Source organism: Lissotriton vulgaris, chromosome 5, assembly GCF_964263255.1.
Source record: "Lissotriton vulgaris chromosome 5, aLisVul1.2, whole genome shotgun sequence".
Lineage (NCBI taxonomy): Eukaryota > Metazoa > Chordata > Amphibia > Caudata > Salamandridae > Lissotriton > Lissotriton vulgaris.
Window position 1 is genome coordinate 1,225,184,828 of NC_141693.1, and position 72,089 is coordinate 1,225,256,916.

The window sequence follows — 72,089 nt, forward strand, 5'->3', positions numbered from 1 at the left end:
CATCAGCGAGAAGAACTATCTCCCCTTCCTTGGAATTAGACCTCCAAAATTCACCTTTCTCACCTCGCTTGTCATTGGCGACTGGCCCAAGCGATCCCAAATCTGGCTCCTAGTGCACTAACACCAGCAGTCTAATGCCTATTCCATCAGCGATTACGCAGTCTGATCTCACTGACACAGACCATTTAAACATGGCTTACTTGCCATCTAACCTTCCCACGAAACCACCACTGTCTAGGAGGGAGAGAAAGAAACTTAAAAAACAATCCAAAAAACAACGTCTTGCGAAAAGGATATCGGGGCTCGACGGGTCTGGGGCATATAGTATGCCAGCTTCTGAAGCGAGGGGGCTCTCCTACTTCCCCATTTTTAACCTGGCCTCAAAACCTAAAATGAAAACCCCTGAGACTAGACTGATTCTCATGGACAATAATAACGCCACTGATAACCTCCGGCCATTAACACAGGAAGTGCCTAAGGGAACGCCCCCGACCTCCGGAATTACTGAACTATACAATTGCGATGCATGGATCTTTGCCAAAAGGGACAGCCTCTCAAGACCAACGCCTGGGCAGTCAAGACAACATAACACAGCCCCTAAGGGAACAGCTCAAACAAATGCTCGGCAAATGCAAAACAAATCAACGTAGACTTCCAAATTACAACAGAAGGTGTACTGACAGGCCCTTCTCTGTATCACCCGTCAGGTGACCCAACCAAAACTCTTTGGGATCACCCTATACAAATGCAGAGGCCTTCTCAGTCCCAATTGATACATGTCTCGGGAGGGCAAAACCAACCGGTGGGGAACAATCATCCATCTGAAGTTCGACCCTAACATCTCAAGGCCCCTGCACCTCTACTTGAAATAGCTGGGAGACAGAAATACCAAAGTCCGGAAAAAGATGCAGAACTTGTTTTTTTTCCTCACTATGTACACAAGGGCCCGCACGTCACCCTCAATAGAAACAACCTCATCCGCTTATTCAACCATGTTCCGGTGCTTTCTGGGGTCACTTCTTCAGATCTTACATCGGTCAAGTTTGCCTCAATACCAGGCAAAGGGGATTCGGAAGCAACTGTTACAACGTGGTCTCAAGCATCCCTAAGGGATGCAATCTTTGGGGAAGCCAGCCTCTTTGAAGACTGGGGCATAGAACTGTGGGTTCCTTTTAAGGGCGGGCGGAAAATCCGTTCGGCTCGCGGATTTTGCGGATTTTCGGTAAATTCGCAATCCGCGAACGCTCGCGAATTTACCGAAAATCCGCAAATTCGCACGCAGCGGATTTTTTTTTCTTGGTGATACAATTTTGCGGCGCGCGGCGTTCACTTACCGTCATTCAGCGTTTGCCGAGTTGTTTTTCTCGATATTTTGCGAGTGCTGCGCCATTTTGGATCTTGCTGCGAGATCCCGCGGGAGTTTGGCGACCGCGATTACGTCACCGCGCTCGCCACCTTGCACAGCGAGAGTTTGTCAACGCGAGTACGCCGTGATCACGTATCGCGAGAGTTCGCAATCGCGAACCCGTACATGCGGCGGGCAGCAACAATCTCGCACTCGCAAAAATACAAAATTTGCAATTCTGCACAAGAAATCCACCAGCAAGCGGCATAAACCTTCTGAAAATGATGATTTTTATCTGAATAACTCCTCAGGTTGACATTTGCCTGCACTTTTTTTGCAAGGAGTCCATTTTGGGGTGGGGGGTGGGAGAAAGGAATTGCCCCACAGTCTCCAACTTCCTGTTCCTGTCCAGCAGGCTCCTCCCAGTGCTTTGTCCATCTCCTGGTCACTTTTCATTTGGATCTGGAGCTGGAAGGATTACTTTTTGTGGATGCTGCTGGATATTTGGATTTGAGGCCTTTTTGACTTTCTTTGGATCACTTTTGGATTCGAAATTTCACAAGTAAGTTTGTTTGGGGCATTACAGTTGCTGAAACTACAATTTTGTAATTTTCGATTTTTGGGCTGTTGTTGGGGCCTTTTGCCCAGGGGTACTCAGTGGTGGGTGTACTGAGTCTTTCTGTGGGGTCTCTTTATAATAAAAACATCATGGAGGGCCTGGATGGCTTGGGATTGTGCTGATTTTTCTGTGATTTTCGTTTTTTGGGCTGTTGTTGTGGCCTTTTCACCAGGGCTAGTGAGTGGTGCATGTGCCTAGTCTTTCTGTGGGGTGTCTTGAATTTAAACATCATGGAGGGCATGGATGGCATGGGATTGTGCTGATTTTTCTGTGTTTTTCGATTTTTTGGGGTGTTCATGGGGACAGGCCATGTGACTGGGGGCCATTTTGAGTGCTGCTACAGGCCCTGGCCATGTGCTGGGAGGGAGGGGGCCATTTTGAATGCAGGCAGTGTTGTTAGGTCTGCAACCATTTTGCCTAGCTTTCAACCTTTATGCCCAGGGGTACTGAGTGGTGCATAGGCCTAGTCTTTCTGTGGGGTGTCTTGAATTTAAACATCATGGAGGGCTTGGGATTGTGCTGATTTTTCTGTGATTTTCGTTTTTTTGGGCTGTTGTTGTGGCCTTTTCACCAGGGCTAGTGAGTGGTGCATGTGCCTAGTCTTTCTGTGGGGTGTCTTGAATTTAAACATCATGGAGGGCCTGGATGGCATGGGATTGTGCTGATTTTTCTGTGTTTTTCGATTTTTTGGAGTGTTCATGGGGACAGGCCATGTGGCTGGGGGCCATTTTGAGTGCTGCTACAGGCCCTGGCCATGTGCTGGGAGGGAGGGGGCCATTTTGAATGCAGGCAGTGTTAGTTAGGTCTGCAACCATTTTGCCTAGCTTTCAACCTTTCATGCCCAGGGGTACTGAGTGGTGCATAGGCCTAGTCTTTCTGTGGGGTGTCTTGAATTTAAACATCATGGAGGGCCTGGATGGCATGGGATTGTGCTGATTTTTCTGTGTTTTTCGATTTTTTGGGGTGTTCATGGGGACAGGCCATGTGGCTGGGGGCCATTTTGAGTGCTGCTACAGGCCCTGGCCATGTGCTGGGAGGGAGGGGGCCATTTTGAATGCAGGCAGTGTTGTTAGGTCTGCAACCATTTTGCCTAGCTTTCAACATTTATGCCCAGGGGTACTGAGTGGTGCATAGGCCTAGTCTTTCTGTGGGGTGTCTTGAATTTAAACATCATGGAGGGCTTGGGATTGTGCTGATTTTTCTGTGATTTTCATTTTTTTGGGCTGTTGTTGTGGCTTTTTCACCAGGGCTAGTGAGTGGTGCATGTGCCTAGTCTTTCTGTGGGGTGTATTGAATTTAAACATCATGGAGGGCCTGGATGGCATGGGATTGTGCTGACTTTTCTGTGTTTTTCGATTTTTTGGGGTGTTCATGGGGACAGGCCATGTGGCTGGGGGCCATTGTGAGTGCTGCTACAGGCCCTGGCCATGTGCTGGGAGGGAGGGGGCCATTTTGAATGCAGGCAGTGTTGTTAGGTCTGCAACCATTTTGCCTAGCTTTCAACCTTTATGCCCAGGGGTACTGAGTGGTGCATAGGCCTAGTCTTTCTGTGGGGTGTCTTGAATTTAAACATCATGGAGGGCTTGGGATTGTGCTGATTTTTCTGTGATTTTCGTTTTTTTGGGCTGTTGTTGTGGCCTTTTCACCAGGGCTAGTGAGTGGTGCATGTGCCTAGTCTTTCTGTGGGGTGTCTTGAATTTAAACATCATGGAGGGCTTGGGATTGTGCTGATTTTTTTGTGATTTTCATTTTTTTGGGTTGTTGTTGTAGCCTTTTCACCAGGGGTAGTGAGTGGTGCATGTGCCTAGTCTTTCTGTGGGGTGTCTTGAATTTAAACATCATGGAGGGCATGGGATTGTGCTGATTTTTCTGTGTTTTTTCGATTTTTTTGGGGTGTATAACTGAACTGATGTTCCTCTGTCTTCCATTGCTTTTAGGTGCACAAGACTCAAGAGAACCACCAGTGCCAGGAAGAAGTCCTGCAGCGGTGTGTGTGTGCAGCATAACGTCACGCGACGTCACGTCTGGCCACAGACAACTCTGCAACTCGTGCAACTGCGGCCTGCTGTTCTGACCTGCTCTGAAGAAGATGGCTCCAAAAAAAGTTCCCCGTAGCTCCTCTAGCAAGAAAGTTGCCAGTAAGGAGCAGAAGAAGCAAGTAACCAAGGAGACTGGTGTGCCGCCCGCCACGTTTTATGGGAGTAAAAAAAAAATACGCCTGCAGCAGCAGCGGGATCTGCTGGGGACCAAGCTGGGAGCAGCACCCCGCTCCATTGGGCTCAGTGCCACCACCACCACCACGCCAACTTAAGTCCAAGCCCTTGAGTGCTGCAGAGGCACTTAGTCTAGTTGTTCAATCACCATCGACCAGTGATGTTGGCTCATCGCAAGAAAGTAGCAGCAATGTCCCTGAATCAACACAGGTTGTTGTAACTCATCTGACGAGTGTTGAACAACCACAGCCGCAACAACAACCACATGTGCAAGTACAAGCCCAAGTACATGTGGAAGGAGAGGCAGCGCAAGGAGACGCGCAAGCAGAGGTGCATGGAGGGTCACAAGTGCCCACAATAGTTGTTCCTCCCGAAGTAGGGGCACATCAGGAAATCGACAATCAAGCCGAGGTATCATTTGAGGAAGCCACTCCTCCTGATGATCATTCATTGTCTTCCACATCCCTAGCAAGGAAAAGATCAAGGTTGGTGTCTACATCTTCTTCAAGCCCACCTCCTTCTGATGATACGGATCACAATTGGGAACCAGCACCACTGCCGTCTGAGAGTGAGGCACACCATGATCTGACAAAGGTACTTAAGCGTAAAAGGAAGGTCGTCAAAAAACTCATAGTTATGGAGTGTGATGAGGCTCAACAAGAAGTGGCGGATACTGCTGCTGATGAAGGCTCTCACGACGACGAGCCAGTCATCATAAAGGTCACTGCAGCCCCAGCGGGCATGCAGCAAACAGACATTTTGACCCTAGCCCGAGAAGCTGCTGAGCGTGATGATGATGTCGACGAGGAGGCAATCGAAACACAACAATCATTGGAGTGAACTAGTACACCAACACGTACCGCTTCCATATTTCTTCCTCGCCAGAAGGGACCTCCATCCACCTCAACCTCAATTAGTGGTGGTGAAAGTGCACAACGTACTAAAGTTCGGCAATCCACATCCTCCACTTCATCTGGCATGACCCCCACCACCAGTATCGCCGCCTCCTCCGGCCCCCACAGACAATTCAAGTCCCCAGCTTGGGACTTCTTTAGTGTTTGCCCAAAAAGGGAAAACATTACCATTTGTAGCATTTGTAAGGTTGCAGTTAGTCGTGGTAAGGTTGGTACCAACTATGGTACCGGAGGCCAGAGAGGTCATCTTAAGAGACAGCACACTGTTCAATGGTTTGCGCACCTACAGGCGATCAAGGAAGCCCGAATTGCACGTAATGAAAACGTTGATGTTTCATCTGATGATGACGAGGAGGAAGAAGACGTGTCAAACACTTCACTTACACCCAGTACCCCTTTCAGCAGCACACCCCATGTGAGCCACACTAAGAGTGTGGGAGAGAGTGAGACACCAATGCGCAAAAGTTCATCAGCGAGCGTAACTGGGTCGAAGATATCATCATCATCATCCCGTGAATGCTTGGTCCAGGGCAACATTAAAAAGATGTTGTTTACAGAAGCGCAATATGAACGCAACCACCCACTGGCACGTCTGTATAACACTAAGCTGGCTAAAATGCTAGCTCTGGACCTTCTCCCTTTTTCTTTTGTAGAAGGGGTTGGTTTTCTAGAATTAGTGGCAGCGCTCTGCCCTAAATGGAAGGTTCCTAGCCGGTTCTATTTTGCCAGAGTTGCGGTTCCAGCACTACATGAAGATGTGCTGGAGGTGATTGGGGCAGCTTTGCAGAAGAGTGCTGTTCACACTATACATCTGACAACAGACATGTGGACCAGTGGCGCAGGCGCTGATTACATGTGCATCACTGCACACTGGGTCTCTTTTTCAGGGGTTAAAGCAAAGCTAAACGCAGGTGTTGACCTGGACCAAGTTTTTAAAGCTGCTCGGAAACATGCAACACTAGCCATGTTTGGTTTGGAGAAACGTCACACAGCACAAAACATTTTGGATGAGTTTAACCCAAAATTCCTTGACTGGCTGTCCCCAAAAAAACGCCAGATTGGTTATGTTTCCACGGATAATGGCGCCAATGTAATTAAGGCCATGGAGCTGGGTCGCTATTTCAGAGTGCCGTGTTTGGCGCACTGTATAAACCTGGTTGTTAAAAAATTCTTGAGCGATAAAGACAGTCCAGCGTACGAGGTATTGGACACCTGCCGAAAAATGTGCAACCATTTCAGCCATTCTTTTAAGGCCCGGAAGCATCTGAGGAGCCTGCTACATGAACGTCGAATGCCAGTGAAAGCACTCATCCAGGAGGTGGCAACACGTTGGAACTCAACCTTCTACATGCTTGAGCGTCTGTATGAGCAGTATACGGTACTCGATCACTATTTCTTAAAACAGGGTACAGCTCACAAGGACCTGAGGATGGATGCGGCGCAATGGGAAATAGTTAAAAGCCTGACAGACATGCTTCGTCCTTTTGAGTTCTTCACGCGTGCAGTCAGCAAGGAGGACTGTAATTTGGGAAAAGCTATCCCATTGTTGTACATGCTGGAGCACCAACTGAAGGCGGTGTCTTCTGTGTTTCAAAAAAATGAAAAAAAACAAGACCCTTTTGTTTTGGCGGAGAAATTATTAGAGCGCCTACAAAGGTGATGAACGTCTTAAAATGATCCACTCAGAACAGCATTACATTTGTGCTACTATTCTGGATCCACGCTACAAAAAGGCACTGGCAGGCCGAGCATTCTTTCCTTTTGATGATGAAGATGTTACAAAGTACAAACGTTGGCTAGTCTTGTCAGCCAAGAGGTTTGAAAGAGAACGGCAGCTCATTGAAGGAAAAGGCAGTACATCAGAATCAGCAGGCCATCCCCCAGTCAAAACAATCCACTTCTGCACCTGTGGCTGTGGCACAAGTGACCTCTCAGCCGTTAAAGACACCGGCAACCCGATCATCTGCACCAGACACAACAGTAACATTGGAGGCTGAAGAGGATTGGCTAGCTCTGCTTGGGTTTGGTTCTCAAAAGGTCACAGCAACAGCTAAGCAAAGTGGAGGAACCTTGGAGGAGGACCTTGAGTCGATGGTGCAGGACTATCTGAATGACTCAACAGAGGTCTATGTTAATGCTGACCCATTGGCGTATTGGCATGGGGAAAAAAGAATTGTGGCCACAGCTCTCCAACCTGGCTTTAAACTACTTGTCTTGTCCACTCGCAAGCGTGTCTTCTGAACGTGTTTTCAGGGCTGCTGGTGGCATTGTAACTCCCAAACGGAGCCGCCTCTCGCCCAAAAATGTGGAGAGGTTAACAATGATCAAGATGAATCAGCACCTCATACCACCAGATTACAAAGTACGAGAAAGCACGCCGGATGAAGACGAGGTGGACAGCAACGTAGATGAGGGAATTTCTTCTCTGTCAGGTGACACTGAGCTCACCCTGCCTAAATTCGCGGAGTATGATGACGAAGCCTTATTCTTATTCCTGGACCCTGACACCGAGGCCTGAAAATGAAACAATGAATCAATAACTTTCTTTTTCGTCCTTATTCACTTTTATTCCTGTGTGTCTGTCTTTCTTTGTTCTGCACAGTTAATATAATTCAAACTTTAATCACCTAATCACAAAAACAAGCCCATCAGCAGAACTGTCTTCACTTGTTTGCTTATTGATTTGAAGGTGCCGCAGTCTGCATTCCTCAGGTTCACAAGTTCAGAAGAACATGCTCCTCTATCCTCCTCCTCCAGACTCCTATTTCCATCAAAGCAGAGGACTGGATTACGCCCAATGAAGAAAGACTCAGCACTTGTGGGGGTGTTCTACTTCTTTGCGGGTGAGTTGACTGCTCTGGGGCCATTGCTGGGAAGCTCTAATACTGGATAAAAGTGGTTTGGACCAAATCGGAGGCGGAATTTTTTGTGTGTTTTTGCTGACTTGCTTGCCTTTGAGGTGCTCTTTGGGGGGGTTCCGGGTGTTTGTGGGTGAGTTTTGGGGTCTGGGAGCACTGCTGGGACAGCCTAATCTTGATTGCATTTGCTTTTCAGGAAGTCTGTGGTGGAAAACGGGAGTTACGGCCTAGCTGCACAGCGCGTTTGGACCGAAAGCCGAGAAATATTGTAAGTATGAGATTTTCCTTTTTGGCTGTTTGGGGGTGTTGTGCTTTATGGCGGGTGGGTTGGCGGGTCTTGGGGCATTCCTGGGAAGGTCTAATACCGGATAGAAGTGGTTGGCACAAAATCCACGCAGATTTTTTTTGTTGCTATTTCTGACATTTTGCTCAATGTAGCGTTTTCGGGGGCCTGTTTGGGGGGCTTCCTGGTGTTTGTGGGAGGGTTTCGGGGTCTGGGAGCACTGCTGGCTACGGATACGTTAGTTTTCAAGAGGTTTGAAGCAAATCCATGGTGGCAGAGGGGAGTTAGGGCCTAGCTGCAGAGCGCGCGCGGAGTGATTTGGAAAATTGGCCTAAAAATGACTAAGTCCCCATTTTTGTACTTTTGCTTTTTGGCTGTTTGGGGGTCTTCTACTAGTTTTCTCCTGGGTTGACGGCTCTGGGGCCATTGCTGGGAAGCTCCAATACCGGATAAAAGTGGTTTGGACCAAATCGGAGGCGGAATTTTTTTTGTGTTTTTGCTGACTTGCTTGCCTTTGAGGTGCTCTTTGGGGGGGTTCCGGGTGTTTGTGGGTTAGTTTTGGGGTCTGGGAGCACTGCTGGGACAGTCTAATCTTGATTGCATTTGCTTTTCAGGAAATCCGTGGTGGAAAACGGGAGTTATGGCCTAGCTGCACAGCGCATTTGGACCGAAGGCCGAGAAATATTGTAAGTATGAGATTTTCCTTTTGGGCTGTTTGGGGGTGTTGTGCTTTTTGGCGGGTGGGTTGGCGGGTCTTGGGGAATTCATGGGAAGGTCTAATACCGGATAGAAGTGGTTGGGAAAAAATCCATGCTGAATTTTTTTTTGCTATTTCTGACATTTTGCTCAATGTAGCTTTTTCGGGGGCCTGTTTGGGGGAGCTTCCTGGTGTTTGTGGGTGGGTTTCGGGGTCTGGGAGCACTGCTGGCTATGGATACTTTAGTTTGCAAGAGGTTTGAAGCAAATCCATGGTGGCAGAGGGGAGTTAGGGCCTAGCTGCAGAGCTCGCGGAGTGATTTGGGAAATTGGCAAAAAAATGACTACGTCCCCATTTTTGTACTTTTGCTTTTTGGCTGTTTGGGGGTCTTCTACTAGTTTTCTCCTGGGTTGACGGCTCTGGGGCCATTGCTGGGAAGCTATAATACCGGATAAAAGTGGTTTGGACCAAATCGGAGGCGGAAATATTTTTGTGTTTTTGCTGACTTGCTTGCCTTTGAGGTGCACTTTGGGGGGTTCCGGGTGTTTGTGGGTGAGTTTTGGGGTCTGGGAGCACTGCTGGGACAGTCTAATCTTGATTGCATTTGCTTTTCAGGAAATCCGTGGTGGAAAACGGGAGTTATGGCCTAGCTGCACAGCGCGTTTGGACCGAAGGTCGAGAAATATTGTAAGTATGAGATTTTCCTTTTGGGCTGTTTGGGGGTGTTGTGCTTTTTGGCGGGTGGGTTGGCGGGTCTTGGGGCATTCCTGGGAAGGTCTAATACCGGATAGAAGTGGTTGGGACAAAATCCACGGTGATTTTTTTTTGCTATTTCTGACATTTTGCTCAATGTAGCGTTTTCGTGGGCCTGTTTGGGGGGGCTTCCTGGTGTTTGTGAGTGGGTTTCGGGGTATGGGAGCACTGCTGGCTATGGATACTTTAGTTTTCAAGAGGTTTGAAGCAAATCCATGGTGGCAGAGGGGAGTTAGGGCCTAGCTGCAGAGCGCGCGCGGAGTGATTTGGGAAATTGGCAAAAAAATGACTAAGTCCCCATTTTTGTACTTTTGCTTTTTGGCTGTTTGGGGGTCTTCTACTAGTTTTCTCCTGGGTTGACGCCTCTGGGGCCATTGCTGGGAAGCTCTAATACCGGATAAAAGTGGTTTGGACCAAATCGGAGGCGGACATTTTTTTGTGTTTTTGCTGACTTGCTTGCCGTTGAGGTGCTCTTTGGGGGGGTTCCGGGTGTTTGTGGGTGAGTTTTGGGGTCTGGGAGCACTGCTGGGACAGTCTAATCTTGATTGCATTTGCTTTTCAGGAAATCCGTGGTGGAAAACGGGAGTTATGGCCTAGCTGCACAGCGCGTTTGGACCGAAGGCCGAGAAATATTGTAAGTATGAGATTTTCCTTTTGGGCTGTTTGGGGGTGTTGTGCTTTTTGGCGGGTGGGCTGGCAGGTCTTGGGGCATTCCTGGGAAGCTCTAATACCGGATAAAAGTGGTTTGGACCAAATCGGAGGCGGACATTTTTTTGTGTTTTTGCTGACTTGCTTGCCGTTGAGGTGCTCTTTGGGGGGGTTCCGGGTGTTTGTGGGTGAGTTTTGGGGTCTGGGAGCACTGCTGGGACAGTCTAATCTTGATTGCATTTGCTTTTCAGGAAATCCGTGGTGGAAAACGGGAGTTATGGCCTAGCTGCACAGCGCGTTTGGACCGAAGGCCGAGAAATATTGTAAGTATGAGATTTTCCTTTTGGGCTGTTTGGGGGTGTTGTGCTTTTTGGCGGGTGGGCTGGCAGGTCTTGGGGCATTCCTGGGAAGGTCTAATACCGGATAGAAGTAGTTGGGACAAAATCCATAAGGAAAAGCCTTTTGGCAATTTTTGTAACTTAGGGTTCGTTAGGGTTAGCCCTAGCAGCAGGATTGCATGTGTTTCGGGGTGTTCTAGATTTTTGCAACTGAGTTCCTGGGTCTTAGAGCACTTGTGAGAATGTCTAATTTTGGTTGCAAGTCATTTGAAGAAAATCCATGGTGGGAAAGGGGGGATTTGGCATAGTTAAAGAAAGCCTTTGCCACTATTCTTAACTTAGGGCTCGTTAGGGTTAGCAGTATTTTTATTGCATGTGTTTGGGTAGGGGGGTTTTTGAGTCTTGGAGCGATGCTGGCTATGGATACTTTTGCTTGCTTGCAAGTTGTTTGAATACAATCCACGGTGGGTAAGGGGGTATTTGGGTCTACTTTTACTTTCAAAGTACGTTTTGTCACCAGTTTTCTGCTAGGCCTCGTTTTTTGAGATCTGATTGGGGGTCTTCTACATTTTTGCGACTGGCTTTAGTAAGGGTCTGGGTGGGAGCACTGCTGGGAAGGTCTAATTTTGTTCTAAAACACAGTTTACAGTACACCTAGCTTGAGGGGAAAGATCCGCTAAATTAATTTGCCCATACTTATGTATCCTTCAAAAGGTGACTCAGACAGAGTACGCACTTTCAAAAATATTGTACTGTCTATTAGGAAAATCAAAGTGTGACTTTTTGCAATACACAGCGTACATACCTTATATTTATTTATCAGTGGTGTTGTAATATTATATCACTTCCTGTTTTTCGTTCAATAATTACAGGCCGGGTTTCAGTCTGTGCAATGAGGAAAAAAGGATGGAGTCAGGCTTCACATTAGCGAGCCGCAATTCAGCATCCGCCAGGCAGGCAGTGGACAGGGTGTCTTCTGGTCACCAACATTGATGGACGAAGCGTCAGCTGGAATGGAGGAGTGCCGCTAATAAGAGGAATTGTTTGCTGCATGCAACTTACTTACCAAATTCAACAGGACAACTACAACAATACAGATACAGTATCCATTGTTTTCTTCTATGAGTGTGTGTGACTGCATTTCTTGGATCTCTCTCTGCTTCTAAATTGATCCCTACAGCCATTCTATAGGTTTTACTTCGGCTATTTTTTAAACCTAATTTAATGTAGCCCTGTACTGTCGCATTCTGTCATTCACGGTTGTCGAAAGTACTACTTACTTTTCAGTAACAATGCATTCAGTAGTGCATGCACTTCCTTTATGTCACGTAAAAGATTTATGGTTAGCTTTGTACCCAAAAATTTCTTTATGTTCAATTATTGATAAAGTTTCAAAAAGTATATTTTTATAGCCCTAACAAAATAATCTCCCGCAAGACCCTCCCTAACCCCAACGATTGTCCTTCAAAAGTCCCAAAAAAACCCAACTCCCAATTCCCACCCCCCAAAAGTCTCTAAAAAAGCGGGAAGGGACACTACGGCAGGGTGCTGTTGACTTTAGCGGCCAGGGCATCATGCTCCTTGCGGAGGGTGGCATGGTCGAAGCGGAGGCCCTCCACCAAGTTCTTATAGCTTAGGACCTCCTGCTCCAGGTAGGACACTCTGAGGCATAAGAGGCGCCAGCGTGCCTTGCAAATCCTGTGGGGGGCAGCTGCTGTCTTTGCTGCTCGGCGGGGGCGTTTGGCTTTGGTTGCCCGGCTCCGTACCACTGGAGCACTGCGCTGGCTGGCAGCCCGTTGGGGCACGGAGGAGGATGCAACTGTCTCAGTGGATGTTGTTGTAGTACCGGTAGACTGCGTCTCCTCCTCCTCCAGGGCCACCAGCCGCCGATATTCAGCGACAGTGGCATCCAGCCTCCGTTGCCGGGCTATTCGAGCCAGCTCCCTCCTCCTTGATGGTCTGTTGGATTTGGAAGGAGCAACTATATGAAGAAAGAAAGACATAGTCTGTAACCAATGCTCCTTAAGATTAACACAAAATGATTGAGCAGAAAGTTGTGTCACAGTACAAGTAGCAAATTGAAAGCACAGTACATAACTATTGAGGACAGTATCTATGTAACCTCCGACTTCTTCATCCTTGCACTAACATTAGTGGGAGTTTAAGGAGCAAATTCTACGAGCACTATGGACTTCCATTACAGTCGACTATGACAGTACACCAGTCTTATTCTTCTTCTTCTCTCTTGTTTAGGAAAATTAGTACGTTATCTTATGCAAGCCGGCATAATGCCAGCGCATGAACTTGCACCCGAGAAAAACAGACGCACACCATGATGAGTGAGACAGACTTGCGTTACTGTACCGGTCCAGTACATGCAGCTGGTGAAGCTCTTACTTTTCTATTACGGGTGGCACTGAGAATACTCTGTTAAAAGGGCTACTGCTTAATTAATTTAGCTTTCACCCTATAGTGCAAATGAGTATTAGAAAAGGAAAATGAAGAAGCTAAATAATCTGATTATCTATCACTTCACATGGGATGTATTTGATGACATATGGGATGACTTTAGGTGCTTTGCTTATTATTGATTGAACAGTGATACACCCACACATGAATGACGTACTACCACTAAACTAAAGTTATTAAGAAAGGTAGGGAGTGTCCACCGTAATAACCGGATATATGCTGTGCTTGCAGTTGCAATACAAACTACTGCTACTATTCATGGTAGTATTTGGACAAAATTACAACTTCTTTTCCTTGCCTTTCCTACACTGGAACGGACGTGCGGGTGCGGTGTTACATGCTCTTCAAAGTAACACTTAGTTCATCCAGTGACCGTCTACTCTCTCTAGATACACATATGCTATCTAAGAGTCAGATAGTACCATGAATGATCCAAGCTTCCATCCATTCAAAGTATATACACACATACAGTTTCTGTTTCACCCACCCAGGCTGTTCTCCTTCCACCCATCCATGCTTCATCATTCACCCAGCCATGCACCATACCATATTATTTCCTTCCCAGCCACCTCGGAGACCAAGCAAACACATATCATTCTTCTTTACCAGTCATCATTACATTTCTCGTCCTTCCACACTTACTTACACCCTTCTTTCGCTTTTCGTTCATCCCATCCATCAAGTTCATCTCCGATCTGATTGGGATTCTTCTCGCCAAAAACTTCACAGCTAAGTCGAAGTACATTTAGAGGAGGCTAATCAGGCTACTACCTGGTTGATTTATAATACACCCGTGCAGAAAGCACACTCTGCAGTCTTCAATCTCAATACGTAAGGAATATATAACTTACCTCTGCCCGCCACCACCGTGTTATCCCTCACAGGATTGTCCGGCACTTCCACCGCCTCCTCCCCAGAGTTGTTCCCCTCGTCCAATGCCACCACCTCCGCGCTGGCCCCGCCTCCAGATGTTCCACCTACAAAGTACATTTAATAGTGTTAGAATACACCACTCACTACTATATAATATTTGGTCTAGGAGGAAGAAAGAATTGTGAAATAAACAGAATACAATTTAATAATTTGTGACTGTCTACTCTAAAGTAAAAATGTCCCTTTTTCCAGGGAAGGCTGTTGTCTTGCTGCACTTTTTGGCACAACTGATGAATGCTTGCTTTTTATTTTTAACACGCACCACTTTTTCTCCTAACAGACAGAAGTTTGACTTCTAAGAACACGAGCAGGATCAACTTCAAACCAGGTGAGAGCTCGGCTCGACCACAAGAAATGTGTCCAATTAATCGTCAGCACTAAGCACTTTTCCATTTTCAGTTAAACGTTTACTTTTATGACAAACTTGATTTTAATAAATGTGTTTACTTTTAATAAAGCTTTTAAACTTAAATAGACTCTGTGGTTTTTGGTCCTCCAGACTAGAGTGGATGAGCTAAAGGTTTTGGAATTTTTGCAAGCATGAGTCTGTGCCTCTGACATCATTGGGGATCAATCATCGGTGACTTTGGGAGCTAAATGACTCTGCCACACTATCTAGTCAGTAAGGAGATTGGGGTTCAACTACAAAGTCTGTTATCACTGAGGTATGTGGAAAGTAAGCATGGGCGGAAAATCCGTTACGCTCGCGGATTTTGCGGATTTTCGGTAAATTCGCAATCCGCGAACGCTCGCGAATTTACCGAAAATTCGCACGCAGCGGATTTTTTTTCTTGGTGATACAATTTTGCGGCGTGCGGTGTAAGTTCGCAATTGCGAACATGTAGGTGCGGCGGGCAGCAACAATCTCGCACTCGCGAAATTACAAAAATTGGAATTCTGCACAAGAAATCTACTAGCAAGCAGCATAGACCTTCTGAAAATGATGATTTTTATCAGAATAACTCCTCAGGTTGACATTTGCCTGCACTTTTTTGGATTTGAGGCCTTTTGATTTTCTTTGGATAACTTTTGGATTAGAAATCAACTTTCTCATATAAGCTTGATTGGGGTATTACAGTTGCTGTAATGCTGTTCTGCAGAAAAATGAGTTTTGCAAAAGTGAAAGCAGGTCCAAAAGTTCAAACTCATCATTAGTAACCGTTCCCTGTAGTGCTTCCTGACAAGGGCCCCTCCAGAGTTCAGTTGCTAGTTGCAACCATTGTATGACCCTGCTCTGACCCTCACAGCAGGCTCATAGAATAGCTACAAGTAGGCCACAAAGGTTCTGGAAAAAAAAATTGCACTGCAACAGAAAGCAAATTACAGATAAGGAAGCAGGTGCCAGACTGGAATTGTAAAACAGTGACACATTAATAAATTAACCCCAAATTAATTCATGTCAGTTGAAGCAGGCAGGTGTGCTTGCTTTTCCCCCCCATAATCTACAGTGATGATGAACCAGAGGGTGGCATTGATGTACCAGAGGGTGGTATGGGTGAAACAGAGGGTGGCAGGGGTGAAACAGAGGGTGCTGGGAACCTGTGATGATGAACCAGACGTAGAAACAACATAATCCTGACCGTTGCGAGCCGACATGTAAGTCCGCAATTGCGAACTGGTACAAAACCCTCGCGAACTGTCAGAAATCCTTGCGAACTGTCAGAAATCCTTGCGAACACAAAAAAATCCTCAAATTCGCGAGAATTCGCGGATTTTGCGGATTGCGAGTTCGCAAATTCGCCCATGCTTAGTGGAAAGTCTAACAGCACCTATTATAATTGATAAGCTAAGCAATGCATTATTTAGTGTCCATAGTTCTGTTTGTGCAGATTTGTCCCTGCAACAGTAGTAGAATGGATTGTCCTACTATGCAAACCAAAAGTAAAGTAGTATCTTATTCTTTCTTGGTGGTCATTCACCTTTTTATTGTTGGCAATTGTCAAAGCATAAACATTTAGAAGACTTGAAAAGACATTATGGACAATCCCAGAGGACTGCACTCAGTGCATAGAGCTATTGCTGACTAGAATGGGAGTCCAATGGAATTGCCAAATGTGCAATCTTAGTTAGCTACACAGACAGACTAATAAGAATAATCTAGTAATACCACAGGGAGTCATAGTCGAGGCAGGATAAGAATTTAGATCCAGTCTACAAGAAGATCAAAGACGATTTAGAAAAAATCGAATGAGGAACACTAGGAAAAACTAAGTACTCTATATTAAAATTAAAACTTACTGGGGCCAGCAAAGGAGCCCTCGCCTGCCCGATCCTGGCCTGCATCCTGAACAGCACCCTACTCCTCCTCCTGTGTCCTCCTCTTGCCCCTGGGGGGAGCTGATGTACAACATGAAAGAAAGAAAGACCAGAAAACATGGATGATATTTGTCAACCAAATTAAACATTTCAAAAGAACAATAACAAAATATTTTGGCGAAATAGCAAATAGACAACTATTCCACAGGATATATTATTGACCGATCTCAAAATTAGTATTGCTTGATTTGCGGACCGTCGAATTGGAAACTTCTTATGTAACTCACTAAACAAAGTACTAAAAAGGTTTGCCTAGGATTGGCAGGCAGCAGTCCGCAGCACGCGAAGTGACAGACAAAGTCCATCGTGATTGCAGATCAGCGACAACACTAAAGTCTCCTACTACATTAACCAGTCATTAAAATACTCAAACTATCAATCCACCACCACTATTTCTTCTTATCGCCATGTGTACAAAGGAAGGACTGGACTTGAGTCTGTAGGGGCTGATTTAGAAGCCCCTTGCGGCTCTGTTGCTCCATTGTTGCGTGACTTTTGTGACGCAGCGGCAGAACAAAAGAAACGCAATGTTGCGGCGTATATTAACAATGTGACGCATATGGGAGATGCATCACGTTGCAAAGCCCTGCGCCATCAGGGGGCATTCCGGCGCAAGGGAGGGCGTTCCTGCGCAGGAACACATCCTAAAAGTGGCTGAGGGAAATCTACAAGATTTCAATCACTCACTTTAACGACAATGATGCATGACTCAAACCCTGCGCCTGCTTAAAGCAGACGTACGGCTTGACGCAGCATTGGGGAGTTCGGGCACCCCAGATCATTGATGGAGCTGCGCCATCGTTGCGACGCAACTCCAGCAATGCGCCGCCTTTACGGCACAGATGCGTAACGCTTTGGTGACGTTTTGGGCCCATGGTGCGCCGCATTGTAAATACGGCGCGCCATGGGTGATGGTGGCGTGGCGCACAATTACTGGCGCATCCCTGCTACTTTGCAGGGATGAGCCGGTAATTAAAAATCTGAACCTTAGTGTCTAGCATTACGCAGTTCTTTAAACTACACTCATACATAATTTCACAGGCCAATGAAATGAACACAAAATCGAAAACAAATAAGCATAGTAGCAACACTACTGAGAAGGAGAGCAGTGCACCTGAAATGCACAGAAGATTTTGAAATATAATTTACCTACAATGTAATGAGCAGCATTATTGCTCTTGGTAAAAAACAAAAATTTGCAATATAATAACACACAGCAGGAGAAAACAGAGTTGTAAAGAAATAGCTACTACTACTCACCAAGCCCGGGGATCTCAAGGCCAAGCAGGTCGAGCAGATCTCGTTCACGGTCCAGGACATCCGTCCAGCGGTGGGTGGCCTGGTTGTAGGTGCGCCGGACCCGAGAGTGGTGGTACATGGCCCGGCACACCTTCTCCCACCGCTTCCGGCGCTCCCGGATCCCGTACCCGCAACCGATCCTGCCGCCTGCCATGATGGTCCTGGGGAGGCGGCGCTGAACATAAAAAATTAGTGCGCCCACCTCCTCCGGGCTAAAGATCTCCCGGGGTACGACCTGCTCCCCCCTCAAACGCCCGCACGGGAGCCGGGCACGGGGTGCGGGACCCTTCCCCTTCTCGGGATGCTTCCCGGCTCCCTTCACCATGGTCTGGGCAGAAAGGAAGCTAAATAATAAAGAAAATAGAATAGGGAAGAGAAGAAAAGTAAAGAGTAGAAAAAAGTTGTTTTAAATTAACCAAAAGTAGCAGAAAACACATAAATATAGAGCAAAAAAAATAGAGAGATAGATAATAAGTAAAATAGATAAAAAAAAACTTCAAACAAGCAAAGGATGGCAGAGATACAGAGAGGATACCAAAAGCATGCCCAGAACCATAGCAATGAATGAGAAACAAGATGGCCGCGCCCGTTCACGACCTCGCGGGTAAGTTCGCGCGAGATTTTCCTCGCGAACACTCGCGAAATTGTACTGGCGAGCCGCACACTTTGCGAGATTACACTTCGCGCCCGGAAACGGAAATACGTCATGCAAACAAGATGGCCGTGCCCTTGAACGACCGCGAGGGTAACTTCGCGCCTTGCGCTACAAGCGGCTCGCGAAAACGCACAAAACCTTGCGAACTAACACGCCGCAAAAAAATAAATCGCATATTCGCACGAATTTGCGGCTTCCGAATCCGATCTCGCGCGTGTTCGCGCCCCGCGAATCCCGCAAAATTGCAGAAAAACGAGTTTTGCAAAACTGAAAGCACTCAGCAGGTGCAAGAGTTCAAACTCATCATTAGTAACCATTCCCTGTGGTGCTTCCTGACTGGGACCCCTCCAGAGTTCAGTTGCTAGTTGCAACAATTGTATGACCCTGCTCTGACCCTCACAGCAGGCTCATAGAATAGCTACAAGTAGGCCACAAAGGTCCTGGAAAAAAAAATTGCACTGCAACAGAAAGCAAATTACTGATAAGGAAGCAGGTGCCAGACCTGGAATTTTAAAACAGTGACACATTAATAAACTAACCGCAAATTAATTCATGTCAGTTGAAGCAGGGTAGGTGTGCTTGCTTTCCCCCCCCATAATCTACAGTGATGATGAACCAGAGGGTGGCATTGATGTAACAGAGGGTGGCATGGGTGAAACAGAGGGTGGCAGTGGTCAAACAGAGGGTGCTGGGAACCTGTGATGATGAACCAGATGTAGAAACAACATAGTCGCGACCGTTGCGAGCCGACAAGTAAGTTCGCAATTGCGAACTGGTACCAAACCCTCGCGAACTGGCAGAAACCCTTGCGAACACAAAAGAAAAATCTGCAAATTCGCGAGAATTCGCGGATTTTGCGGATTGCGAGTTCGCAAATTCGCAAAATTCACGAACGCCAGATTCGCAAAATTCGCCCATGCTTAGTTCCTTTACAACAAAAATATCCCCACGTTCTTCTTCAGGGTGACCAAGTGAGGCCGTACATCAGCGTACTGAAGGGGTCTCGGGGTACAACCCATGTCCGGCTTCCAGATGCTTAGAAAGCGGATAACCTCATAAACATCTCATGTAATAACAATCAACGTCTGGTGAGCTGTAAATCCAGTCGCCCTGTCTCCCACACTACTCACAGCCGCTATGGGTACTCCCATCGAGAGCCTTCAACGAATGCTTCCAGCAGCACTCCTCCTAACGGGGAAGCCAAATTGTCAGACTCCAAACTTACCATTTCTTATTGGAATGCGGTTGGCTTAAAGTCAACCTTCTCATCCAAATCAGCAGTGGAATTTCTGAATAAAAGTGACATAATTTGTTTTCAAGAGACTTGGGGCCCGATGTAGGTAATTCCTATTTACCTACTCTTAAATACCGAATTATACCGATTCGGTATTTAAGAGTAGGTAAATAGGAAGGGGGCAGATGTAGGTAATTCTTATTTTATAATTACCGAATCTGTAAGATTCGGTATTTACCGATTCGGTAAATACCAAATCGCTATTTCCTATTGATTCCTATGGGCCTTGAAGCCCATAGGAATCAATGGGAAATACCGATTCGGTATTTACCGAATCGGTAAATACCGAATCCTGCAAGGGTGAACGGGGTGTCACTTTTACACCCTGTAGCACCCCAATTCCAGACTTGTGTGCCATGTGGACACATACATGCATCAAGGGCATGTCTGTCTGTCACATGGCACAGGTGTACATGCACAGATGTGCATGTACACCTGAATTCGGTATTTTACCACCTAATTGTGGGCCCGATGTAGGTCACCAAATACCGGTCGGTAACGGACGAATTCGTCCGTTACCGACCGGTATTTGGTGATTGAGATGTAGGGGCCATTTTTTTACAGAATCGGTAAATTTACAGAATCTGTAAATTTACCGATTCTGTAAAATACCGAATTGGTAATTTTACCGATTCGGTAAATCCCAGATGTAGGTAGCATTGTTTACAGTGCTACAGGCCTTCAGAATTCGGTATTTTATCACCCAATACAATTGGGTTGTAAAATACCGAATTCAGGTGTACATGCACATCTGTGCATGTACACCTGTGCCATGTAACACACAAACATGCCCTTAGGGCATGTATGTGTGCCACATGGCACACAAGCCTGGAATTGGGGTGCTACAGGGTGTCAAAGTGACACCCTTGCAGGATTAGGTATTTACCGATTCGGTAAATACCGAATCGGTATTTCCCATTGATTCCTATGGGCTTCTAGGCCCATAGGAATGAATAGGAAATACCGATTTGGTATTTACCGAACCGGTAAATACCGAATCTTACAGATTCGGTAATGCTAAAATAAGAATTACCTACATCTGCCCCCTTCCTATTTACCTACTCTTAAATACCGAATCGGTATGATTCGGTATTTAAGAGTAGAAAAATAGGAATTACCTACATCGGGCCCTGTATTGGGTGATAAAATACTGAATTCTGAAGGCCTGTAGCACTGTAAACAGTGCTACCTACATCTGGGATTTACCGAATCGGTAAAATTACTGATTCGGTATTTTACAGAATCGGTAAATTTACCGATTCGGTAAATTTACCGATTCTGTAAAATAATGGCCCCTACATCTCAATCACCAAATACGGTCGGTAACGGCCGAATTCGGCCGTTACCGACCGGTATTTGGTGACCTACATCGGGCCCTTGGTCTCTAACGCCATCGCCTCTCCAGGGCTATTACGAACTCTTTCAACCAGCCTCCCAGCCCAATTCCTATGGAAGACCTTCTGGGGGCCTCTCCATTTTCATCAAACACAGTTGCAAGATCGCAGCTACTCCCATCTATCGGAACTTAACGGCAGGGCAAACTGTATTAATTACCGGTCTCTCAACCGTAAGCAGGACCTTTCCCTTGCTCTTAATTAACTGTTACCACAACATAGCTAAAACATCAACATCAATGGCAACAGTCTTATTAGTCAAACATCTTGAAGAATTTTTATTGGAATTCTCCTCTGCAGAAGTACTGTTACTAGGGGATTCAGAGACCTGGCTACCAATGCCCATTCAGTCACCAAAACTAAAGAGCAAGAAGTCATGACTACTTTTTTTAACCAATTACAACTTACGTTCTGCAAAGCAAATCACAATGGAACAGAATCCTGGTACCCATCTGTCGCCAACATTTAGGAATCTTTCGACCATTGACTATATTTTTTTGTCACCATCTGTGGCGAATAAATTTATCATGATGGAAATCCCCACTCGTACCGAGAACGACCATAATCCTTTGACTGTAACAATGGACCTGCAAGTGCCTGCCTCTGTCGAAATAACTGGAGTGGGACATTCAACGCAGGTCGAACTCCAAACTCTAGTCAGAAGAATTAAATGGGACGCTATGGGTTCTGATAAGGTGGGCACCTGGCTCATAGGAATAACTCCAAATTCCACGCACAATGCCCCCACAGACTTCCATCACTGGTGGGACAACGCCATTGTCAAATTACGAGACCTCTTAACAGGCCCTGAAGCGCACCACAGACCCCACGGGTCCCGCCCGACGCTGACTTTTGACCCGGTGTTAGACATCCAAAGAATAGCCCTAAGGAGGGCTGTGTGCCTGCATAAATCGAAAGGCACTGCTCACTCTGCTAACAATATGGCCTCACAGCGCAAAGCCTTTAAAAAATCATCATGGGAAGCTAAGAGACAAAAAGAACAAAATGAGTGGCTAAAAATAGTTGCCCTATTAAAGGAAAAAAACCTGACCAAGTTTTGGAACCACATAAACAAACTTTGTTCCTCCAATAAGAACATAGGGAACGCGGTCTGTGAAGAAGATTGGGCCCAGCATGTGATTCAACAATACTGCTGTGACACCCTGGACCCTGTAGTGGGTGAATTTAGAGATTGTGTCGATACTATGCAGATAGAAACTCATGAGCTGACTACTTCAGCTGAGGTCTTCAAGTATTTGAAAGCCATGAAAAACGATGGCGCTCCCGGGTCCAACGGCCTTCCATCTGTGGTAATCCAATGTGCGCTGGAAGAGTGGGCTAAGCTTTTGGTCCCCTTATACAACAATGCGTTTACTACCTATCGGTTACCAGACTCATGGACAGGCTCGATCTTATGCCCAATATTTATGAAAGGAGATCCCTCTATTCCAGCTAATTATCGACTCATGGCCCTATTAGATCTTGAGGCCAAGGTATATGCCCGGTGTCTTCTCAGGTCGCTAGAAAAATGGGTAGCAGAAAATAACATTCTACCATACTTTCAAACTGGGTTTCGATCCTCGGCCTCCACAATAGACAACATCACCACTCTAGCTAGCCTGAGTCAACAAGCAGCACTGCCTTTGATAAAGTGTCTCGCAACACCTTATGGAGGAAATTAGACAAGTGGGGGATCCCTCAGACTCTCCTAGGAGCCCTTATCTCCTTGCATAAGAACACATGGGTACGAGTTAGAACTGGCCCAAAGACAGTCTCTGCAAAAATTCCAACCTCAGATGGCCTAAAGCAAGGTGCGTCCTCGCCCCCCTCTTGTTCAACCTTTACACCCTTGGCCTGGGAAGATTCCTGGAGAAAAGCAATCTCCTTCCGCCAAAACTGGGCCTTGCAAAAACGAACCTGCACATTTTGCAATATGCCGACAATATTGTTATAATGGACCAGGCAAAATCTGGCCTTCAACGAGCTTTAAGCACGCTCCACAAATATAATACTGCTAATGATCTAAAAATCAACCAGGAAAAGACAAAGTTTTTGATATTCGGCTGTTGCAAGAACAATAAAAATGTAAGGTGGAACATTGGGCCCGCAAAGATCAAAACAACATCAAAATATAATTACCTGGGGGTCTGGTTTAGTGAGTCCTCTAGACCATCAGCTCACCTAGCCGCCTTGAAAAAGAGACCTGGAGCAATAAATACTCCCTGATCCGACTTAACCAGTCCCTGAGTAGTCCTTCTGCAGAACCCATTCTGAAGGTGATTAAAGCCACTCTTCTCCCAGCCTTAAACTATGGGCATCATCCACAGGGCAAGACTACGACTGGAGCTGGGCCTTCAAAGACAATCTATTTTCTGTGAGGCTGATACCCAGAAATACTTTATTAGGACACTAAAAGCAGCAGACAACAGCCTAAAAGCCCGGTTAAAAGAAACTCTTTGCAGCCCTGGGAATCTGTGGAATCGTCAAATCATAAACCTCCATCTGAGTGCTTTCCTTGACAGCACCAACTCCCTCGACCCTTCACAGCACGGTTTCTGTAGGACTCACAGCACTGAGTCGGCGCTTACAATGGTTTTCGATAGCATCCGTTCCAAGGTCGACACCGGTCAGACCACCTTACTGGTGCTACTTGACCTTACGGCGGCTTTCGACACCCTGTCCCCTACCATTCTGGTTAGCCGACTCAGTGAGCTGGGAGTCAAGGGTTCTGCACTCAGCCTCCTTACATCCTTCCTCGACCAACGGAAGCAAAGGGTTAAGCTAGGCGAGTATATGTCACCCACTAAGGCTGTGAAGTGTGGGGTCCCTCAGGGCTCCTCACTGAGCCCGACGCATTTTAACATCTATGTCGCTCCACTCGCCAGGCTTATAAGATTCTTTGGGCTAGAAGTTCTTTCCTACGCCGACGACACGCAGATTATGGCCTCCATTTCTCAATCTGTGAGCATAACTGCTCTTAATTTTAAAAATTGCATGGAGGCAGTCGCCGGATGGATGGTTAAGAACTTCCTCAAGCTGAATGGGGAGAAAACGGAGGTCCTCATTTTTGGGGTCAAAAGCGAGATCTGGTCTGTGGACTGGTGGCCTTCTGTCCTTGGCGCCTGCCCCTTGCCGTCCCTATTTGCCCGCAACCTTGGGGTCATTCTGGACACCACTCTCTCGATAGACAAGCAGGTCAGCAGGACTGTGTCCACCTGTTGCAATGCTCTGAGGATCTTAAGAAAAATCATTCATTATCTTTCCCCTGAGGCACGCAAACAGGTAGTAATGGCGCTCATTGCCTCCAGACTGGACTATTGCAATGCACTATACTTTGGCATTAGCAATGGTCTGGTCCAGCGCCTCCAGACTGTGCAGAATGCGGCTGCCCGGATTGTTGTGGGTGCCCCCAAACGCTTCTCGGGCACGGCCATCAGAAAAAACCTGCACTGGCTCCCCATGCAGGCGAGGATTAATTTCAAGGCCTTATGCCTTACACACCGTGCCCTCAATGAGTGTGGACCGGAGGCTATTCGCGATCTGGTGGCCTATTCCACCCCTGGTAGGGCACTCCGCTCTTCCAGTAAAAGCTTGCTAGTTGTCCCTCCTATAGCCAAGGCCAGATGGGGCGGAAGGTCCTTTCGCTTCCTTACACCCAGACTTTGGAATACGCTCCCTAACGACCTCAAGGTGATCTCTTCCCAGACCTGGTTATTTCAAGAAGCCTATCGCTAATTCCTCCTTAGGTGATTTTTGAGCTTTCCGTTTACCATCATCAGCGCCTTGATGCCTACGGGTTTAGTTGCGCTATCTACAAATCTCCTTTAATAATAATAATAATAATAAAGGCCATAAGAACGCTAGACATCGATAATTCATTACTAACTGCAGACACTATTCCATACACAGTCTGGAAAGAGGTTATCAATAAGCAGGTTAGACAAATTTCCCATCTGATGGACACCCAGGTTTTAAAAACATCAACTATCCTGCTTCCCTTGAATATCTCATACCTCCCTGGGTTACCTCAATCTTATCTCCTGGAAAATCTGAACCCAGTGGCCCGGAAGAACATAATGTTCATGCGTCTCCTAGGTCTGCGCTCCACTGCCTTCAACCGATGGGCTCCAACAAGTGAGGAGGGGGCCTGCAGACTGTGCAACTACAGGTCCGAATCATGGTTGCATCTTCTGTGCTGTTGTCCCGCACTTGACGCTCCCAGAAGACTTCTTTTAAAACCCTTATTTTTAAAATGGGGCATCAGAACATGTTGGGAGGCATCGGCCCTTTGCTTTACTTCCTTAAACACTCAAGTGCTTGTAAGGACTGGAAAATATGTGAGACTCCTGGGGAATCTCTTTTTACCCTCCTTGGCCCCTGCTCTTCCAGTTCCTCCCTCCCAAAAACTTATCACAGACTTTTTTCGTCCCCTGTTTTTTTTAAAAAACATATTTTATTGATTTTTAATCATCATACAAATCAAAAATAGCATCCACTTCACTTAGAGCCATCAACTATATCTTCAAGTTTATCCCCAACCAAACCCCTCAGGACCCTCCCCCCATGTGGCAATTGGTGTGGATACATTCCAAAATACACATATGTTAACATAGCACCAGCTATAAGGAGAATATTCATAACACAGTGAGCTTTGTTAAGTGTCACATGTATGTTCCTTACGTTTTAATCTTCTACCTCCCTCTGTAAATTCAGCAGAGCCTGCACCACCATGTCCCAAGCCTTGGCCATTTCTAGAGCTTTTTCATCGGTCGTTCATTTGGCCTAATGGAGCTCTCACTACTAGCCCATTTATGTAGCTATGCTCTCCACCTCTTGCTCGATGGCCCTTCTTTCGATTTCCAGTGCCAAGTTTTCGTCCTCTGTTCTAGTATTCCTGTACTAAATTATTTTATTCTAGGCTTTGGAATCCTGTTATGTGATTATAATGGTAACTACACGATTGTCTTGTTAGTTATATGTATTGAACTTAAACCTTGATGGTTTTCTTAGATTTTGCTTTTAACGTGGTAACTGCGCTATGTTGACACTCTATAGGAATGGTTTTAATTAACTGTGCTAAGTTAATAAACCTAAACCTAAACCTAAACCAGTGTCCCAACAATGGTAAAACAGCACCCTGTGGTGCACCACCCCGGCAGATGGCTAGTGTAGCCCTGGGAGAAAAGATGGGTGCCCAAGTTGGGTGGGATCCCACAGAGATATCCCTAGTCTCTTTAGGAGACTGTGAGGTGGTCCCCAGGACCCAACTGCCTGATAACACTAAGAAATACAGGCAGTGGGTGACCATCAATGGCCATAGGGTGGAGGTTCTAGAGACACCGGAGCCAGTGTGACAGCTGTCATTCGTCAGCTGGTGTCTGAAGAGCAGGTGACCCCCAATGCATTTTACCCTGTAATTGCTGCTGACAACACAGAGAGACACCGCAGGTGGCTCAGGTTCCATTTGAGTGGGGGGGGGGGGTCTCAGGTACCCTTCAAGTAGCTGTGAGGCCAGCCATGCCTGTTGACTGTTTGTTAGGCAGCAGGTGAACAGTCTGGATCACATTGGATCTACTGGGAGAATGGTCTCCTGTATAGCGAGCCTACGGTTGCTGAGCCTAGGTCAGCCTGTGTGCTGGTGGTACCTCAGTGTTTCAGAGCCTTTCTACTGGGCCTGGCTCATGATGTGCCTTTAGCAGGACATTTGGGGCAGGACAAGAACTTTGAAAGGCTTGTCACCCACTTTTATGTTCCAAATGCGCAAGAGTTCAGATACTCATTGCAGGACCTGTCAAACTTGCCAGGCAAGTGGTAAGAGTGGAAGGCTCCTCTCCAGCCGTTCCCTGTGATCAGCACCCCCTTTAGAAGGGTGGGCATTGACGTTGTGGGGCCTCTGGATCCCAAAACAGCCATGGGCAACAGGTCCATCTTGGTCTTGGTGGACCATGCCACCCGGTACCCGGAAGCCATCCCTCTCCAGTCGGTGACGGCCGCCGTAGTGGGTCGTGCGTTGATGGGGATCTTCTCCCATGTGGGGCTCCCCAGGGAGATGGTGTCAGACCAAGGTACCAACATAATTTCCAAGTATATGCAGTCCCTGTGGCAGGAGTGTGGTGTAACCTACAAGTTCACCACTCCTTACCACCCTCAAGGTAATGGGCTGGTTGAGAGATTCAACCGAACCCTCAAAGGCATGATTATGGGTCTTGAGGAACCTATGAGGCATAAGTGGGACGTCCTCTTGCCATGCCTTCTGTTTGCTTCCAGAGAGGTGCCACGGAAGTCCTTAGGGTTCAGTCCCTTTAAACTGCTTTATGGTAACCTTGTAAGAGGACCTCTGAGTTTGGTAAAAGAATGCTTGGAGAAAGCTCCCAGTAAACCTCCCCAGGATGTATATAGCTACATGCTGGATTTCCGAAACCAAACTAGGCGTTTCAGGCAACTCACTCAGGTGAAACTCAGAAGCCAGCCAGGAGGAGATGAAACGGTGGTACAATCAGAATGCCACTTCGATCGAATTTCAGCCTGGTCAGAAAGTGTGGGTCATGGCCCCCGTGGAGCCCTGTGCACTCCAGGATAAGTGGACCGGACCATTTGAGGTGGTGGAGCGCAAGAGGAATGTCACCTACTGGTGGACTTGCGATCTCCTATGAACCATTTGCGGCTCCTGCAAGTCAACCGCCTGAAGCTCCACTTGGAGAGGTCCGAAGTGGGCATGCTCCTAGTGACAGATGACGGAATGGAGGAGGAGACTGAGCCTCTTCCTGACCTCCTGTCTACGAAAGTGCAAGATAGGTCAGTGGATGATGTAAACCTCTCTTCCAACCTGACCCCTGAGCAGCAGGGTGACTGTTGCCAACTGTTGGGACAGTTTTCTGATCTGTTCTCCCTAACTCCCAGTTTCACTGTTTGATGTGTCCATGATGTGGACACTAGGGACAGTCCTTCTGTTAAGCACAAAACTTACAGAGTGACTGACAGGATCAGAGTTTGCCTCAAGGAGGAGGTCTCCAAGGTGCTTGCGTTAGGGGTGATTGAGTCCTTAAAGTGTCCTTGGGCCAGCCCAGTGATCTTGGTCCTAAAGGCTGCCGCACTGGGTGCCATGCCAGAACTCTGGTTCTGTGTGGACTACCGAGGGCTCAATTCAGTCACCAGGACTGACGTGCACCCCATCTCCAGAGCTCATGAGCTCATTGATCGGTTAGGGGCTACCCGGTACCTCAGCACGTTTGATTTAACATCTGGGTACTGGCGGATAGCCTTAACTGATGGGGAAAAGGAGAGGTCAGCATTCTCCACACCAGATGGGCCCTACCAAGTCCAGGTGATGCCCTTTAGGATGAAGACTGCCTCTGCCACCTTTCAGAGGTTGGCTGGACTGGAGGATTTCAGTGCCGCCTACCTGGATGACATAGCAGTGTTCAGCGCCAGTTGGGAAGAACATCTGCCCCACTTCTTGGAAGTGTTGATGGAGTTGCGGAGGGCAGGCCTCATGATCAAGGCGAGTAAGTGCCAGATCGGGCAGGGTTCCATGGAGTACTTTGGACACCAGGTTGGGAGCGACCGGATGGCGCCCCTACAACCCAAGATTGATTCCATCCTGGCTTGGGAACCCCCCCCAAGACCCAGACAGAGGTGAGAGCCTTTTTAGGACTCACAGGGTACTACAGGAGGTTTGTCAAGGGGTATGGCAGCATTGATGCTCTCTTCACAGAGCTGACTTCCAGGAAGCAGCCCAAGTAAGTGAACTGGACTGACACCTGTCAGAAGTCTTTTGATGCCCTGAAGACTGCCATGTGCACGGCATCCATTCTTCAGGCGTCCAAATTCTCTGAAGAATTCATTGTGCAGACAGGCGCTTCAGAGCATGGTGTAGGGGCTGTACTTTCACAGACAAATGATGAGGGCCTAGACCAACCTGTAGCCTTCATCAGTAGGAGGTTTCTTCCACTGGAACTGAGGTGGAGTGCAATTGAGCGTGAGGCATTTGCTGTGGTCTGGGCACTGAACAAGTTGAGACCATACTTGTTTGGGACTCACTTCAGGGTTCAGACAGACCAGAGGCCCCTCAGATGGTTGACGCAGATGAGGGATGAGAATCCAAAGCGGTTGAGATAGTCCATATCCCTACAGGGCATGGACTTCACAGTCGAACACCGACGTGGCACAGAACACGCCATTGCTGATGGTCTGTCCAGATTTTTCTGCCTTAGTGAAGAGAACTCCAGTGGGGTGGGTAGTTCTCCCCACATTCCAGCTGGAGGGGACACGTGTAAGACCTGGCACCATTGCCTGCTGGTCTAGATGCTTTGGGCACTTTGCCACTGCAATTCATTCCCAAAGTGCAAGTGCTCCCTATTGTAAATTGTTGAATTGGATTATTGACTCAATGATTAGCTTATTTGATTTAATTCTCAGACCCTTGTACAGTGGGCCTGTAAATCAAATGCTGCTTGTGGGCTTGCAGCACTGGTTGTGCCACCCTCAAAAGCAGCTTGTAAAATATGGCTCAAGCCTGCCGTTGCAGAGCCTGTGTGCAGTCTGGGACGCTTCACAACAAGGAGCTTTAGAGGGAAAAACCAGCCAGGCCGCCCTCCACTCAATAATCACAAATACAACAAGGACCTGGCTTTTTAAGAGGGTAAGCACATTTTTTCAGTTGTAAGGCTTATGTTGTGATGATATCTACCTCCAACTAGTTGATGGCGATCTGTCCAGTTTAAGCCAATCCTAGAGCTCTCAACCATTTAAGTTTCTTAAAAATGAACGGCATACAGTTAATCTGCCAACACAAACTCTTACCCTCAACTTGTGAGTAAAGGACACTTATGAAAATAAGTGAAAGAGTGGGTAGGTACCTCACGTACCCAACACCAGGGAGGCTACTCACTGAAAAAACAGAAATGTGTCCAGCAAGAGAATAGAAAGAATAGAAAGAATTTTACCTCACTCCTAAACAGAAACTCTGTGATGTGTAAAGGACAATGTGCTCCTTCAATTAAAATTGAGATAAGACTCACAGTTCAATTTGCCCTCTTTATTCATAGTCGTGAGCTTACTCAAATTAAAAGCACTGCAAGTTGCAAACCTTGTCAAAATAGGCCAACATCTTTCATTGCCATTGCAAAGTCGTGGCAAATTCGTCAGGGCGCGAGGTTTGTTATTCTCCTTACTGGATAGTAAACCCTGTGATGTGGATTAGCTGATAAAAACAGAAACAGAGCAGCAGTTCTTTATTCATAACTGACCAACCAAACACAGTGTCAATCAACGAATTACGTTTGTAACACTAGCCTTAATCAAGCTCAATCTATAATTACCATGTGGGAGCCAAGGGCATTCGTACCAGCTGCCAACATACCAGAGGGGATTGTATTCATCCGAATTTCTCCTTTTGTAAAGCACTAGTGTTGATTTTTGTTGTACCTGTGGAGACAAATGTTATGATGACATATAAATGCTTTCTATGGCTTCACAATGTAAAACTGAATCCAATGCCTCAAGCGACGTTTTCGTTCTCAACGGTATGTCACATTCCTCATTCATACCTCTGGTCGTCCCATCACCTATTCATTCACACTCTGGCTACTGTGGCCCTTAGTTCCTATATAAATCTCATACGGGCAATCTCAATCTCTTTTCTTAGGTAAGGCATGTCTCAGATCCTTTTACATCATCACTATTCCCCCGATTATAAAGTCGGACACTTTGCGGAATATTGCATGAGGTATTGCATTACCCTTCCACCTCCTTAACTTCGGAGAGGCATATCGTACAGCGCCTCAGTTTTCCCAAAAGCACACCAACTTCCAATTAAAAGTCAAAGTACATAACGGCAAGTCTAGTATCTAACTGCTGTTTCAAAATTCCATTGTGATACAACAGCCTGGGTCGACACTCTTATCGCGTGTCTGAGCTTCGTGTGCTTTGTCTCATCCGAGCTTCTCTTTCCCAAAATGCCGGGGAGTATTTAAATGGATCAGAACGCTCTTTTCACGCATCACGTAACCCACATGATCAAACATTCTAGAACTGCCGGTTCTCCTCCCTACAGCGGGCGACATCTAGGAGTGTGCTTTACTATCATTAATTGACCGTAATACTGCACTAACCACCATACTCATGCTCTTGGTTGGTCTTTGCATGTATTATTTTCTCTTATTATTTATTTCCCCCTGTGTGAACAGTTTTGCTGTATATATTCAGACCTCTATGCCTAAATGTGTTCATTTCAAATATTTATGCTCCAGCTTCAGAAAATTGCCCCTCTAATTATGACTAAGGGTGGGCGAGCAGCTACGCTCCGTGCACGGAGTGTGCGTAGTGCCGGCCTCTACGCATTTTGCGTAGCAGGCGTAGAATTTGGCACTACGCACGCTCCGCAGACGGAGCATAGCTGGCCGCCACCCGCCTCCCTCCCGCCCTCCCTAAATACGTTAAATTAAACGTGTAAAAGAATTAAAAGGCACTTACCTTGCCCGCCGCTGCCCGCCGCGTCCCCGGGGCTCGCTCTCTTCATTGCTGCCGTCTTGTGTACTAATGCGCATGCGCGGGCGGCCGCGCATGCGCATTAGTACACAAGACGGCCATGGTCATGTTTTAATAGTAAATAAACTTTCGCAGCTCTATTCTGTAAAATAGCACGGCCCTCGCCTTGAGCATCTGATAATAAATCAGTTAAAATAGCAGAAGTATGTTTAGGGATTTCACCATCCAGCAAGCAAGTTTGCCTATAATTTTAGCATTATAAACAGATAGTGCATGAACACCAATAATAGAAGCAGCTAAACTAAGATATTCAGATTTAGAAAATAAATGTAAGGAAGAATCACAGTCTCTTGAAAGTGGAGGTGCATCACGCACTATGCGGGATGACGCAGCCTTATCAGAGGAAAACATCAAAAGGCTCAATCGTGATAAAGCACATGGACCTCCAGAGATATTTGCTGGAATATAGGACCAGGACACATTGCCACATGAAAAGAGCCATCCGGGCGGTAATAACACATGATAATAATGGCTTGCAGTCACTATAATACGTTTGCAACTCATTTTATTTTGGACTGAAGTGCATGCGGCAGGAGTCCTGGTAACACATAACATTTATTCATGAATAGAAAATGAATTGGAGTGTTCTAATCGTAGTTGGGCACATTTGCCTATATATCTAGGGTCACAGATCATGTTGTAACAAATGTCACTTTCCGTGATATTGTATGTCAAAATCTGAAAAGTCAATGGGGATTCTGGTTCACTTAGAACAGTACATGAAACACAATAATCGTATGCTGAAAAATCTGAATGAATAAATGTAGGATAAGCTTCATATACATTGAAGAAGTGTAGAAGGGAGGCTGTCGAGATTGGGACAGCCACAAGGCACGTTGTGAGAAGGTCATTGACAGATCTCATAGATGCTAAACAAAAGTGAGTAGAATTAACAATGGTTCGTGTTAGATGCGTCCAAAAGTTTGTAGTGATGTCCCACGAAGCAATGGAACGACGTTCTCTGTCATTAAACCGGTCCTGAGCGCTCTCTTGACTCTCGGCGCAGTAGACCAAAGGGAGTCCAACGACGACACATCCGGCAGCAGCAATCCATGCAATGATCTGCATTAGAAGGAACAGGCATTACTCATTCTCGCAGATAACATTTATCAGCCGGGACTACATCCCAGCTTTCCTGCCCTGGCCTCATCACTAGTACTGTGTTGTCAGATCCTGTTGCTATAATTTCGGCCTGTTCAGGGGGATTATTTGGCGACTGTACCCACACTCTAGCTCCAGGATTATCAGTTGAACCAAATCCACCGGTTCCACGCATTGTTACCAGAGCTGGAGCAGTGCCCTTTTGAATCGCACCACTGAAAACAGGCATAATGGCCAATTGAGCGATTCGATCAGTTTCTTGAATCATTATTTCGGAATCGCCACTATTCAACAGGATGACTTTTATTTCTCCTTGGTAATCGCTATCAATTACCCCACCAAGCACCTGGATGCCTTTTAAAGCTAAACCAGATCTCGGGGCAATCAATCCAAAATGTTCTGCCGGTATTTGAACACCAGTTCCTGTTTCAATTATAACAATACTGTTAATTTTTAGAATAATCGTTTTCAAAGAATGCAGGTCTAAGCCTGCGGACCCAGGGGTAGCTCTACGTGGAGCCAAAGCTCCGGGAGTGATTTCGCAATATGAAACTGTACTTTTAATTGAATTAGGTTGAACATCAACAATAGGAAGAAACACACGCATTAAAGGAGAATTCGCATACAGATAAGGTCTGTTATTTAAAATCAATAAAGCATCTGATAAATGATCTCTCCAGTTCTTTAAGGTGCCATCTGACAATTTGCACAATTGGTCTTTTAATAATCCATTCATCCTCTCACTCAAACCCGCAGCCTGCGGGTAATAAGGTATGTGGAACACCCAATCAATATTGTTTTCTGCACAATAATTTTGTACCAATCTTCCTTTGAAATGTGATGCATTGTCAGACTGCACCTGAAGTGGAGTACCATAATATGATGTAATCAAATCTTGTGTCTTCATCATATTAATTTGAATAGCTCTCTTACATGGAAAAGCAATTAGGAAACCGCTATAAGTATCAACATCTGTACAGACATATTGGCAATTTTTACTCATAGGCAGAGGACCGATATAGTCGATCTGCCAAATTTGTGCGGGGGATTTACCTCGATGTAACTGACCTTTCACTATTCGAGGCACCTCGCTATGTCGGGAATGTTCACATATAGGGCAATGAAGTATTGCTGTTTTAATCAATTCAAGGGGAATATGAATGCCTCTATCAGTAACCCACCTGCTAGTAATTTTCTCTCCAAAATGTCCTGCTTTTTGGTGGGCCCATTTCGCCAATCCCGCCAAATCAGAATTTTGTTGGTCCACCACTGCCTCAGAAATTTTAGATTTCTCATCTGCAATGTTATTAAATAACTTATCAAGTGAGTCAATAGGCATATGAGCATCAACATGAAAAACTGTGACATTGCTTTGAGGAAGTAATTCATAAATTTCCTGCCATAATTCTTTACCCCAGATCGTTTTATTAAGGACCGTCCAATTATGCGACTGCCATGTAGGTAACCAGACTACCAATCCATTTGCAGTCGACCATGAATCAGTAAAAATATGACATGTTCCTGGCAATTCTTGTTTTAAAACTTGGTACACAGCATACAATTCCGCAAACTGACTACTTTGCCCTTCACCAGTGGTGCTCAACAATTTCTGAGTCGTGGGATTATACGAGACTGCTTTCCAATGTCTCTTTTCTCCTATGTACCTGGCTGAACCATCCGTAAACCATACATGTTTTTTATCCTCCACGGACAGATCATCGAACGGCATGCCCCACTTAACAGGAGATTCCTGTACTATAGGTACGGAGAACTCTTTCTCTCTCTCTTCCATCGGCGCCTGCACCACTTTCTCATGCAACATTGCAACTCCTTTTGGGCCCACACGAGCCCGATCTTGTATATACCACTTCCATTTTATGATGCTCACTTCCTGAGCATGGCCAATTCTATGAGTTTTCGGCAAACTCAAAACCCACTGCATTATAGGAATTTCTGGTCTCAAAATCACATCATGTCCTAATGTTAACTGCTCAGTATCCACTAAAGCCCAATAGCATGCAAGCAACTGCTTCTCAAAAGGCGTATAATGCTCACCAGCCTAAGGTAACTTTTTAGTCCAAAAACCTAGGGGTAGTCTAGTTTTACCCTGCTTTTGCCATAAACTCCAATTTGCATACATATCTTGTACAGACACATTCAGATCCACATCACCATCACGCACTGGCCACAGATCCTAAGCATGTTGAATCGCTTCTTTCGCCAAATCGAACGCATCTTGTTGTGCTCTGTTCCATTCAAACGCATTCTTTTTACGTGTAACTTTGTACAAAGGGGCCAGAATCTGACTCAAATGTGGAATGTGTTGATGCCAAAAGCCAAATAAACCAATACATCTTTGGGCTTCTTTTCTGTTTTTAGGAACTGCAAATTCTGCAATTTTCTGTTTTACTTGTGGAATCACTTCTCGATTCCCCTCATGCCAATGAATACCCAAGAACTTCACATGTTGCGCTGGACCCTATAATTTATCAGGATTAATCTCCCAGCCTTTGCTTTGTAAATGTGTAACAATTCGTTCTAACTGTATTCGTACCCGATCTTGTGTCTCACCTTGAATTAGTATAACATCTATATAATGACACACCTGAATATTTGGATCCACAGTCACCTCATCTAAATGCTCTGCCACTATCCGATGACAGATTGTCGGACTATGTACATAGCCCTGGGGAAGACTTCTAAACGTCATTTGACGGCCATTCCATGTAAAACTGAATTGTTCTTGACATTCGGGGGCAATTGGAATAGAAAAGAAAGCATTAGCAATGTCAATGGTTGCATACCATGTTCCTAAATGTTTCTGGATTCTTTAAATTAAAGTAATAACATCAGGGACTGCAACAGTCAGAGAAGGTGTATGTTTGTTCAATTCTCGATAATCAACAGTCATGCGCCAAGAATTATCACTTTTACGTACCGGCCAAACAGGATTGTTCCAGGCCGAAGTAATGGGAATTACCACTCCTGCATCCATTAAGTCTTGAATAGTAGCACTGATCTCATCGTGCCCACCGGGAATACGATATTGTTTCATTGAAACCACCTTCGTGGCTTGGGGAATTTTAATCGGAGGTATTTTTAAACGTCCTACTCTTACAGATTTTGTTGATATATAATACTTATGTCCAAATTTGTAACATCCGTCATCTAAATACAATGTCATACCTTTTAAAATGTCAATTCCAATTATATATTCATCAAGAGGTACCACCAATACATGATACTCTTTTCGGGGGTTCCTACCTATTCTCAATTCAAGTTTAGTTTGTACTGCGGGAGTTTCTTTACCACCTAATCCAGTAATCGTGTAGCCTTGTCCTTTAAACTTTTTGGGATTTCCAGAAATTAGAGTGACCTCCGCTCCAGTATCCACCAATGCTCGGGCCCGCTGTACATTTCAATGTCTCCAATAAATTTCAATATCTACATAAGGCCTGTAATCTTTGCGAGCCCAATTTTGTACTGGAGCTTGACCTACTTCTTAGTCTCGTTTACTGTGTTCTGTTGCCCAAGTCAAATCAGGATAAAGACTCTCATATCGTTTAGGTAATGTCACCTCTCGTTCATACCCTTTCTCTTCATGAAAAGGATTTTTGTCATTTGAAAAATATTGTGATCTCCGTTCAAGGGATCGTGATCTTTTGTCTCTCAACATCACTTCTGGGGATTGATCTCTCTCTCTTCTATTTCTGCGTTCAAAATGATCTCTTTTCTCCTCTCTATCTCTCTCTCGCTCTCTTCTAGAATGAGACGATTCATCTCGTGTCCTATCCCACTCTCTTTCTCTCCCACTCACTCTGCCTCTCTCTCGACGCGGCATAGAATCATCCTCACTGCCATCAGAATGAACAACACCATATTCCTGTTTACGGACCTTTCTAGCTCCTTCCTTCCTGTCCAGACCACGCTTACGAAACATAGCCCATAACACAATATTAGGCAAATCATGAATGTCATTGGCGTTCACACCATCCTTTATCAAAGCTTGAAACATATCACGTCTAGAGAATTTATAATCATTAGTGCGACCCTCCGGTCGAGACTGTTGTTCAGGTTTAATCCATTCACCCAACTCACTGAGTTCACGCACAGCCTCAATCACTTCAGACAAAGCATTATCAGTCTGATTAATCAACAAGTCATCATTACTTGTTTGTATGCAGCAGGAGAAGTACGAATGATTCAGTTCCTCACAGAGGCATTAAGCAAACCATCCATCAACCTATGCGCTGTACCTAAAAAGATAGCGGTCTTCATAACTTCCTCTTTCAATCGCTGAGAAGCATCTCTCAAAGTATACCATGGCTTCTCATTAAGTGGCCAATCAGATTCAGTAGGGTACTTGTGATTACAACCGTCGACGGCCAACTGCAACAGATTAGTCTGATCATTGCCATTAAAATTTCGAAAACATTCCTGAACCGTAGGATCAGAACTCAAAGTACAAAATTTCACAGCATCACCTCGATCCAACGAGATTCCTGAAGCACCCAAATCAAAAAGACGAACCATCCAAGTATGCAAGGATTCACCCAACTTCTGCCGGAACCTATCCAAAATGTCATTCAATTCTTGTTGAGTATAATCTTCCAAGCTGTCAAGCGGAATTCCCTGGGGAGCATTAGGATTGCCCTGTAATTTACGTCGATAAATCGGTTGAGCAGAAATGTCAGTACGGTCATCAGAGTGACAATGACGTCTAGTGCGAGAAGGCGCACGCGCAGCATTCTCCTCAGCCGAAGAAAATGAATCAGACGAATTCCAAATATCACCATCCCATTCGTCAGGGTTCCAATCGAGCCCGGCTTTTGCAACAACCATACGCACTTTTCTGGTGTTTACCTTACCACGTTTGTGTCGATATTTGTATTTCGCAATGTGAACAGCAGCCCTTTCGGCTACAGCTTGATACGTTTCTAACTTGTCACCAAGCAATTTATTCTGACATCGTAAAAGAGTAACATCATTTTGAACTTCAACAAACTGTTCTTCCAAAGTTTTATTCTCACGTTGTAATCGAGGACAATTCTCATGTACAAGCCTGTACGCATTTAATAAAATCCAACCTCTATGTCCCAATATGGGAAGCTCATCACCTTTCGCCACCGGAACTTTCTGCAGGCACGCAACCACCTGAGCTGGCTCAGCATCTTCCAAACATGAATTCCAGTTCTCACTCAAACCAGTAGAATTAGCCCATTCATGAGCAAGCGCTTCATAAGCAGTCGTCTCCCAACCAGGAATTTCCAAAGGCAACTGAAAAGACGGTTTTGATTTTCTCGAAAACATTACACAATCATAGCAAACAAACAAGAACAAATAAAAACAATTTCAAACAAGAAAAAAAACTGTACAATCAAACAAATATATACAAAATCACTCACGGCGAGAATCCACGGATCCCCATATGGAATCACAAAGGCATACCCGCACCCATCAATCGAAAACGGTTTGTGACGCCAAATGTAACAACCGGATTCTCTGACCAAGCTGACTACCAACCGTAGCTGACACAGTCGCCACGTAACAACACTCTTCTCAGGCCACTATTTACAAGATATCTAGAATACTCACCTGAGAAGGTGGAAAGAAGCTATTTGCAAGCCTATACAGTCAAAGATACCACTAACACCTAATGGATTCCATATCTTATCCTATAATTACCTCATCTTATATTCTTTAACGTCTCCCGACGATATCTTTAACGTCACCCGACGATATCTTTAACGTCACCCGACGATATCTTTAACGTCACCCGACGATGTTTTTAACGCCACCCGAGGATATCTTTAACGTCACCCGACGATATCTTTAACGTCACCCGACGATATCTTTAACGTCTCCCAACGATATACACTAATGGGGATACTAATGGGGATTCACCTTTAAAAGTTATTTCCCAAATGAAGTTCACACTCTCCCCTCATCATCAGTTACCTTTTTAGAAGGGCATATCCCATCCTTCTGTATGTCAGCACCTGGTTAAAAGGAAAGGTCAATCTCATTCATAAAAACAATATTCAAATATATTTATCATTAAATCTTTATTCTACAACTAAGCATGACAGAATGAGCAACAGAAACATGAGTTAAGTTAGTCGCTACCTATAACCTAAAAAGGGGAGTAAAAATGAATGATTAGATATATTCTACACTAAGCTCAGAACGCCTCACCTTAGACGTGTGTCTTTCCATTTCAGCAGCGGAGCTGATCCCTCTCTCTCCCTCTTGCTTTGTCTTCAATATGCTCGGGACTCTGCTCTCCCTCTATGGCTCACGAATACACGTCTGCACCGCTACGCCTCATCTACGCTGCCATGGTTCCGAAATACTCTAACCCTCTTCTGGACTTAGTCTCTGCCACTCCTGTATGATGTCACTACAGGATCCTCAGTCACTTTCCTTCTTCGTTTCAGGATTTCAATCAGCTGATGATACCAGTCTCTATGCAACAGCCTTTGGACCAACTTCTGTCTACTCCACACGTTACTTTCTCGCTCTCTCACTCCTCGCTCCTTGATAATATAGAGCTCTCTTTCTCTATTGAAAATTCCGGTATTAGGCCGACTCCCACCAAATTCCTGTACCAGTCCCCGGCTCCCTTCGCCTTCCACAGTGGCCACCTGCGTAGTGCGTCTAGAGCCGGGGAGACAAACACATTCCTTTGATAAGGGCCAGTCTTGACCGGTTCCTCACTAGCGAATAACAGAATGAATTCTAAACACTACCTTTACCCTGCAAGCGCCTCGGACAGTCGAGGCAGAAATACAAAATGGCTTCTCTCTAGCTTTCGGGCCTATAGGCCCAAGAAAATGGGAAAAAGCACTAAACCCTGTTAAAACGCATAGTTAAGTCCTACAAATGAACGCAAATGCAACTATGACTGAGATGGTAGTGGATTATAGTCACCACCAGTCTGAAAATAGACTAAAATTACCCTGTCGCTACAGGCAGTTACAGAGTAGACTTGTAGTTATGTACTTTGGCTTTTAATTGGAAGTTGGTGAGCTTTTGGGAAAATGGAGGCGCTGTACGATATGCCTCTCCGAAGTTAAGGAGGTGGAAGGGTAATGCTATCCCTTATGCAATATTCCGCAAAGTGTCCGACTTTATAATCGGGGGAATAGTGATGATGTAAGAGGATCTGAGACATGCCTTACCTAAGAAAAGAGATTGAGATTGCCCTTATGAGATTTATATAGGAAATAAGGGCCACGGTAGCCAGAGTGTGAATGAAAAGGTGATGGCACTGAAGAAAGAAAAACCTTTTTAGGGGTTCACTGATGCACCTGGTCCTTAAATCAACACTCGTGGACACTTGTGTGGGTGTTTGAAACCATTTCCTACCTGCTTTTCCCCTGATTGCTGCTGCCCGTTGGTGCCTTCTGTTCCCCTCCCGCCGCCGCAGTAATCCAGCCTTGCGACCGCCGTGTGGAAGGGAACTACATCCCCCAGACTCCTTTGCCGCTATTTCCGTGCCCGGAGGCGCTTGATAAGGGAGGGCAGCCCCCACGTCGCGGGATCGCACGCGGGCTGCGCCGGGCTGCGCCCGGCAAAGGACGGGCCGTCTGTGGCCATCCGGGGCCAGAGGAGGCCGGGCTGGGCCGTACCTTTTTCATTGGCATTTCGGGACTTTCGAAATAAGATTTTATCTCCCCACTAGTGACTTTAATGATTCGTCCTGCACCAGTGTGAACCTTGTAATAATACTGTTAATATAACTTTTTTGTGATCTCGACATTACCCTGCACTTGGTTACTAGTCCTGTAAAGATACGACCCAGGAAGATGAATTCACAATCTAGTAAAGGCAGGAAATCAGTGGTGGGAGGGACCATCACAGGGACACTAGATCAGTTTATTACCAGGGCTGCTACAGTATTTGAACACGAGATAGCAATTACTGAGCGCCGTCTGTCTTTAGCACCCCTTTTTAAAAAAACGCTTGTCCCTGGGACTCATCCAGTCAGCGACTACTCCACTGAAACAAGGTACAGAAAAAGATTCAAATAGAGTTATTAGAATCCCCTCACAGCAACAAGATCTAGTAGTATCACCAGAGCTAAGTAGGGAGTTCAACACCAATGACTTAAGTATTGACCCCCTACTAGAAATTTTTTCTGAGGAGTCCATATTACCAACCTCTCCAAAGCCCATCCCTAAGAATAAAGTCCAAAATAAACCATTGGGGCGAGAGCCTGTATTAAAAAGAAAGCGTGGGGGGGGGGGGGGGGCAGTCAAAAGGGCAGGTGTGCAAAAACAGCTAAAATACACTTAAGCCCTTCTAAGGGTCCATCAAGAGTAGTAAGGAAAAATCTGCCTGAGCCCTTACCTCCTCTGCCCCAATTTACCCAAGGTTTAATGGAGAAAATTGAGCACCTAGTGAAATCCTTACTATTACCACTTGTGGAGAGAGTGAAAAGGATTGGCGAACAATTGGGGTCCATAGAGGAAGCGACTGCTTCTAATACTGAATTAATAATGAAGCTGGTAGTCCATAAGCAGAACCAAAATACATGCGGGCAAACCACAGGGATGAAAATAACCAACAAATTGAACAGAGTGGATCCCTCACTACCATCCCATGAGAATATACTGGCCCCCCAGAAAATTGATACTGGCTGCACAACAGTTATGGAAGAAAGAACTGCAGGACAAGTCAATAAACTGGTTAATAATGTTATGTTAAATTTAGCTTATAAAGCGCGCGTACGCCCGTAGGCTTCATGGCGCTGTAGGAAGTTTCCAGAGCATAACACAACAACAGAAGGACCACTTAGAACGTCTGAGGATAGGCTTCTCTAAAAAGCCAGGTTTTAAAGGCTAGTCTAAAGGCTAGAATGTCCTCGTGTGACCTTAAAGAAGCTGGCAAGGAGTTCCAGAGGGATGCAGCAAGAAAATGAAAGGAGCTGCCGCCCTGACGTTGTTTCCTAACAACCGGCACTGTGAGCAAGTTTTTGTGGCCAGAACGGAGGTTGCGGGAGGGGGTGTATCTGGCAAGCAGGTTGATAATGAATGTGGGGCCTTTGCTTTGTAATGCCCTAAAGATAATGCAGCCGGTTTTAAAAGCCACCCTCTGGGCTACCGGCAGCCAATGCAGGTCTGCCAGGCCTGGCCTGATGGACTGCCATTTAGGAAGCCCACAGATCAGCCTGGCCGCCTGATTTTGAACCAGCTGCAGCCTCTTGAGCTGCCCGGCTGGAAGGCCCAAGGAATCACTGTTAGGGAGCGCCCAATTGATAGGCATTGAAAAAGAACCCCACAACAAATAGATTTGCAGCCGGAAGCGGCCCCATATGTTGTTGTATTAACTTGGGTCCCTGAATTGGCAGACAGTAAAACAGAAGGATATTTAAATTTAAAAAATAAAGTAGTCTATTGGCTAAGAAAGTACAGGCCACTCCCTCCAAATATAGATGGCGAAATTTTGCATGTGAGAAGATTAAGTTGGGTGGGGCTCAGACCAAAAGACATACAGGGGGATGTTATTATTGTTAATTTCAGGGATTGCAGAGTAATTGCCCACATTAGAGACTGGTACCTTGAGAGAGGTGTAGGAGGAATATCTACACGCGACTTAAGTTATTTTTAACCCCGATCCATACTGACACCACTGCTAAGATATCGGAATCCATACGAGAGTAATGCAGCAGGCTATGGTTTTAATATTACCACCTCCGACCGATTTGCCATGCTCTCAGGATTTGAAGGGGTAGATTGACTTCTCAAAGAGGTGCTCATGGATCACTATGCATTTAAGCACATTGACAAACTAGTGGCCCTTGAGAGAGTACCTGATGGTGAACCGATTATAACGATGGGTCACAGTGAAGGCTTAGTTGAACCAAAATCTTTTGAACAGGACATCCCAAAGAGAGGGTGCTGGGGAAAGAAAGGACATGGAAAGCATATAGAGAAGGCCCTACTATCTAACATCAATGTGGCAGCCACTGAAGGAGGTCTTGGTGAACCCAATGCAAAAAACAACATAGGAAGACTAGAAAGACAGAACTACATCATAAGCTGCCCAGCCCGCCCTCGATTGAATCACATAAGCTACAGGGAAAGGGCTTTGTCAACACCCTGCATATAAATATGAAGGCTAATACCTTACCTGTAACCACTGAGTTCACTAATTCAACCACATTGTACCTAGATAAAACGCCCACAACCAAGGTCCTAATACATAATATAGAACCCCCTCCAAACATAAGCCCTATGCCAGCTCCGAGTACCTCAGAAGTCTAAGAGCAGAGGTTGATAACAGCGTCCCCACCACAGAGATACCATCTATTAATAACATCTTATGCTGGAATGTTGCGGGTCTGTCAGAAAAAATCTCCAACCCACTTTGGCTGGAAACCATAACCAAGTATAGTATCATCTGTATACAGGAAACGTGGACCACTAATGAGCTACACATTCTGGGTTATAAAACCTTCCATACCCCAGCCACCCCCAGCCCATATGGCAGACATGAGGGGGGGAACCGCTTTAATACAAGGGGCAAAGACCATATAGAGACAAAGAATAAGTTGTCTTGATAAAGATGGTATGAAATGATGGGAGCCATTGAAACGCGTCAACGCTGTTGATAGAAGCACTATTCAAGGACTGGCACAAACAGGCATAATTTTGATTGGATCAATTAAGTAATGTTGTGCCATTGAGTCTAATTGATTGTGCAGCTGTAACTGACAAGGGTTAGGTCATACAATTATCTGTCTCTCTTTTATGCTGGTCATAATTGAATAACTGTTCATTAACTGGTCTTTTGACAATTCTCTTCTATGTATGTTTATTTTAATGGCACAAGGAATGATTTTAATGTGCATTATGTGTTAATTCTTATGTGACTATATATTGTATAGTATTGATTGTGAACATACATTTTTTTTAAAACTTTTTTTATTAAAAAAACTGTAACAAGATATTGAGCAGTAGTTCAATGTTGGGAATTTGAAATTAATGTGTATGTAAATATTGGGCAGAAATTCAATGTTGGGAATCTGTAATTAATGTGTATGTGAATATTGGGTCAAGGGAATCATTCCTTCTGCTGGTAGAAATACCCTATTTCCCTTGGCTTTCTCAAGGGGTTCCTCTATTTTTTCACTGGTGCATTTTGGCAGCTACAGGTCTTTCTGAGCATGTGCAAGGCTCTGGGAGAGGGAGAAAGCACATGGCGAGCACATGGCTAACTAAGATGGCTGCCACAGAACAACAAGGCTTTAGCTCATGCTAACAGCAATTCCTGCCAACTTTAACAGCCTGACCAGAGGTAGGAATGAGGAGTGTGACATTACATTGAGCACGAAAAGTTCGCTTGAGGCATTGGATTCAGTTTTACTTTGTGAAGCCCTGATGTGTGTGGCATGTCCTGATAGTGAGTTACAGACAATTTTGTTTTTCACTATTGCAAGGCTACCTGTTCCTATAAGCCAGAATGGGCAGTTTGATTATAACATCTTATAATCTTAACTGACCCAGGGAACAAGGTAGAAATTTGAGTTTAGTATGCCTGAACTCAGAATATTAAATACATCTTTTAGTGAGAGTGATTTTTACATTCTGTGTTTGACAATACCACTTTTAGAAAGTAGGTAATTTCTTGCCTAACCATCCAGCATGCCTCTGCTAGGTTTTTGTATTCCATGTCTGGTTTGTGAGTGACGGGGGCTGGAGAGGGCCTTGGCCCAGCAGTCTGATGGGTTAGGGCTTGGCTGAATAGGACCTGCATTGAATAGAGAGTAGGGGGTGGAGATTTCCATAATCATAATATATGTCTCCAAATGTACAACAAAAAGCAACACAAGTGCTTTACAAAAGGAGAAAATTCAGATAAATACAATCCCCTCTGGTATGTTGGCAGCTGGTACGAATGCCCTTGGCTCCCACATGCTAATGATAGATTGAGCTTGATTAAGGCTGTGTGTTACAAACGAAATTCATTGGTTGACACTGTGTTTGGTTGGTTAGTTCTGAATAAAGAACTGCTGCTCTGTTTGTGTTTTTATCAGCTAATCCGCATCACAGGGTTTACTGTCCAGTAAGGCGTATAACAAACCCAGCACCCTGACAAATTTGCCACGCCTTTGCAATGGCAATGAAACATGCTGGCCTACTTTGACAAGGTTTGCAACATGCAGTGCTTTTACTCTGAGTAAGCTCAAGCCTAAGAATAAAGAGGGCAAAATGAAGTGTGAGTCTTATCTCAATTTTAATTGAAGGAGCACATTGTCCTTTACACCTCACAGGGTTTCTGTTTTGGAGTGAGTTAACATTCTTTCTACTCTTTCTATTCTCTTGCTGGACACATCTCTGTTTTTTCTGTGAGTAGGCAACCGATGATGACAAACGTGGGCATGCTGGTGAGAAACTGCCAGTAGCCTCCCTGGTGTTGCGTACGTGAGGTGCCTATCCACTCTTTCACTTATTTTCATAAGTGTCTTTCACTCACACGTTGAGGGTAAGGGTTTGTGTTGGTGGATTAACTTCATGCAGTTCATTTTTAAGAAACGTAAATGGTTGAGAGCTCTAGGATTGGCCTAAACTAGTCAGATTGCCAGAGACTAGTTGGAGGTAGATATCACAACATAAGCCTTTCCACTTAAAAAATCTGCTTACCCTCTTAAAAAGCCAGACCCTTGTTGTACTTGTGCAGTCTGGGACTGCCATGTCCACTTGGCAAGTGCACCCACTTGCCAGTCTCTAAACCTTCCCTTTTCTACATATTAGTCACCCCTAGGGTAGGCCCAAGGGCAGGGTGCATTGTATGTACAAGTTAGGACATTCTCTGATGTGTGTGGCATGTCCTGATAGTGAATTACAGCCAACTTTGTTTTTCACTATTGCAAGGCTACCTGTTCCCATAGGCCAGAATAGGCAGTTTGATTATAACATCTGCCCAGTCTCCCTGGTTGCCCGTGGGCAACCAGGGAGGCAACCAGGGAGACCGGGCAGGCGGTGCATTTCATTCTCTATGAGAGACGCTGCTGATCCCCTCAAATAATAAAGAGGCAGGATCGCTGTGCGAACCCATGAGAAACAAAGGAATCCAATTGGCCAAGCAACAAACCTAAAAGTCTGTGAAAGTACAGCCCTTGCCACGGAGCGTGGTGTTCCTACGCTAAGTACAAATCCTCTGATGATATAACAGAGTGGAAGTGGAGGTTCAACACTCATTATAACCCCCGGAATAAATCTGGTACTACAAAGTAAAATTGTTACAAATAAAGAAGATGTTTTTAAAATTGTCCTGAGGAAGGTGTTCTAAAAAACGAAGCACCGAAACGCGTCGACACATGGATTTTTAATTGTATTAATTGATTGTTTTTTTACTATGTACTGAGAATTATGTATTGAGTTATGGTAAAATTTAGAAAATATGTGCAAAATGTTGTTTTGAAAAAAAACTACATGATTTTGTTTTTAATAAATTGCTTATACTAAGTATATGAGAAACTTTTTTAAACAATAAAAAATTATATAGTTACATATAATCTTATGTTTTGATTCTAAGTCAATATATGGGGAATTTGTTGATGAAATTGGTCTAAACAAATGTTGTTGTTTATGAAATACACTAGTACCTAAATTGAAACACACAGAAAGGAATTCTTTTTTGGCTGGGCTGAATAGGACCTGCATTGAATAGAGAGTAGGGGGCGAAGATTTCCTTTCACTGACCTGAGCACATTCATAGAACAGAGAGTAGGGGGAGGAGATTTCCTTTCAGCTACCTAGGCCAGGTCTGCTCTCAAACACTGCTGTCTCCACCTCCTGCCAGAAAACTGCACCCAGGAGGACAGAACTGGTCTTGGCTGGGCACAGGCACCCTCTGCCTTCAGAGGACAAAGGATTTTGCAGTATAAATATTGGGGCCCAGACCCCAGAATTTTAGATCTCTTCTGGGAATCAAGACAAACCTTTGCCATGGTGAAGAACCGGAGAAGCTGATGAAGGATGACTGCCCCTGTGCTTTTTGCTGTTGGGGTTGGCCTGCAGTAGTTACTTTATTGCCAAGGAAAGGAGAAAATGACTTTGTTGTGTTTACTTTATCATCTTGAGGAAGATCTCCAAGGGCTTGTGACTGAACTTGCCTCCTGTTCTGAAGTCTCAGGGACACAAATACTTCACTGCCAGCTCCCCCCTGAATTCCCTTGCTGGGAATTCTACCTGCAGAGAGGTGCCTGTTGTTGTTTGGACCCTCTGAGAAGACTGCGTGTTGCTGGGAGCTGGAAGCGCGACGCAATGAGGAGAAGCGTGTCGCCGCCGCAGCAGTTGTCGTTGCATCGCCGAAGAAGCCTGCTGCCGCTGCAGCTGTTCGCCGGTGCATCGCAGACGAAGTGTGATGCATGACCGGAGAAGCGTGCCGCCACTGCAGAGTTGGCAATCGCATCACCGGAGAAGCGTGTCGCAGGGCCTGTTGCTGCTCCAAAGTTCATCAATTTCGCCGCACGGCATCCACGTTGTTGCATCGCATCAAAGACACCATTTTGTCGCATTGCACCGATTGTCGCATCGCATCGAGGTGCCATCTTGTCGCATCGTGACCAGAACATAGTAAGAAACCGATGCATCACATCCTCTCCGGTATGGAACCAACACATCACCTCCCTCAAAGCAAGGAACCGACGCATCACCTTCCCTGCGACCCTGTGTTTGTTTTGAGTGACACATCCAAGGTACTTTGAGAGTAAAGTGACGCATTTACCACCTACATTGAACTAAGCTATTTCTACCATTTTAAAGTCATATTCTTGATAGTGTATTGATAGATTTTTGTCGTTTGGTCTTGTGTTAAGTCTAGTAAAGATGACTTTTTTTTTTAACTGGTGTGGTGTTCATTTGTAGTGTTTTCACTGTATTACTGTGTGTGTTCACAAATGCTTTACACACTGCCTCCGAGATTAGCCTGTCTGCTCGTACCAAGCTACTTTGGGAGTGTAGCCCCTTACCCTGACTAGAAGCAAGGGTACCTATTTGGACAACGGTGCAAACCGTTGCCAACTAGAGACCCCCATTTCTAACAGTCTGTAACAGCAGTTGTGGGTGAGGAACTTGCAGAGCTTCATTCTTACAGTGCAGAGCTTCCGAATGCTTTACCCCACATTCTCTTTATTGTTAACTTTTTTCATACATATTTCTTCGATATCCGTCCTAGATGTTAGTTATTCTGAATGCCAGATTGCGTCTTGTGTGCCTGTTCTTTCTGAGCTTTGGTTTTCTTGTTCCCTTGCACAGAGCTTCCACTCTGAATCCATTTTCTTCTCTGCTTCCCTGTGTGTACACAATATTCTGTTTACTTTGTCTACCCTGCCACCAATCCTTGCCAGAGTCCCTGACGTAGATTTACTTTTATGGTTCGTGTTGACATGGTTGTTTTTACCTGACACCCTCTTCCCTTGTCCTCCCTCTTCTTCTCTTCTGAGTGATTCTTTCTGGGGTAAAGGGGGAATGATGTTTTAGTTTTGGAGCCTCATCCTGCTCTCTTTGGAGTGAACACCCTGATTTATTTCTTCGCATGAACAGGTCTTTTGTGCACCCACTTATGAGTTCTCATGGTCTAGTCACATTTGGAACCTCTATTGCTCCTCCGCTATCTGTCTTTTGCATGCAAGTAGCCTCCTAGCATTACTTTGTACTCTGCTTATTTGCAGTTGAGTCTATTTAGCACTAGGAAAAACATGCCTTTTTTGTTTCCATTTAAGAGGGGAATATCTTATTTGTTTATCTATACTTAAAAAAAATCCACAATTGTTAAGCACTCTTAAAAAACAAGACATCTTTCACCATCCCCATCTCCTTTGCATTCTGGCTCTCACCTCCTAAAAAGTGAAATGGATAGAAGACTATTAAGAGATTCACGCTAGAAACTTGACAGTCCTTCTATTGAAGGATGAAACAGTGATATTAAGAATGGCTTTACTTCCAATGAGGAAATGTATGCAAGTGTTTCTGGATTACAAAATAGTGACACAGCTATGCCTTTGTGATAATGGAAGGAATATATACAAAATGTTCTACCTAAACTTTTATCTCATTTTAGAGCCAGTATGGGTTTCCTCTACCTGACATGCCTAGCTAGCACTTTGGAGGAACCAGTTTTAATGCAATTCAAGAAAGCTCTAAATGTGACATTGCCTATCCATCAGCTAGTTATGGGTGTTTTTATGAATGAGTGGAAAGACCCTGACAGGATTAATGCCCCAAGGTTCATGTCAAAACTTTACCCTTTTGATGAGAAGGAGAGTAAGCTTCCAGATGTGGTTCATGTGGACTCTGCTGGCTAGCCTGGTGGGCAGATCCTCCATGACCAAGTATAACTTTCTCAAAGATCCACACGAGAGAAAGATGGATTCCGCTTTGAAAAGAGTTTATTCTGGGTCACATCTTATGTACTTCTAGTTAGTATTTATGGGGTTATGCAGCTTAATGCAGGATCTCTGATTTCAAAGCACTATTTAAGGCAGTCCAAGATGGTGATAAATGTTCTGATTTGTGGGCAGGTCGGGAACGTCAGGTGCAGCTTCTTTCCATTATTTTGTCTGGGCCCCAGCCTCTCTTGCAGAGCATCTGTTTTGACCCGGAGATATATGGGGCCATATTATCAAGAACGGCGTTAAAATTATCACCGCTTTAGTGGCAGGAAACTGCTGCTAAAGCGGCGATAATGGGCTTGATAATATGCCCTTGTGAATTCCCATAGAAGCCCAGGTTCACACCAGAACATGGGCTTCTATGAGAATTCACAAAAACTGGATTCTGATCTGAGTTCGAGGAAACTCTTCTCAGGAAAGTTTCAGAAAAAACAGAAGGCGGAGGCTGGAAGGAATGATCCTCATCCCTGATCCACTGGCAAGACTTGGAGGTGGTCTGTAGAATCTATTGCTTCATTCAAGAATGAGAGAAGCCCTCCTCAGACCCATAGGTCTTGGAAATAGTCCTTGGAGGATACAGGATAAAGTTCAGTTCTATGCCTCTAGGATCATAGCTACACTTTATCCAAATAATCCAGAAAAGAAGACAGCATTGAAAGAAAGAGTGGAGGCTCCGATTTCCAAGACAGCAATTATTCCAGCGCCACAGACAGAGAAAGGTCAAGGAGTGTGGTCAGTTGTCCTTCTAGTAGCCAGGGCAAAAGAGGTCTACCATGCAGTGATAGATATGAGGAAGCTGATTATGTTTGTCAAGGATATCCCCTTAGAATGGAGACACCAAACCATTATTTCTTTAATTCCAGTGGATCACTTCATGTACACAATAGATTTGTTGGATGCATACCTACATATTCCGATTACTCAGGAATATTATAGATATATGAGGTTTTGCATTTAGAACTATCACTGGCGAGTTCACGTTCTTCCCTCTGTCTGAATTCAGCACCAAGGGCATTTATGAAGGTGGCTGCACCTCTGGTGGCTTTTCTCCATAAACAGGGTACCCCAGTGTTCCCATACCTCGGCGATTGGTTGCGTAATGCAGCCTCGGAGGAAATCCTGCTTCACTTCCTGGGAACTTTCAAATCAACTCTAAGCTAGCATGGAGTTCTTCTAAGCCTTGCAAAATACCAAATAATACAGTAAAGTGATCCAACTTTTATTGGAGCAAGAGTCAGGACATAACTCGACACAGTTTTTTCCCCTGAAGACAGAGTGACTTTGCAAACATCTAATGAAATTACTATCTTTTCAAGAAGTTCCAGCTTGTTCGTGGTAACAAGAACAAGACCAAGGCCACAGGGCATGCTGTGTCTTCACAGTTCAGTGGGCAAGATAGCCTCTCTGTCCCATCCTGTGACATCTTCAAAAGAATTGGCCCACAGCATTCAAACAGTGGAGGTGATGATGCCAGTGAAGGACACGATCTGGAGTCAACAGCAGTGGTGGTTAGGATCAGGAGTCAACTTTACTGGTGGGTATGTCCAGAGAATCTATCAAAAGCAATAAGGATTAATCCGATTTCATCAGAAATTTTGATGCCAGCTCTATTGGTCAGGAAAGCAATGTTGAGAACTCACTCCAGGCGAAAGGGTCCAGAATGGAGGCAAGAAGAAATGGAGGCAAGGAGGACTTTCGAACTAAAGAGAACTAACTGCTGCTCTCCATGCTTTGTTTCTCTCAGAACCATCTTCATCAACGAAACGTCCTCACGGGGCCTGACAATACTGTAACTATCCCCTGCATAAACCACCATGGAAGCACTCATTCGAAGTCTATGAATGAAGTGACAGAGGCTCTGGGGAATGTATTCATTATATCAGTAATATCAATTGAAATTTGTATCCAGTGTTTTGAGTTTGGTAGCGTTATAAGTCGGCTATTATTATGACCCTTGAACGTTATTGTTTGTTTTCTTGGGACTAACCACTCACGTTTTGTTTTCCATTGAATACTTGGGTGTTACATTATATGGTGCATGGCTTCTTGAAACTGAAGGCTGTCTTGCTCTTAGTGCGCCTTATGTAGTATTGATGAGAATGTGGGACATAGATTTAATGGCCTGATTGCTTATCAGTAATGTTCACTACTCTTAGTCTACCTTGTCCCACACACTCTCCATTATTTCTAGGCCTTTGAATGGACTTGGGAATACTGGAAGAGGTTCTGCTTCTTTTAAAGTCCACCCTGCTCCTCCTCCTCTACCTCTTGAAAGGCTGTCTGTCACAGCAGGAGAGACGCCATAGCTGATAGTCCCACAGCACATTTCATGGGAGTGACTGGAGTTACCACCTGAATGTGAGCCACAGTGATACGTGCATCAAAAAGTTAATCCTGGGTCCCAAGCCTACTCTTTATGACTCCCTTATCAGCCACATCTCCCTCCTGAGATGTGTCAAGGCCCTTTCTTGTGATCTCTCCCTGAATCAAAAAGCACCCTATGAAGTGTACAGGGGAGGTCCTCTCCCCCTTCTCCAGAGTGTTCCACTCAGCTCACAGGAATGCATCAATATACAAATCTGTCTAGGGGATTCCTCTACCTCCTCATGTCTTCACCCGGGCTTTACAAAGAGGACCCAGTGTCCTCCATGTAATGTCCCATTGCAGACACACTTGCAGTCAGTGTATGCACACAGTTCACACACTAACCAGTTCTGTTACCTCCATGCATTGTGCCACTCTAGGCACACATGCATTCAGCACACTCCTTCACTCTGTGTGCACTGCTCAGTACTGTAGCTTTTCTGTATTGTGTCATGATGTACCAATTGCAAGAACACGCTCTGCTAGCACACACATTCACCATGCGCGCACTGCATAGCACCTCCTCTTTCAAGTATTGTACTTCTTGAAAGCACACATACACCCAGTACTTGCATTTATCATGCACACAATGCATAGCAGTACATCTCTCATGCACTGTACTCCTCACATATACACATACACTCAGTACATGCACACACCAAACATGCACTACACGCACTTCTCTATACCTGTACTGTACCCTTCCCAGTCACACATACATCCATCAAATTTCTGCTGCTCTGTGAGTTAAGCACAGAGCAGCAGCACTTTAAACGAGTGAGCAAGCTGGTAAGCCTTACTCCAGTGACACAGGTTAACAAGCATTTGCAATGCAATCGGTCTCGTATTACTAAAAGTTTGAGTTATTGGTGTTGCATTATTATTTGCAAAGCCAATAGCTCAAACTTTCAGTAATGCAAGACCTATTGCATTGCCAATGCTTGTTTAAAGGGGGCCCTGGAACGGGTCTCAATCGGACTCTGTTTTGTGTCCTGCAGGACTGCAGTAACAGCAGGCACATCAATGTCCCCCAAATGACCCCTCCCATCACGGCCCCCACTTGGTCCGAAGACAACTGTCTGACATCCACCACAGGCCATCTCAATCAGTTTGCGGACATTTCGATCGAGGAGATAAATAACCTACTTCGGGTTGCGAAATCAGGCTCCCAAGTAGATCTCTGCCCCCCTAGTACCATGGCCTTGCTCTCCCCCATATGTGCCCCTTTAATCCAAAAAAATTCAACTCTTCTATCCATACGGGTTGTATCCCACTCACCTAGAAGGAAGCGTTTGTGCGCCCCATTCTGAAGAAAACATCTGCAGACCCCCAGGTGTTAGGGAATTACAGACCCATATCCCTGTTGCCACTATTGGGTAAAATGCTGGAATCATCAATATATAAGCAACTTAGCCGGATCCCTCCCAGTCTGGTTTTCGCCCCGGCTTCAGCACAGAAACAGCCATTCTGGCTGTTACTGACTCATTCCGACTTACCCTTGAAGCCGGAGGCTCTATGATTCTGATCCTATTAGATCTCTCCGTGGCTTTTGATACTATATCTCATCAATTGCTGGCGGAGAGACTACAGGAGTGTGGCATTGGGGGTATGGCCCTGAAATGGCTAAGGAACTTCCTTATGGACAGATGCCAAACTACCACTTTAGGCTCCTTTGCATCACAAAAGTTCCTGCTAGATAAGGGCGTTACACAGGGCTCGTGTTTGAGCCCTACACTCTTTAATGTTTATATGGCCCCCTTGGAGAAAATTGTGCAACCTTTTGTCTTCGAGATTGTATCATATGCCGACGATACTCAACTGCTATTCTAGATCGTCTCAAACCATATGGATGAGAAAATTCGGTTCTCAAGAGGAATGTTGGCTATCTCGGAGTGGATGAGAAAGCGGTGTCTCCACCTTAACCCTGAAAAAACTGAGCTGATGCTCCTGGGTAAAGCCGCCCACTACTGGTCAGCCGAATGGTTGCCAGCAGAGCTGGGTGAGGCCCCCATCCCCTCCTCCTCAGTTAAAAGCTTGGGTATCCAACTAGACCACAACCTATCCATGAAAGATAACATCAAATCCATAACAGGGTCATGTTACTACAGCCTCCGGCTGCTACGGAAAATGCTCCCCTATCTACCTTTAGAACATCGCAGAACCGTAGTTCAGGCTTTGGTTATGAGCAAACTTGACTACGGGAATGCATTGCTGGCCAAATAGGAGATACAGCGTTAGCCAAACTGCAGGTGATTCAAAATACTGCAGCCAGGATGGTCTTGACCTGCCCCCCAGGATCTCCATCTCTTCCCCTGCTCAGAGAACTCCACTGGCTGCCAGTAAAAAAGAGAGTTCTTTTTAAGACTTGTTGTCTTTCCTTCAAGGTCCTCAAAGGGGGTGGTCTTCGGTACCTACAAGAGAAGCTACATAAGTTTACATCTGAATGCAATCTCAGATCAAACTCTCAGGCCCTCCTTAGGGTCCCATGTATTCGCTTGAGCCGTACACGAGGCAGAGCCTTCTCATACGTTGCCCCCAAACTTTGGAACTCACTACCTGAGGCTCTGCGGAAATCAACATCTCTCCAATCCTTCCGGAAACTACAGAAAACCTTTCTGTTCTAAATGTAACAGTGCTTCCAAGGAATTACTCCCCTGACCCGCCAGATGTCCCCCCCAGGTTAAGCGCCGAGATGCCCCCGGGTGATTCATGCGCTATACAAGAACCCAATAACATACCATAACATAACATAACAATGTGCACGTGCTCACACTGCTCACTTCTCACAAGTGGAAAAGTTACAGCATGACGTCATGCCAGGTGAGCTTTGTAGGGGAAGGGAAATCCTTTAAAGAGAATCAATCCTTTTCTTTCTGGATTTCCCTTCTCTTTTTGAAACTCAGAAGCAGCAACATTGTGGTGGTGTCACCAGGGCTTTAAGTGGTAGCTTTTTCAATATTATATACAAGCCATAGTTGCTGCTTATTTATCTTATGCAACTAACAACCATTGACAAAGCCAGTAGTCCTGACTTGTTGTAGGTATGATGTTACTTGCTGTATCATATATCTGGATGCAATGACAGAGACCGCAAAATACAAGTTGGGCGGCACACTAAGCTAAGCACAGATTTATAGCGTACGTGTTTTTAAGCCACACCCTTAATTACATTGCCCACGCCTCTTTGATAGACCCCACAGTTTTTTCTTCCCACTTATAGCCCTGCTCTTAGTTAAAAGGACGTTGAACCCTCACTCTCATCCTGAGGCATGTTTCATCATTGGCTCCTCTTCTATGTTGAAATTAACATCCACAGTGTAAGAATGTGGTAATGTGTCAATTTGCTTCAAAAGATGGACAACTCAAAAAGGAACAAGTTTGAGTTATTGGCATTCTAAATGGCTATGCCTTTTATTTTGGTTTTTAAAACATAAATAAAAGGCATTGTCATTTATAAAGGCAATAGCTGAAACTTGCGTAAATGCAAGACCTATTGCATTGCAAATGCTTGTCTTGGCAGTCGCGGTCTCTGTAGAGATTTTATTGAGAGGAGTGCATGGCATTTGACCCTGGGCTGCGCTGTAAAGACGAAACCTAAAACGGGCTTTAAATCAGATAAAGTTGGTGGAGGGGAGTCTGTGAAAGAGGCATGGTCTTGAAAGCAGAAATATGAGTCCTTTGCAAGAAAGTATGTGTGTACGTGCATAGGATTTCTATAAGGTAAACTTGTTTAATAAAGAAAGTGGTTTAGACCATGCAGACTAAAACCATGTACTTACTGTAGCGAGCCAAATCTTTCTAAAATTTAAGTGCATATCTCACACCTGATCTTCTTCCTCGTCAGCACCCTGTTTTCACTCTTTTGCATCAACATCCTTTCATCTCCTCAGTTCCCCACAGCCCCCAACACACACACACTCTGTAATTGTAATTGTAATTGTAAAAATATGTATTAAGCGCGGTTGCTGCCCGCAGGCGTCCAAGCGCTGGGTTGAAGGGAAAGTGATGGGAAGAGGAGCTAAGGTATATAGGTTTGAGCAAACAGCAGTGTCTTTAGGTTTTTCCGGAATGCGAGGAGGTCTGGGTTGGACCGGAGTGAGATGGGGAGAGCATTCCAGAGCCTGGCGGTGTTCAAAGAGAACAGCCTACCTCCAGACCTGGCTCGCTTCACTCTGGGAACAACGGCGAGGAATGCCTCCGTCGACCGAAGGTTCCTCTTAGGGTGGTAGGGGGTGACAAGGTCGGTGTTGATGGCAGGGCCCGTTTTCCAGAAGGCGCGGTGCGCCAAGCACAGCGCCTTGAAGGCCACTCTCTGCCTCACTGGGAGCCAGTGGAGACTTTTTAGAGCAGGTCTGGCCGACTGGGTGCGCGGGATTTTCAGCAGGGTGCGTGCTGCACAGTTTTGAACAACTTGCAGTTTCCTGAGGGTCATCTCCGGAGCCCCCATGTATAGGGCATTGTTTGAGTCCAGGCGGGATTGGATGAGACCTTGTACCGCCACTTTTTTGGCCTCTAGGGGAAGTAGCGGGAGAACTTTCCTCAAGATTCTAAGTAGGCCAAAACAGGTGGCGGACAGTTTTGTGGCCTGGGTGGAGAAGGAGAGTTTGTTGTCTAGCCACACTCCCAGGCTTTTAACACTTTCCTTGGGAGTGGGGGGAAGGCCCAGTGCACTGGGCCACAAGGAGGTGAAAGGCACAGGGGAGGTTGGGCCTAGGAGCATAAGCTCAGTTTTTTCTCCGTTTAGTTTTAGGGAGGAGTTGGTCATCCATCCCTTAACGTCCTCTAGGCATTTTAGCAGGTCTACTGGGGAGTGCTTGTTGTTCTCCGTGGCCAGCGAGACCACAAGCTGGGTGTCGTCGGCGTATGACACGATTTTAATGCCATATGGTTCGACAACGCCCGCCAGCGGCCTCATGTACACGTTGAACAATACAGGGCTCAAAGAGGAGCCCTGTGGCACTCCGCAGCTCAGGGGTTTGCTGGAGGACACTGTCTTTCCGTCGAAGATCTGAAACGACCTCCCAGACAGAAAGGAGTCAAACCACCTTAAAGCGTCACCTGAAACTCCGATGTTGTAGAGACGGTCCAGCAAGGTGGTATAGCTGACCGTATCGAAGGCGGCACTTAGATCAAGGAGGATCACTGCCACTGATCCTCCCTGGTCCAGTATCCTTCTAGTTTCTTCAGTGACCGCTAGCAAGGCGGTTTCCGTGCCATGCTTCGGTCTGAAGCCTGTCTGGGATGTGTGTAGTAGAGAGTGGTCCTCCAGGAACTGGACCAACTGCGCGTTTATGTGCTTCTCTAACACCTTGCTCGCCCAAGGGAGGAGTGAGATGGGGCGGTAGCTGGAGTGGTCATCTGGGTCTAGGCTGGGTTTCTTCAACAGTGCCCGTACCATGGCTTGTTTCCAAGCCATGGGGACTGAGCAAGCGGCTATGGATGTGTTTAGGAGATCCAGGATTATAGGCAGGGTGGCTTTGCTTGCCTGCATCAGGACTTCTGGAGGGGCAGGATCACAAGGGGAGCCCGACTTGACTTGTCGTGCCACCTTGCTTAAAGTGTCGAGGTCCAGAGGATGGAAGTGCTCGAGGGAAGGCTGGTCTGGGTGGAGGGGTGGTCTAGGGGGGAGAGGGTTGATCGAATCCGGGGATGTGGCTGCAGTAGGGAAGGTGGAGTAGATTTTTAGAACTTTGTTGTGAAAAAAGTCCGCGAGTTCGTTGCATTGGTCCTGGGTTTTGTTAGGAGGGGGGACCGTGTTGACATTGGAACATTGCTTTATAATTTGGAAAATTTCTTTGGGCTTCGATTTCGCTTCTAGTATTTTCTCAGAGTAGTGGGTTGCCTGGGCTGATCTGATCCCTTCTTTGTAGGCTCTGATCGCCTCTTTGTAGGCGGCCTTTTTGTCTGGGAGGAAGTCTAAACGCCATGCTCTCTCTCGTTGCCTGCAAAGGCGTTTTAGCTGTCTTAGAGAGTCGGAGAACCAGGGGGCAGATTTCTGTAGTCTCTTGGAGGAGGATCTACGAAGCGGGAGGATCGCGTCTAGCGAGTGGGTGATCCAACTCTCATATTGGACGTTTGCCACATTGGGGTCTGGGCAGGGTGACGGGCGAGTGGAGTCCAGGTTGTGCAGCCAGAGCTCTAATGGGAGTTTTGACCAGTTCCTCCTGGTGGTGACTTGGGGAGGTAGCTGGGGGGTCTTGTGTTTGATCCAGGTAAACGGGACCAAGAAATGGTCCGACCATGGAAGGGGGGTGGGTTGATCCACAGTTAAATTCAGGCAGTTACTAAATATAGGGTCGAGTAAATTGCCTTTTTCATGGGTCGGGGCTGCAACCAGTTGGAACAGTTGGAGAGCTTCCAGATCATCTCGTAGTTCCTGTGCAATGTGGTCTGAGGGGGAATTGAAGTGGAGATTGAGGTCCCCTAGGATTGTGTGGTTGGCGGAGGCAAGAGTTCTTTGCGCTATAATTTCTGGAAGAGACCTGTGGAACTCTTTTACAGGCTCAGGGGGGCGGTAGATCAGGGTGCCGGAGAAAGTGCTATTTGCGTTGAACTCTATGCAGAATGCTACACTCTCGCACTCAGGGATAGTTTCTGCTGTAGTACGGCATCGGTACTGGTTCTTCAGAATGATCGCCAGACCTCCGCCTCTCCCTACCGGTCTATCCACTCTAAGGATATAGTAGCCTACGGGTAAGGCTTTGACCATGTCTGGCTCAGAGTGAGCAGTGAGCCACGTTTCTGTCAGGAATACCGCGTCTGGTTTTTGCTCCTCGAGCAGCATGGCAATCTGAGTGCTGTTAGGTAAGGAACGGCAGCTTAGCGCGTACATACGGTACGTTTGTGTCGCGGTCGACGGAGATTTGCTGAAGGAGTGTTTGCACCCCGAACATCGGGCGGGTAGCTCTGTGGGTGCGAAGATATGGGGGCACTGGAGAATGGTAGTCCTACCTATGCTGTATAAGGCCGCCGCGGTGTAGGTCCTGCTCTGGGTGGGGTGAGAGCTAGGGTTTGTGGCCCCGGGTCCCGGCTGGTCGCGGACGGGCGCAGACGGGCTTGCCTTAGACGCGCCTTCGGCGCGCAAGCGGCGCTCCCGCTGCGCTCGTCCGCTGCACTTCCTGTAAATGCACATATTTAACCAGAGGGGGGGGGTGTGGCCTAAGTGGGCGTGGTCAGCGTGCACGCCTCGTCTGATGGCGGCCGCTGGGGCTGGTGAGGAGCGTCACAGCGCTTAGATCGGCTGTGCGCTCAAGTGGGAGCAAATCCTGGCGGTGGTGCAGGGGTTTAAAATCAACACCACGCAGTTTAAAAGTAAGCTTTGTTTTTTAGCAAGAATTTCACACAAGATTTTGCCCAATGCAATAGTACCTCCAGCTCCCGGCTTTCCGCCTCAGGAACTGGGTAAAGAAGTATACAGCAGCGCTAGTGGTCAGCGCTTTTGTAGAGCGATGGGGGGGGGGGCGTGGCCTAAGTGGGCGTGGTCAGCGTGCACGCCTCGTCTGATGGCGGCCGCTGGGGCTGGTGAGGGGCGTCACAGCGCTTAGATCGGCTGTGCGCTCAAGTGGGAGCAAATCCTGGCGGTGGTGCAGGGGTTTAAAATCAACAAGGTAAGTGACACCACGCAGTTTAAAAGTAAGCTTTGTTTTTTAGCAAGATTTTCACACAAGATTTTGCCCAATGCAATAGTACCTCCAGCTCCCGGCTTTCCGCCTCAGGAACTGGGTAAAGAAGTATACAGCAGCGCTAGTGGTCAGCGCTTTTGTAGAGCGATCGGGGGGGCATGGCCTAAGTGGGCGTGGTCAGCGTGCACGCCTCGTCTGATGGCGGCCGCTGGGGCTGGTGAGGGGCGTCACAGCGCTTAGATCGGCTGTGCGCTCAAGTGGGAGCAAATCCTGGCGGTGGTGCAGGGGTTTAAAATCAACAAGGTAAGTGACACCACGCAGTTTAAAAGTAAGCTTTGTTTTTTAGCAAGATTTTCACACAAGATTTTGCCCAATGCAATAGTACCTCCAGCTCCCGGCTTTCCGCCTCAGGAACTGGGTAAAGAAGTATACAGCAGCGCTAGTGGTCAGCGCTTTTGTAGAGCAATCGGGGGGGCGTGGCCTAAGTGGGCGTGGTCAGCGTGCACGCCTCGTCTGATGGCGGCCGCTGGGGCTGGTGAGGGGCGTCACAGCGCTTAGATCGGCTGTGCGCTCAAGTGGGAGCAAATCCTGGCGGTGGTGCAGGGGTTTAAAATCAACAAGGTAAGTGACACCACGCAGTTTAAAAGTAAGCTTTGTTTTTTAGCAAGATTTTCACACAAGATTTTGCCCAATGCAATAGTACCTCCAGCTCCCGGCTTTCCGCCTCAGGAACTGGGTAGAGAAGTATACAGCAGCGCTAGTGGTCAGCGCTTTTGTAGAGCGATCGGGGGGGGGGGCGTGGCCTAAGTGGGCGTGGTCAGCGTGCACGCCTCGTCTGATGGCGGCCGCTGGGGCTGGTGAGGAGCGTCACAGCGCTTAGATCGGCTGTGCGCTCAAGTGGGAGCAAATCCTGGCGGTGGTGCAGGGGTTTAAAATCATCAAAGTAAGTGACACCACGCAGTTTAAAAGTAAGCTTTGTTTTTTAGCAAGAATTTCACACAAGATTTTGCCCAATGCAATAGTACCTCCAGCTCCCGGCTTTCCGCCTCAGGAACTGGGTAAAGAAGTATACAGCAGCGCTAGTGGTCAGCGCTTTTGTAGAGCGATCGGGGGGCGTGGCCTAAGTGGGCGTGGTCAGCGTGCACGCCTCGTCTGATGGCGGCCGCTGGGGCTGGTGAGGGGCGTCACAGCGCTTAGATCGGCTGTGCGCTCAAGTGGGAGCAAATCCTGGCGGTGGTGCAGGGGTTTAAAATCAACAAGGTAAGTGACACCACGCAGTTTAAAAGTAAGCTTTGTTTTTTAGCAAGATTTTCACACAAGATTTTGCCCAATGCAATAGTACCTCCAGCTCCCGGCTTTCCGCCTCAGGAACTGGGTAAAGAAGTATACAGCAGCGCTAGTGGTCAGCGCTTTTGTAGAGCGATCGGGGGGGCGTGGCCTAAGTGGGCATGGTCAGCGTGCACGCCTCGTCTGATGGCGGCCGCTGGGGCTGGTGAGGAGCGTCACAGCGCTTAGATCGGCTGTGCGCTCAAGTGGGAGCAAATCCTGGCGGTGGTGCAGGGGTTTAAAATCATCAAAGTAAGTGACACCACGCAGTTTAAAAGTAAGCTTTGTTTTTTAGCAAGAATTTCACACAAGATTTTGCCCAATGCAATAGTACCTCCAGCTCCCGGCTTTCCGCCTCAGGAACTGGGTAAAGAAGTTGCACCTACTCACCTGTAAACACTGCATTGTCTTTTTTAATTCCTCACATCAGTATTCAGCAGTTGTGTATCTCTGTCACAAGTTCACAAAGAATCACAATTATCGGGGGCACGTGTCACCCCTTTACTGGGGGCACTGCAGAGACACCAAGGATTGGATAAGCATGACCCAGAAACTGGGGCTGTGAGAAACTCACACGGCCTCAGCCCCACTGTTCTATGGTACTGGAAATTCTGAACCCGTGTTATAAACATCATCGTATCATGACGATTTTGGTATCATAAGACCGAGAATGATTAGGATACCATGCACAAGCATTTCCGTCATATTCAGGTGACGAAATCACCCTGAAATCGGAGTTTCCGTCCTGAACCCTCGGGTTCCATTTTGTGAACGGCAGCCATTTTGTGATTGCCCTCACATAGGCCAAATGACTAAGGCCAAAAACGAGTCTAAAGGACACGTACACCTTTGCTGACTCCTCTGTGACCTGGGCAAGCTGACTCCACTGCCTGAAGCCAAACCTGTTCGGCCAGTTCCTTTCCCAGTGGCCGATTGAGATTAGTATCAAGGCACAACATATCATAAACCTTTTCATCGCACACAAACCATGCCTAATCTTACACACACCTGTCCCTGTTTCTTTCTTTATGACTTGCTTTACGAGGAGGAGGTGCCCGTTTTTATTGGGGGTCCGGCGATATCTGATGAAAATACTGGGCCTTGCCGGGTAATTGATTGTGGGCTGGACAAACTAAAATATGGGCTTGTCATCATGACTCCGCTTTTTCTTTGTAGTGAAAATATGTGAATGGTCAACTGTAAAATAAGGAATGTTTGCCTAAAGCATAATATTTTGTATAAAAAGAGAAGGCTGGCTTTGTAAGATTGAGCAGTCTCCTGAGAACATTCACCGTGTTGTACTTCTAGGATACCTGTTACTGGCTGCAGCCAATAAATACGATCTTTGACTTCACCAAGAAGACTCTGTGTTTCTGTAGTCTGAAACAGGAAGGACTCAAAGTCTTAGGGTGTGTTCCCTGGCACCGCTGGGTTCTTAAAAACCCAGTACTTTAGTTCTCAACTGCAAACTCCACCCAAGTCATGCAAATTCGTTGTGGCATCTCAGTTCACAATATGCTCACATGCCAACATTATAGAAAGTGCAAAGTGCGAGATTTAAAAAAATAATCGGGCTAATGTATTTCCTCCATTCAACATCTTCCATGACTAAAATTAATGTTTCCTTGTGTAAAGTAACTGGTCCTTTTTTAAAGCGCTCCAGTACATTTGGGTCGAGTTTGCGCTATATGAAAAAAATGAAGGAAAAGAAACCCTTAATCCTCTTCTCCCTTTATTCTGCGCATACATACCAGAAACGTGTTACAGCCTGAACAGAGAGATCACACGAAGCATGTGCAGAAGTAGTGATGTATCGATCATAGCGAGCATGCACACACAGTCGCAGCATGAGCCGATGATGGACCAACAGCAGTGAAACATGTATATTAACGGTGAGCAGGCAGGTCGCACTGAGCATAGCCACAAGCCATGACACTGGCTCACAGTCCACAGGCTTAGAATAGTATCGGATTTTTGCACAGTGTATCTTTGTGTGTCTGTGCAGTGCAGCCACCAAGCCTAAAAAAATGCTTGTTGCAAGTGTCACGAAGACCAACAGCCATGTTGTGTACTGGAACACTTTGCCTTCATTCATTCTTCAACTGCAGAGCCTTTGGTGAACAAGTTGGTTACATAAAAACTGTCCTCTGAACTAAGACTGAAGCAAAAAAACAAGCGCCAGGGGAAGCCCGCGAGTGGTGTGCGCGCACCACAGCAAGCTGTGGTTTCAATTATCGTGCCGGTGTCTGGGCACGATAATTGAAACCACATGCCATATTGGTATCTATTATGCGCACCAAGCGCCTAATAGACACTAATAGGCCATGGGCAGAGCAATGCGCCCGACTTTGGCCTATTGCGTGCTGGCTTTAAAAATAACAGGCACGCAAAGGCCAATAACGTGCCACAGAAGGAAAGGCACACGCTTGTGCGTGTGCCATTCCTAGGTCAGTCTGCTAAACCCCATTTTTATCTACTAAATGTCTTGCACTGCGTGAACAGTGCTGGGCACTGCAACGCTAGGCGCGAGACCTAAAAAGGACTTGCTCACTTTTACAGATCACTACATGGGTATGCTGCCACCACTATGGTTATGTTGCCTTACTACTGGTGAAGGCAGTAGTCTTCACCCTTATGAAGGTAGCACTTTGGGCACTTCTTCTGGTCCAAAAAGACTGCAATCCATCAGACAGGCCTAGGTCATGGGGCACATGCATGATCCGTGTTTGCCTATGACAACAAAAATCAGCATTAGTGATCCAAACAACAGTACAGTTGGGTACTCACAGCAGAGGCACATTTCCATTACCATGCAGAGGACTTTTCCGTCCCAACATCTCTTATCTGCAACCAATGGAAATGTTTAAAAATAGTTTCCACTCTGGTTTCAAGTTATTGGAGCTTCTTTAGGGACACAGGCCAAACTGAGGCAACTGGTCTTAGATTGTAATAATAGAGTCTCTTACCAATATAGTACAGGGTGTTTACCTTGCTAGTGAATCCAAAACTGAGTACCAAGTACATCTCTGTGTTACTTGACGGTCAGGATAGCAAAGTTGAGCAGTTCAAGGCTTATTCAGGGTTGTGGTGTGCCTTAGAAACGCAGAGCTAAAAAAAAGATAATAGTACTAACCAATGCCCCGCTGGACGTTTTACTTTAAAGAATAGGGGCCTCATTTAGAGGTTGGCTTATTATAAGTACCATAAGATATAATGCACTTCTAAGAAAGTGGACGGGCCATCCGTCACATTGTGATGGGGTAACTTGTCCACCAAACTGTAAAACATGCCTAAAGAATGTTGCTTACAACTGCTTAAAAGAAAATCTGCAATACACCTATTGAAAGTCTAAAAATATTTATTAACAAAAGAAAAAATACATTTATGAATCAAAGAAATGGGCAACAAGGGTATCCCCAGTATCCCAAATACGTATAAGCACAGGCAGAGACAAGACATGAACTTACAGGTTTTTATATACAGTACTCACAATGAGATTATGTGATGGGACTGGAACAAAGTAGTTAAATGGGTACAGAATTCTGAACTCATGGGACAGTATGCATATGAACTTCAGAAAGATACAAAAATATAAACGTTTGTTGCCAAGTAACCTTAGCAGAAATATTGTAAATGAAACCCAAGCACGAAAGAGAGGTTCACACTTCATAGATGGGCACAACTTGAAGTCATAGTTAGCATAAGCAGAAAAATGGGTGTAGCAGTTACCGTTATGCTAAGAAACATTTTGAAATCTCAATCCCTAATTATATGTGCACATATTGAGGCAGATCAAAGATCATTAACTGATTAATTGCTGTGATTATGTCCTTGATCCCCAACACGGTAGAGTGGTTCACTGCCATAGGTCTTTGTTCTGCATTTTTATCATGCCATGAAGTTAGTCAATATTTGTTCGCTTCTGCATTCCAAAATATGGTGTTTTGCTTGCAAAGAACCCAGCAAGGGGTATACCAAGTCACCATCTATATTCACCCAATCCCTTCACAAGGACCTAGCTTCTTTATAATTTGTTTCTTGGTCATGGGTCTGGGCTGGTTCAGTACATTGGTGATTTATTGGTTGCCTTGTCTCACGGGTACACAAGTTTCCCTCACAAATATTCCTATATTGTCAGCCTAAAGTAATCTAGTTAGGGCATGAAGTAGAGAAAGGTACAAGAAAGGTATCTCAGGAGAGAATGGTAGGTGTGTTACAGATGGTCTCACTCTGTACACAGAGAGAGGTGAGGGGATTCCTTGCTATGGTGGGGTACTGCAGACATTGGATTCTACATCCAGTGCTTGGTCAGAGGAGTGTCAAGAGTACTTTTTAGAGTTTAAACGTGTCGTGTGCTTAGCCGCAGCTATGGGTATGCCATATTATGGTAAGGAAATATTTCTGTACTGGACTGAGACAGAGGGGTGCTCTTTGTGGTGACACGATGCCATGGTAACCAACAGCATCCCACTGTATATTTTCTGCTTTCCTGAATCTCGTAGCTGCAGTTCTTCCAGGGTCTTGAGAACCATTGCTGCAGCACCAATGATAGTAGAACAGTCTCATAATATTGTGCTGGGGCATCCTGTGACATTGTATGTACCCCATTTAAGTGAAATATTGCTAATGTGATGTAAAACACATTTGATAGGTGCTCGACTCATACGTTATGAAATAACTTTGCTTGCTACTCCCAATCTATCTGTAAAAAGTTCACTTTTTTGAATGTTGCTATATTATTGCCTTTGCCTTCCCAGCAGGATGATAAAAACCACAATTGTGTACAGGTGACAGAACTGAGACATTAAAGACGAACCTTTGGAACATTGTGCTAATGTGTTGTTCAGAGATAGATAATGCTTAATAGACAATGCCGGAAATTTAAGGACTGCGGCCCAGATGTATCAACCAATTTTTTAGTCGCAAACGCTGTGATTCGCAAAAAAACAGCGTTTGCGACAAAAAAATAGAGAAACGGTGTGTATGAAACAAATCGCATCGCAATATAAGGAATCACAAAAATTGCGATTCTTTACGTTGCGAGAACATAATTTCTGCGAATTTTCCTGCGATTTCTTATTTTGCAATGTTTTTTGTTTGCAAATATCGCAAACCAGAAATCACAAATTAAGAAATCGCAATGACATGTATGAAAAAATTGCAAATTGCAAATTCATGAAAATCGCAATTTAAGAAATCGCAATTACCACCAAGTGCATGCAGGTGGTAACCAGCTTGAAAGTATAAAAAGTAACCCACAATGCAACAGTAACCTCCAAAATGGCAGGACTATACCTGGAGGCTGCGTATCCGTGCCCTTGCACAGAGAAGACAGAGACAGGAGCGAATATTCAGACTGCGCATCACGCCAGCAGACTGAAGAGGACATCTATGATAAGTACAGGCTGCACCCACACACCATTTTGGACCTCATAGATGAGCTAAAACCTTTTTTGGAGAACCCAACAGGCAGGACACAATCAATTCCTACCCATGTGCAGGTATTGTGCTCACTGCACCTTCTAGCCTCAGGGTCATTTCAAGGCGTTATAGCAGAGGTTGGTGGAGTGTCCCAGAGAGCTCTTTCAAGGTTTTTTCATGCCCTTTTGGATGCAATGCTGAACAGGCTACAACATCACATTTACTTTCCAAGCACCCAACAGGCATTGCAAGAAACAAAACTTGATTTCTACCAATTTCAACGTTTTCCCCGTGTGATTAGCTGCATCGATGGGACCCATATTGCCATCACACCACCAGCAGTTACAGAATATGTCTTCAGGAATCGGAAAAGCTACCATTCCCTGAACATCCAGATTGTGTGCAATGCCAAATACATTATAATTGATATTGTGGCAAAATACCCAGGCAGCACATATGACTCCTTCATTTTCCGACATAGTGCTGAGTGCTGGACAGTTTGGAGAGGGATACTTGATTGGTAAATGTATCTCACACATCCATGCTTCCGTACATTAGTAATTTGTCAGTGGAACATACACTTACTCTTACTTTCCTTCAATGCAGGTGACAGTGCCTACGCAGTGCGCGACTTCATCTTAACGCCCTACTTAAATCCATCAAATGCAAGTGAAAGAAGATACAACAGGGCACACCGGTCAATGCGCAGCGTCATGGAACGCACATTTGGCATATTGAAAAGCTGTTTCAGGTGCATACATAAAAGTGGAGGGGCATTGCAGTACAGGCCTGAAACATGGTGTAAGATTGTAACAAGTTGCACAATGCTACACAACATGGCAATGAGGAAAGGCACAGAAATTGAAGTGAGTGACTCAGACACATTGGATGATGATTGCACACCTCTCCCTGGCAGGGCAACAGCAGGAGTAGGAGCAGCGGCTGGACGGCAGAGACGGTCTGAGATCACACAAAATTACTTTTTGGTAAGAAAAAATGGAGTCTCACAAACATTTTTGTATCACAGGTGCTGTGTTTAATCACACTTCACACACCTAATTTGTGTAACAACCCATAACATGTTAAGGCACAGTCATGGCACTGTTCAGTGAAGTAATTTCAAAGTCATAGTTGTGTTGCATCAACTTTTGAAACAGTAGTGTACCCTAGTATTTCACTTCCTACGGTTGCGGCTAGGTGCAGGGCGGTGTTCTGATTGTGTGCTCTCCATTCCTTGTGAACTTTCAGCACCATGTCTGCCACTTCTGCGTTGACTGATTTGCGATGTAGGAGTAGGAGTGTTACTACTCCTGCTAAAGGTCTCCTCACTTTCTGCAGATGCCATTAAGGTGCTGGCACCAGAGTTGGCTGTTTGTAATAGTTCAACTGCATTTGTTACTTGCTCCAGGACTCTAACTACATCTTGACTGCAGTGACTCATTCATTCATTCATTGGATTCTTTATTCAATGATTAAAAATCACCATAAAAGTACAAACATTCAATATGCATTCAGTTTTTTTTTTTTTCAAAACCATTAAATTAACATGAATCCTAATATAAGTACAACAAAGTCCCAGTAAGTTAAAAAACATTATAAACCTTTATAAAACAATCACGGAAGTCTCACAATTCCCCCCCCCCCTAGTTGCCCTTATTCGAACCGCAACTTTAATAAAATGAATGATGCAGCACAATGTAAGGGGATCCGTCGCCTGTTGAGAACATTTTATATTAGATTTTTTTCAGGATGTCTACCAAGAATCTACGCCTAGGTTCAGAATAAAATGAACATAACAGTACAAAATGAAGGGAATCCTGCGGATACCTATTGTCACAGCCGCAGGTTCCCTTCTGCTCAATTGTACTTGAATACCCTAGTGGTGATCCCAATAAATATGGTAAAAGATTGAGCCTAAAACGGTTCATTAAAAACCTTTCCTGTGCATTATATTTCAAATATAGATAAGGTTCCATTCCTTCTGCGTTCTTTACAAGGTTATATGCGCACACCGTGGTTTTAGCCCTTTCTTGCTCTGTTCTCTGTGTGGCTTTGTCTGCAAAGAATGCTTTTTTAACAATTGTCTTATGCTGGGGGATATTCGCTGTCGGATCGGCAAAAAGATTCCCGAGGCCCAGAGTTACCAATACAGACTTGACATAACTGAGCCACGGGATTCGCGACCATTTTTCTCTGCCCAAGCAGTCCTTCATTATTTCCCTGCTTAGGCTCGCCTCTGGGTTTATCCAGATTTTAAGCCAGGCTAAGATTGGCCTAACCTTTATCGAATCTTCAAGGTAGGGTATCCCTAACTCCCTGTGTGCAATTGCAGCTGCTAAACTATGTGGGGCTTTCAGGACGGAGCGTAGATGTTTATTCTCCTCCCGCTGCAGTTGGCAAGTATTTGCAAAGCCCCACACCTCTGCCCCATAAATAACTTTAGAGCAACACATTGAGTTGTACAGGTTCATCACCTGTTCAGGGCACCACCTCCCCAGCCTTCGACCATAACCTGCTATTGCCCCATTGGTGACATTCATTTTACGGCAACGATCCTCTATCAGGGCATTACATTTTAATAGCCCGTCAAATAGTAAGCCCAGATATGAGAATGATTTAATCTTCTCTATCTTGTGACTCCCTATCGTGAAGGTGCATTTGTTGGAGGGTTTTTTGCCAGCAGATAAAACATAGGATTTACCCAGATTAACAGAAAGGTCTAATGATCCCATAAAAGAAACAAAACCATCAATTAAAATCTGTAAACTCTTTGGTGTACGTCCGAGGAGGACCGCGTCATCTGCGTAAAGTAACACAGGAACATGACGCGTCCCTAGTCGAAGACAATCAGATCCCAACTGTAGGAGATACTGCTCAAGATTATTAATATAAAGGGAGAATAAAAAAGGCGCCAGGATGCAGCCTTGGCATACCCCACTTCTGCAGTGGAAGGAGTCAGTACGTCCACCCTCCATGTTGTACCTAACTTGCGTTGAGTTATTAGTATGCAGTTCCCTTAAGATGTTAATGAGGCCAACCTCTATCCCCATCCCCATACTGGTCATCATATTCCAAAGTTTGCCCCTATTAACATGATCAAAAGCAGCTGCCAGATCCATGAACCCCATATAAAGGGATTCATCACTGGCCATAGTGTATTTAGCTGCTAGCATATAGAGGTTCAAGCATTGGTCACTCATGGAACGACCCATCCTAAAACCATACTGTGCATCTGAGATGATATTATTTGCTTCTGTCCACTCAGGCAACCGGTTTAATATCCCCCTTCCCAGAATTTTAGTGGATACATCAATCAGGGAGATGGGGCGATAACATTGTGGGTCGTCCCTACTACCCTTTTTTGAAAATGGGAACAATGATAGCAGTTGACCAGGAGGGCGGTAAGCCACAGCGGATTGCAGTATTAATAACTCTTGTCAATATAGGGGCCCATAATTCCACCGAGTTTAGGAACAAATCAGGCGGGATTCCATCTGGGCCAGGAGCTTTGTTTTTAGACAGCCCCTCAATCCCGACCTTGATTTCCTTTAGGGAAAAAACTACGGGCTGACCTTGGTCTACATTCCCTTTTTCATATTGTGTGCCCGTTTCGTGGTTATATAGACCCCTATAATGAGTAATCCACATGTCAGGCGTGATGTTTGTTCCTAATTTGGGGGCCATGTCATCCTGGAAATTCTGTCATGTCCCTCTTTTCCCCCGCTTCCCTAAGGTTCGCCCAACCTTCTGCTTGTAATGCCTTTTTCCTCCTGCTCAACTCGCTCTTGTATTTTGTTCTGCAGGACGCAACACGTGTGACGTCCCTGGGCCTTATTTTAATACTATCTTTGAGCTCCCTCAGGGCTTTAGAGCAATCTCGGTCAAACCACCGCGGCTGACTACCAGTCTCTTTTATCGGAGCACTAGTCTTTAACATCCAATCTACCAAATGCGCAATGTGTTCAAATGCCATGAGTAGCTGCCGCCCTTCAATTGTCTCGTCTAAACATGCCTCAAAAGCTGTTTTCCCCATCTCCATCAGTGATTTATAAAACCTTTCTCCGTCAATCTTAGACCACCTTAGGCGTCTGCCCTGGTCAGTAACCCTCTCAGATACCGCTACAGGCTTTCCCCGGGTTGGAACGGCCTGGTAGGGTATATCTAACAACAAAGGGTTATGATCACTAAACGGGTTCCATTCAATCCCAACCCTGGAGATTCTGTTTTTAAAAGCCATTGAGGCGATAATGTAGTCAATATACGACGAGCATCCTCTACCCTTGAAAGTAGGTGGCAGGATCTCATCGTCTGGTATGGGCACCATATCCATGGTGTGAACCAGATCCTGATTCTGCAAGAATTTTGTTAAAGCATTACCTTCTAATGTGTGCTCAAAGTGGGCTCCATCATCCTCTGGGCATCGCGACCATGTCACATCTATTGGAAAAAGGGCTGGTCAGAGGTAACAGTTAAAGTCCCCCATGATAATCTATTTTGGGCATGAGTTTTGGCTTCACAAGTATAATCTTGGCACAATCTATACTCCAGTTCTCTTATCGGTACATTGCATCCCCCACCCGCCACATTATTGTAAACATTGAATATTGTCAAATTAAGTCCTTTACCCTTGAGCCGCACCTCTTGGATATCAGTGACTCATCTCCCTCTGCATGGTGATGCTGCGCCTTGTGAAGTTTGATGTCACTGTGCAGAGGCGGTTAACAGCCTTTGTGTAGCAATGCAAACGTCCATGTGCACTATGAGCAGCCCTGTTTCTTGCTGTCTCTGTGCGCTCCAGTGTGGTACACAATCTGTCTATTGCACCTGCCATTGCCAGCATGCCCTCACCCATGTTTCTCTAATTACTGTTTAGTTTGGACAGCTGCCTATTTATTGACCGCAATGCCTTATGTTGCAGGTGCTGCACCTTAAGCATGTCCTGCTCCAGACCTGCGAATACAGTGGGTGTCTCTACATGAACACTCCTACTCCTGGACCTTTGTGCTCCGTATATGTGTGTTCTTGCTTGCAGTTGCTGTTGGCCTAGGCTCTCACCAGGGTCCACTGTGTCTTGGCTACTGTCTCTTGCATCCCCATGAAACTCCATGTCATCCTCCAGAGGAGGCAGAGGGGGCACATGTTGGCGTTTCCTGCGCATTATTTGTTGTGGAGACACGTTTCTCGCTACTTTCACCTTCATTGTCAGGCTCTACATGGATTTGGAACTCCTCTCCCTCAGCGATGTCCCCTGGTGCCCTTGATTGTGCAGTGGATATAGAGTGGGACATATGAGTAGGCTTGAGAATAACATATTTGCTTATAATATCAGTCTTGCTTGGTAAGCTATGTCTGTACAGTGAGTGCCGAGGCCTTCAAGGTATTTCAACACAGCGTTTATTGTTTGGATTGATCAGCGCACAGAGTAGACATAATATGGATGCAGCTGTGGCCAACTTTGGGTTTAGGTGCAAATTATACTGCACTGCGCAAGGCAGGAGGAACCCACTTGATGAATAACCGTATGCAGAGTGTTGGTGCAGGAGATGATGTGATCCATTCCTGTTGAACCCAAAGGTATGGGCCTGCCCTTCTAAAACCCCAAGAGACCTTCTGTAGATATAATATAATATACTAGCTAGGGAGGGTAAACTGAGGTTCTATTTAGACCTGTTTCCTTTAGCATTTTAACATGCTTTCACCCTTTGTATTTTATGGAATAGTAACTATGCTTTTAACCTTGATCTTTATAATATGTTTGCTTGTATTAGCTAAAATACTGCGTTTGGGAACACTGCATTAGAAATAAACATTTCAAACTTGCCCGTGTCCTCATTGACTCCTCGTTCTGGATTGATTTGTTAGTATAACGAAAGAGTGTTCATGTGTTCCACGTTTCCTGAGGTGTTCTAAGTCCATGTTCTGGGTTGTCTAAATTATTGGGGTTTTGTAAGTACCAATGAGACACTGATTGCTAGTCTGGTAGGGGATTTTGGATACTAAGGTGAGTTTTGGCACACCCTAATTCACTGAGGTTCTAAGTCTCTATGCACAGTTCTGTATAGGAGCAGAAATCCCTGCTACAGAGTTTGTGTTTTGATCTGCATCTTGGAACAAATAAAGTTTTCTAATTTGAAGTTCTATCAATCCTGACACTCTCATTTTGACTGAAATCAGAACCACTATGTAAGCATGTGTATCATTGCTATCAATTACAAAGTTTCCTGCATAAGACTACTACTCCCATGATGCCCACAATGAATGTCTTTATTGTTTAAGT